General features: G+C 43.5%; 1 protein-coding gene across 1 annotated transcript; it reads right to left on the reverse strand.

The window, feature by feature from the left end:
- Positions 1-6,721: 6,721 nt before the first annotated feature.
- On the reverse strand, positions 6,722-44,407 carry chst3a (carbohydrate (chondroitin 6) sulfotransferase 3a). Its single transcript, XM_084321552.1, has 4 exons — positions 44,304-44,407; positions 28,022-28,327; positions 19,227-19,796; positions 6,722-7,491 (listed from the first exon to the last, which is right to left on the reverse strand). The coding sequence occupies exons 2-4, from the start codon at positions 28,099-28,101 to the stop codon at positions 6,789-6,791; spliced, it is 1,353 nt and encodes a 450-aa protein (XP_084177678.1). The 5' UTR covers positions 28,102-28,327; positions 44,304-44,407; the 3' UTR covers positions 6,722-6,788.
- Positions 44,408-72,089: the final 27,682 nt, after the last annotated feature.

Below are 72,089 nucleotides of genomic sequence, written 5' to 3' on the forward strand. Positions count from 1 at the left end.
ATGTTTGCCCAGAGGCACCGCGCCGGTGGCCGAGATGGATAACCGCTGGGATGGAAAAACATGACTGATAGGGAGGGAGGGGTGCTGGAGCGCACCGGTAACAGTGGTTCTTTTGGCGGCTGCAGAGTCATGAAATCATGGAACCCACGTTGACAAGTTCCATTATGGAAACTGTTCTCCGACCGACACGGAGGAGGAGGGTTGGACGAGGTTTCGCTGTCAAACAGCTCTTTCAGGTCGCGTGACGCGCGGACGCAGAGCTCCGTGTGTATAGGCGTGTGCGTGGAACCATTACGGGCACATATTGAGCCTTTTTCTGTCTCTGCATATAGAACCACCTAAAACATAGGCTGGTAAAGATTATGGCTCCTAAATTTTTATGTCTAAATGGAAGTACAGGCCGCTACAGGCTTTCCGGTTTCGACAAAACAATTATAGAAACGTGTGAAGTGCACAATATTTCCTCGTTTAAGCCACTGCAACGGCTTTGCCTGAATAATTTACTACATGACCGGGACGTTCTATAGCTTGTTTGCCGACAGGATTGGGGAAAAGTTTGGTCCGTTCGGAGGCAGCTTCCAGGGGAAGTACATACACCGGAAATTCTACCCCACAGACACTTTCGGCCGTAGTTCTTTACCAGGCTTTATCTCACGGAGGAGATAAAACTGGGAACGAGGTTACCTGAAACATAACCGCTGCGGAATGGATTATAAAAGTGCTGATGGTTCGATAAAGAACCATTTTCCCCCACAAGAAACTCTCAGAATGTTGAATTTGAGTGTTGGATATGTAAACGATTATATATGACATGGAAGTAAAACAGCAAATTAGTTATACTGTAACCTGAAAAGGCTATAGAACAACCAATGCGTTGTACATATTCATTTTAAATGTTCACGTTTCTTTATTAGTTGTCATACAGAAATACAGAATACTTTTGCATGAAATGCAAAATGTGTTTTTCCCGTCGCTCTATGTGTCAAACGAATGACAGAAAAAACCCATTCAACACGTTTGAAACCCGTCACCAGGAATAGCTCAATTAGCTCATTTTCTCATTGCGTTTCGTGGCTCCCTGCTCCATTCGTCATGTGACCTATTATTTCCCGCCTTAAATGTGAGCTGTGTTATTTCCCGCCTTAAACGCTTCGACGGCAGATCACATTAGCGTATATTCAACCCTGGCCAAGTCCCATGTACTCGAATGAGGAAGGCTTTCAACACCCGGGCAGTATAGAAAAAGCGTACAGTATGTGCCTCTCTAACACATATCCCATTCCACGCCACTCATGCAGCACAGCGGGTCCGGGCCGCGCCCCCCCCCAACCCCCCCCCCCCCGCCTGCCTGAGTATAATGCCGCCATTGAACTGGAGGCACAGTGCTTACCTTCATAATATACCTCCAAGAGTAGGAGGAAGGCTGCCGGCCATTAGCTGAACTCTGGGGTCGACGGCGCCCCACAGGGGCTACATTTACACACGCTCGTGAAGTTTAAAGCGACAGTAACCCCCTCGTCCTTTGTTACAGGCAATAGTGGAAGAAGTACACAGTTCCTTTACTTAAGTAAGTAAACGTAGAAATACCCAGAAAAAATATTACTCTAGTAAAAGTAGAAGTCCTCCATTCAAAATTCTACTTAAGCAAAAGTAGAGAAGTATTTGATATTGAATGTACTTGAGTATCTAAAGTAAAAGTATGCATTCTACATAACGTTTGTGTATTCCAGAGCTTGGGAGAGTTCAGTTCTCGATCCATTGACCTCTAAAAGTTATGTTAAAGTGGTACATGGTCCAGTTATGCTGCTCTGATTAAAGGTTGTGTTAAAGTGGTATGTGGTCCAGTTATGCTGCTCTGATTAAAGGCTGTGTTAAAGTGGTACGTGGTCCAGTTATGCTGCTCTGATTAAAGGTTATGTTAAAGTGGTATGTGGTCCAGTTATGCTGCTGATTAAATGTTGTGTTAAAGTGGTATGTGGTCCAGTTATGCTGCTCTGATGAAAGGTTATGTTAAAGTGGTACATGGTCCAGTTATGCTGCTCTGATTAAAGGATATGTTAAAGTGGTATGTGGTCCAGTTATGCTGCTCTGATTAAAGGTTGTGTTAAAGTGGTACGTGGTCCAGTTATGCTGCTCTGATTAAAGGTTATGTTAAAGTGGTATGTGGTCCAGTTATGCTGCTGATTAAATGTTGTGTTAAAGTGGTACGTGGTCCAGTTATGCTGCTCTGATGAAAGGTTGTGTTAAAGTGGTATGTGGTCCAGTTATGCTGCTCTGAATAAAGGTTATGTTAAAGTGGTATGTGGTCCAGTTATGCTGCTCTGATGAAAGGTTGTGTTAAAGTGGTATGTGGTCCAGTTATGCTGCTCTGATTAAAGGTTATGTTAAAGTAGTATGTGGTCCAGGTATGCTGCTCTGATTACATCCTCTTGAAGTTGGCAGGCTTCCGATTTGAAAAAAACATTAACTTCATACATTTTTGTCATGTTTTCTTTTCTTCAGATAAATGTAGTGGAGTAAAAAGTACAATATTTCCATTGAAATGTAGTGGAGTAAAAGTACAAAGTTCCCTAATATATGAAACACGAAAACGCTCAAGTCAAGTACAAGTACCTCAGAATTGTACTTAAGCACAGTACTTGAGTAAAAAAAATACTTAGTTACTTTCCACCACTGTATACAGGACCACACTCGATTTGCATTCTTTAATTTTTTTTGTTTTTGTTTTTTGCATTCATCTAAAAATGTTTGGACCTTATGGTGTTCTTGTTCTGTTCTTGACTTATTGTTATGTTTTCTTCTTGACTTGTTTAAAGAAGACCTGTACGGCCCATGGGGACATTAACGTGTGTTGTCGGGCCTTATAAATAAATTTGATTTGATTTGATTTGTGTTAAAGTGGTATGTGGTCCAGTTATGCTGCTCTGATTAAAGGTTATGTTAAAGTGGTACGTGGTCCAGTTATGCTGCTCTGATTAAAGGTTATGTTAAAGTGGTATGTGGTCCAGTTATGCTGCTCTGATTAAAGGTTGTGTTAAAGTGGTATGTGGTCCAGTTATGCTGCTGATTAAATGTTATGTTAAAGTGGTATGTGGTCCAGTTATGCTGCTCTGATTAAAGGTTGTGTTAAAGTGGTATGTGGTCCAGTTATGCTGCTCTGATTAAAGGTTGTGTTAAAGTGGTATGTGGTCCAGTTATGCTGCTCTGATTAAAGGTTATGTTAAAGTGGTATGTGGTCCAGTTATGCTGCTCTGATTAAAGGTTATGTTAAAGTGGTATGTGGTCCAGGTATGCTGCTCTGATTACATCCTCTTGAAGTTGGCAGGCTTCCGATTTGAAAAAAACATTAACTTCATACATTTTTGTCATGTTTTCTTTTCTTCAGATAAATGTAGTGGAGTAAAAAGTACAATATTCCCATTGAAATGTAGTGGAGTAAAAGTACAAAGTTCCCTAATATATGAAACACGAAAACGCTCAAGTCAAGTACAAGTACCTCAGAATTGTACTTAAGCACAGTACTTGAGTAAAAAATAAATACTTAGTTACTTTCCACCACTGTATACAGGACCACACTCGATTTGACCAGTTTGAGAATATTTTTAATTTCCGTCTTTGATTGACCTCTCTCTCTTTTTCACGGTAGAGTGGATTGGCACAAGGATGGCGTAGTAGTGTCATGGTATCATCACCGATATCACATAATTGGCACGGCATATATCGCCAGCAGGCATGAGTCAGAGATAATGGCGTCTTTTTCCCAGAGACCACGACAAAGAAAACATAATTTCACATTCAGTTCACCTGAGTCCAATAATGTAAAGCCCTGTCTATAAGTGGGACAGGGCCAACATCACACAAGACAGATTCTACCAGCGTTGCATCGATGGCCTAGTCTAGTGCACACATCTACATCTATCGACAGAGAGACGGGCTGAGCTACAGTAGGCTGTGTTTACAGTAAAACAGGAATTAAAGGTGCTGTGTGTGATGTCTAATGATTGATTGATTGAATACTTGATTTTTACACAATCGTAGGACAAACACAGTGGGTCTCATTCTCCAACGGACTTACGGCAAAAAAGGCTTTCTCTTATAGGGCCATTTGAGACCTTTTCGGACATGAATATAGACAATATATTATAATTAGTGCTGTCAATAGATTAAAAAATATTAACTAATTAATCTCACACTTTTCTGTAATTAATCTAGATAAAACATCAGATATTTTCTACTTAAGACCGAAGCTTGTAACAGATATATTTACTTGAGTAAAATCATGGAATTAATGCAAAATCAACACAAAGAAAGTATATTTAGATTCAAAGACTATTTTAATAGCTTTCTTTGAATACAGTTTCTCTCCTGTGAAATACAAATGTTCAACAAAACCATCAACAGTGACTCAGCTAGACCTCTTTCTTATATCCGCGTATAGCTATGATTGAAGATGTTTCACTCCATAGATTAATCTAGATACATTTATTTGAATGCTTTAAATAATTAAAATGAATCTCCAAAGTTAAAGCATACATTTTTTACAGCCCTAATTATAATATAATATTAATTATATATGTTTTATTGGGACGGTTGGGGAATCTCAAAATCGGCCCCGAAAAGGTCTCAAATGGCCCTATAGAGAAAGCCCTTTGTGTCATAAGTCCTTGGAGAATGACACACAATGAGTTGCTTCTGCATGTTCCACAATCTAGGCTCGAAATCTCAAGGTGAGCAAGCAACACTATTCTTTTTAAACGCACCTCGTCTTCTCACCGGCTTTTCATTCCGGTTGAGCCATAAATCCGTGCTTCTGTTTTGACTGTCTTTTTCTATTGTTATATATGTGTAGTACCGTTTGCAGTACTATTTCTGTTTGTGTACATTGTTGTGCATCTTGTGTTGTCATTTTATTCGTATTGGTATTCGTGGTATTTACAGTCGTTTTCATACTTTCTATCGTGCAGCACTTTGGTCAACCTCGGTTGTTTTTAACCCTTTCACTGCCACACGACAGAAGGTTAGCCCTTTACTATCACACAACCGACGGCGATGCTCCATCTAATGATGCTAATGATGGAGCATCGCCGTCGGTTGTGTGATAGTAAAGGGCTAACCTTCTGTATTGTCACAGTGAAAGGGTTAACCGGCTGTCGTGTGGCAGTGAAAGGGTTAAATGTGCTATATAAATACATTTTACCGGGCGCACCAGGGTGGCGCACCACGTAACGCACTGTGGTGCAACGCGGCGGCCGTCCCGGGTTCGACTCTTTGCCGAATGTCTTCCCCAGTATCTCTCTCCCATCCTTCCTCTCTGCCGGACTTGTCCAATAAAACTAATAAAAATCTAAAAAAAAAAAAAAAAAAAAAAAAAACATTGACTTTGATCTTCACCGTGAATATTAAATGATGTGCTTTCAGCGCAATTTCGTCATTTTGTCGATAAGAGTATAAAGTAGGGATGCTCGATATTGGCTTTTTTACCGATACCGATATACCGATATTGTCCAACTCTTAATTTCCGATACCGATATCAACCGATATCAACCGATACCGATATATGCAGGGTTTCCCCCCCCCCGCCGCCAAAAAACGGAATAATTTCAGGTAATTAACATTACATATGTCTTGTTGTGGAATTAACACAACATTATGCATACTTTTGAAAATAAATAAAATCAGAATTTGTTCTTACTTGCTTGCCTGGGTAAATAAAGGTTATAGAAATGTAAAAAAAAAAATTATTATAAATAGATTTTTTGAAAACCGATACCGATATTTTCCGATATCACATTTCAATGCCAATATCGGCCGATAATATCGGACATCCCTAGTATAAAGCGGCACAGACAAAATCCTCAAGGCGTCTTCTGTCCACTGACGCCTCTATCTTCTAGCTGTAAAACTGAGCCCACAGCGACCCCCTGAGAAACAGCCATGTTGACCTTTTCGCTGGTACAGTACTTCCCTCCGTATTTCGCCACAACAGGCCGCTGTATTCTCGCTTGTCGGCAAAAGCAGGGAATTGCACTCTAAAGCACATCACTTAATCTAAGTGTCTGAATGCCATTTCTCTCACTTTTTTTTTATCGTGTTTATTCCGCATTACTTGTACACGGTGGTTGAGTGTACATGGTCCTCATTCCAAATGATTGGATATTACACATAGCACCTTTAACTCCAAGAGCTGTAAAAACACACATACACACACGCATGCACGCACACACACACACACGCACACACAGAACACACAACAACTACCAATGTCACTGTCAAGGTATTACGGTTTTAGCCCTGAAATTCGAATACGGGGGACTAGCCATAAAATCTTATATAGTGAAATGACATCAAAATCGTCCGTAAAAAAGACGGCCTTGCCATCTTGCGTTCCTCCCTTTCATGGAATATAGACTACTATGGCATGAAGGTCTTCGACGTCAGCCATTTTGGTAAACACAATTTGCCTGCAAATAAATATGTTTTTCAAGTGAGAAGAAGTTGGGGTATATAAAAATTTTCAGATGCATAATTTATAACGGCGTCGTCAATCCTCCCTCATATTTCCTGAAAATAATTAAGGTTCCTCCTCGATGCACGAGAGCATTTTTTACGGACCGTTCTCCCATCGCCACAGAAAAGGCGGCGACACAAGCTCCCGCCTCCCCTCGTCCGCACCATCAGCGTTGGTCCGTGCAGCGCCGCAGCGAATGGCACCTTATGGCAAAAAAAAGAATCCCATCTCCGTCCCGCGAGCGCAAAAAAAAAACGACCCGCAAACGACTCGGTCCGCGTTACGAGAAGCGGAACAGCTTCTCCTCCAGCAGGCTGACGGAGCGGTTGAGCAGCGTCTCCTCGCTGTCGGCGAACTTGTACCCGAACAGCGTCATGGTGGGCCCGCACACCCGCTGCACCACCTGCGCCAGCTTGAAGGGCATGCTGCCGCGCCACTTCTCCGCCTGCTCCGACGAGTTCTTCTGCGTGGAGTACACCCCGCTGGCGCCCCGCGTGGTCTGCGTGTTCCTCAGGATCCACTCGCGCGCCCGCTCGCTGAACGGTATGCCCGCGAAGCGGTACATCTCCGCCGCCGCCCGCATGGGGTCGCGCGCCACGTCCTCGTAGCGCACCAGCATGTAGCGCCGCCGGAGCCACGCCGGCCGCCCCAGGCCCGCCTCGGCGGACGCGCGGATGTTGTCGCAGTTGCCCCGCAGCCGGCGCACCTCGTCGTCGTCCTCGGGCACCTCGCCGTCGCGCGCCCACGTCTTCCACGTCTGGTACTTGGAGGAGAAGGCCACCATGCGCGAGGCCAGGATGGCGCGCGGGTCGCGCACCAGCTGGATCACCCGCAGGTCCAGGCGCGGGTCCTCCGCCAGCGGGCGCAGCGAGTCCAGCTGACGCACGCGCACCGTCTTGATGGCCCGGTGGTCCTTGGAGAGGCAGGTCTCGGCGGCCAGCGTCAGGTTGAGGGGGCCGCAGCGCCGCGCCTTGCAGTGGTACCTGTGGGCACAGGGGGGGGGGGGGGGGGGGGGGGGGGTACAGTTAAAGTGCTACCTGGACACAAGGGGGGGGGGGGGGGGTTACAGTTAATATAGATATAGAGTCAGGTTTTCCCAACTCTATAAGTAGAAGTCTTTATTTGTCATCAGATTAACACACACACATGCACTGAGTCGCTGACGAAATGTCTCTCTGCACCTCCCATCCCGTCGCCCTTCCCCCCCCCCCCAAGGGCAGCCGCGAGCAGACGAGTGCTCCTGTCCGTCTTCGTCAGGGACGCGTCAGCGTCAGCGATCTGTTGTGCATGTTTTTCCATTGGGTTTCTCTTATCAGGGGGGGAAACCCTTGCGAGCACGGAGGGAGAACATGCAAACTCCACACAGAAAGGCCCGGGAGATACCACACCTGGGAAACCTTGTATCGGGGAAACCTGGTCCCCAAGCGGGAATCGAACCCACAACAACCTTCTAGCTGTGAGGCGACGTTGATCGTTGAGCAGCCTGACAGCCCCGTGGATAGAGGCTGTTGGTCAGTCTGCTAGTTCCGGACTGGATGGATCTGTACCTTCGACCAGAGGGCAGCAGTTGGAAGAGATGGTGTGCTGGGTGGTACTAGTGGTGTCCCCCAGGGCTCGGTCCTAGGACCCCTTCTCTTCTCCCTCTACACTAAATCACTGGGTAACATTATCACATCTCATGGCTTCTCATATCATTGTTATGCCGATGATACTCAACTCTTCCTCTCCTTCCCTCCCTCAGATATCCACGTCTCTGAGCGGATCTCGGCCTGTCTGTCCGACATCTCCGCCTGGATGACGACCAACCACCTCAAACTGAACCTAAGCAAAACAGAATTGCTCCACCTGCCGGCCAAATCCTCCCCCCTGACCGACCTCTCCATCACAGTCGAGAATGCAGCTGTGACTGCGTCGCCGACCGCCAAGAACCTTGGTGTTGTCCTCGACGACCAGTTGAACTTCTCTGCTCACATCGCAGCGACAACCAGAACCTGCAGATTCCTCCTGAGCAACGTCAGAAGGATACGCCCCTTCCTGACAAAAGAAGCCACCCAACTCCTCGTCCAATCAACAGTCATCTCCCGCCTCGACTACTGCAACGCACTGCTAGCTGGCCTCCCGGCCACTGCCACCAAGCCTCTTCAACTCATTCAAAATGCAGCGGCCCGCCTGATCTCAAACCTACCGAAGTCAGCCCATGTCACCCCACTTCTTAGGGACCTGCACTGGCTCCCCATTGCTGCACGTATCCGCTTCAAGGCCCTCGACCTAGCATACCGTGCGGCAAAGGGAACCGCTCCCGCCTACCTCCGGTCAATGGTCTCTAACTACACACCCTCAAGACCCCTACGCTCTGCGTCTTCTGGCCGCCTCAGATCTACTCCTATCCAAGCTCCCGGAGGGTCATCAAAGAGAAGCCGCCTATTCTCAGTCCTTGCCCCACAATGGTGGAATGAACTACCCATCCCAGTTAGGACAGCCGAATCCCGTCCAATCTTTCGCCGTCGACTAAAGACTCACTTCTTCAACCATTATCTGAAATGATAAAAAAAAAAAAAAAAAAAAAAAAAATCTAACCCCTAACTAACCTTAATGTCATGCACTTGTCCTAATAAACTAACCTACACTGTAACACGCAACACTTTGATGAACATTGTTACTCAGCTGATAGAGTTATACCCTTCTTGCTGTCTTGTCGCACAGAACTTGTAAGTCGCTTTGGATAAAAGCGTCAGCTAAATGACTAAATGTAAATGTAAATGTAGAATGTTATTCACACGACGTAGGCCGCGGGAGGTGAAGACTGTGTGGAGATATCTGGGAGGCTAGCTCCAGTGATCCTCCTCGCAGCCTTGACCACTCTGTGGAGGGCCTCCTTCTCTGGCCTGGTGCAGCTGGAGAACCACACCAGTAGTCCCTAAGTGAGCACACTCTCTACTGCTCAGTGGTAGAAGTTGGCCATCAGTCCCGGTGGGAGTTTTGCCCATTTAAGTTTCCGTAAACTCTATCAAAGACTCTGTTGTCCCCCTCTGTGAATAACCTGGTCAGAAGATATCCCTGAGGACCCGTCTGTACTTGTGGTGATATCAACAACACCATACATGGGCTGGAAGGTTTTATGTTTTCTGATATCTTAAATAAACAATAGTGGTGATATGACATAATGGCAAGAGTAGTTATGAATTGTGGCATAAGAAAAAAACGAAGGAAGGAGGGATTTGGGGAAGAGAGCATGATTTGTGAGAGCAAGTTTTTTATTTTGTATTTCTTTTTAGATTTTTTTCTATCTGTATGTCTGTACATGTGTGTTCCGTCTGTGTTATTGTGTTTTATCTTGAACATATCTGGAAAAGAACATTAAGTGAGCTGTCATTGAATACTTGTTTTGTATTTTATAAATGATTATATTATGATTATACTCTGATGTGATAATTTTTTTTTAAAGCCAATAATATAGTATTAAAAAAAAGAATGATGGAATAAACGTGTGCATTTTAGTTAGAGTTTACAGAAACTAGCTAGAAACTGAAGAAAACCTAAATAGCTGAAGTGTAGAGAAGGAAAACCGTGCATTTTGTAAAAAAGTATGAATGACAGAAACCTGTTCCTTTCAAATTCATCAAGTATAAAATGATTGGAGCGATTAAAAACAAATGTTGTCCTGAATCTCAAGAATCAGTGATACATATATACAGTATATATATTATATATATTAATCTATCTGCAATCCTGGAGTTAATCTAGATTAATCTAGATTAAAATGGCTCATTTGAAGTCTGCCGAAGGCAGTTTTGGGGTGGTTTTTGGGCGCAAATGGGCGGATTTTGTAACTATTTTTTCTTTTTACTTTATTTCAGTTTTAGGGTTAGGGTTAGGGTTATGTTATTTAATTATTTTAAACTCCTGAAATGCATAGAAATCTATGAAATCTAAATAAAACAATCTATGACATTTATATTAAAAAGAGCTAGCCCCCCAAACCCCTAAAACACATAGGACAGATGAGCATAACAACATAAGAGTTTAAATGGGCACACTATTTAATTATATTGATTAATATAAATACATGTTTATTTATTAGACTTTAAAAAGTCAACATTAATGAACAATCAACCATATTAGTCAACTGAAATAGCCTAGACTATGCCCACATCAGCAGCCAATATGTAGGCTCCTGGCTGCCAGGGCAGGTAAATAGAAATACTGACATCTAGTTAAAAACACAACCAGATAAATAAGTAATATGTAATATCCTATACCGAATCAATCTCAGGAGATGTTTCAGTCATGAAGAACTGTGACACCTGTGCCTGGGTCCTTTGAGTTCTTATATTTCGGGAATGTTGTTCTCCTGAGGCATGCTGTCTGACGTCAGTCACGCGGTGGAGTGTCTGCTGTAGACATTTCAAACAGCAACCATGGCAGCGCACAGACAGAGGATTGGCACAACGGCACAGAACGTATCTTAACGTGAAAGCGCTAATTCTCATTGGTCGTGAGCTGCTGAGCGCACTCCCATCATACCAGAGTTGCCAAGTCTGTTTATTTTCCGCAACTTTTTTGGCTTGTTTTTGTAGGTCGGCTGGCTCATTTCTCTCACTATACTGGCAACACTGACTGACTTGCGGACAGCGGAGCTCTCACATCCCCAGTCACACAGCGGAGAGACAGGACAGCACATTAGGGGTGGGAATCGCCAGAGACCTCACGATACAATACTATCGCGATACTTGCGGCACGATACGATAGTATCGCGATACTAAATATACCGCGATACGCTGAGTATTGCGATAAAAAAATTTTTTTAAACAAATTTAATTTATTACCTTTTTTCAACTGCAAAGTAAAACTTTGTCAACATGTTTTATCTAATAAAATAAAGTTCAGTCTGTTCATCTCACTTCAATCATTTGTATTTAGTCTATTTGACAACACAATGAACCCGGAGATTTTGGAACCACCAAACTTTTATGATAGATATGGATAGTATGGGTCACCAGCACTTAGAAACTGCCGGATGCTAAGTTGTACATGTTGGGCAACTTTTTTTATTTGCATAATTAGCTACATTTGCATAATCACCTAAATGGACAAATCTCGGAAACTACTTGATCAATTTCAACAATGTTGGAGTGGTTTTGGGGGTTATTCGGGATGCTGAATCCATTTATGATACTCAAGAGTTTCGGAATTACAATATTTACTGGAATTTATCAAATTTCTATTTCAAGAGAAATTCTGCTGAATAATATTATGGGGAAACTTACTCCTTGCTTATGTAACGGGGAAGCCCGTGGGTATGTCCACAGTCACGGAAACAGGTGTGTTGACGAGTGACTGTGGCAGTGCAGGCTGGTAAATTAAACTCACTTCCCCATAACAGGGTTAACAGACGCATAGGTACGGTAGTTAGGAGTGAATTCACTTCTTAGTGCAGCGGCCTGTGTCGTCGCCCGCGGACGCGGGAGCCCCCTGTTCGACTCCCCCTCGGGACATTCTCATTTAACATCAAACACAACGCAGACCAGTATGATCCGTCACACTTACAAGTCTTGGTTATCATAGACTCAGGTCTACTGTAAGCTTTAAGTCCCACATTAACAAGGTGACAAAAACATAATTCTTCCACCTTAGAAACAAAGCTAAAGTACAACAACCATTTATAAATCAAAAGGATGCTGAAAAACGGATCCATGCCTTTATTCCAAGCCGACTGAAGAAAATACTTCAGCTTATTCAACTCTCAGCTAGGCTATTACACTGGCTTCCGGTAACATTTAGAATTGATTTGAAGGTCCTCCTCCTTATGTACAAAGCCCTAAATGGAACCAGACCAAGCTATATTGGCAATTTTCTTGTCAACTACATGCCCCCAAGAACACTACGATCATCTACTTCTATCATCTTGTATTTTTATTTTCTATTTTATGCTCATTTGATGTATTCTAGTGTATTTTCTGCTGTGAAGCACTTTGGGCTGCAATTCTTGTATGGAATTTGTACAAATAACGTTTATTATTATTATTGCCATCCTTAGAGTTATTTGCTACCTCTATCTAGCAGGGCTAAACTTATTTGAAATGGTTTTGTTAACCCTCCTGTTATCCTCAAATTGACTTTACACTCTTTATCCTTGGGGACATTTTGACCCCAGCAGTTTAAACCTCCAGAAAATGATCATAATCAAAAGTGTTACCCAAATGTATGTTTCAGGTGCTTCATGTTACTTTGTTGATTACCTAAATAACCATTTAAATAAAACATTACCCCTACTCCCCCCCACCCACCCAATTATACATACATAATATATATTATGTTGTTCAAGTGGGGAGTGGGCCCATGATAACTTTCCTTTTTTGGAAAGTAACGTGTCTGCTTGTGGTTGAGAGACAACAGGAGCATCTGCACTAAGGGTCTCATTCTCATCAGAGGAGGACGCCTCATAATCAGGGTCTCAGACACATTCTCTCCTATGTCACTTTCATTGTCAAATATCTGTGACAAAACTTCACTGGCAGAAAACTTTTTCTTCAAGGTAATTTTCAAATTAGAGTTTAGAAGGCTGCTATGCAAGCTATGTTTGCTCCTCCCCTATGTTGCGTAAAGTTTAGGTAGTCAAAAATCACAAATAACAATAAAAATACAGTCCGGGATATACATTCTAAAATATACAGCCAAAATATACAGTAAAATTTACAGTAATAAATGTAGAATTTTTTTAATAATCTTTTTTAAGTGTATATGTACAAATAAGAAGTCAAAAGTCCAGGAAGATTACCAGAGTTTGTACTGTCACTCTGTGGTGAGGCAGTGAGGCACAGTGATGCGTTGTATACTCTCATGGTTGTTGGAATTAAGGACTTCCTGTGCCGTTCAGTGTTGCATCTAGGGAGTCTTCTAACACTGAACATGCTCCTTCTATCAGCCAAGTGTATAGCGTGTGGGAGGGGTTGTCCATGATGGCGTGGAGCTTAGCAAGGCTCTTCCTCTCGGACAGAGGAAGAGTCTAGCTCCACTCCCACCATGTTACTGGCCTTCCTGACCAGCTTATTTGTCACATATAAGGTAGGCCTACATGTGCATTACAGTGAAATGCTTGGTTCTGTATGAGCCCCCTGAGATTGTGCTTCAGACAGTAAAAAAGTTAAAAAAATAAAGACCAAACACTATACAAAATATACAAACTAGTACAAGTACACAATGCAAACAAATGCAAAGATGAGTTAGAGAGGTAGTGCAAATCTTTTACTAATAAATAGATACAATATGGTGTAGTGTTAAAAAGTGTTTAAAGTGAATGTTAAAGGTGAGTGTTATTCCATACACATGGAATATGTATCTCGATACGATAGAGGGCACACATTGTGAAAACAAAGAACAATTTACCGCCTAATAGAGGCCTTGCACAGAGTGTTTAGAATGCCCATTTCTCCTTGTTAGGGACCAAGCAGTGAGACAATGAGGAAACAGCAGTTGTAGATGAAAACTGGGTTTTTATTTACCCACAAGGTGCAAAACCATTGCAAACCAAGAATTTGATACCTAGGCCTATAGATGGGTTTCTCGTTCACGTCAGCAAGGAGGCCAAAAGGAACATAATAATCCTGGTCAGAACAATGGGGCAGACTGTATAGAAGATACTTTGTAGGACATGACCTCGAGAACATTTGAAACTGTTTGGGGAGAGATTGCACACAGACACAACCAGGAATGAGGAAGATATGGATAGTGCACCATTGTATCTCTTTGTTCCTGGATTGTAGCCAGCTCTTCATAACAACTCATCAACAATAGTCTTCCGGGATTCTGAAATCAGGGAGATAGCGGGGGGAGCAAATGAATGAATGTGGATGAGAGCCGTGATGTAAGTGATTGCAGCTACGGCTGTGGGGGTGCTGGAGACATGATCCAATAGACTTGTATGGGCCTGAATCTCCTGAACACGGCACGACCCATTCCTAATCGATCAGAACTAGATCGGCAGAGAAAAAGCCAATTTTTAAGCACCTATTCCCCATGCACATGCGCAGATTGCCCACGGATTGTGACGCCACGCACACCCGCCCTGGACTGTTCCATCAGAGGGGGGAGCTTCGGTGGTAGTGTGAGTGGCTACAGACCACTGCACTTAAAGGCCAACTTGCAGGTTAAACCCTACTCTTCAATTATGGGTAGTTTACATCATTGGTATCTAATTTCATTATTTATTTTTTTCCATTTGACGCCGGAAATGCCACTCAGAAAGGGTTAAAAAGGTCCACGCACGAATAACACGCACGGATCAAATGAAAACGCTTATCAGACGCTAGCAGGGCCGTGACGTCACTTCAGGCAACTTATGCCTTATGCCCGGCCGTCCGGGTCATAGTACTACTGGCTATATGGCTCTGACTAACGTTACCCCGCTAACGTTAGCATTATGTCTACTGTCGTGAACCATTTTAGATCGGGGCATGTAGAGGAGTTTGGGGAACGAGTAAAATGTGCAGGTCCTCTTCTCAGACCTGTGGGGCAAAGCACTGCACACGCATCATGCCGGCTAGCAAGCTACACGTCGCGGCATGTTGATACGATAGCAGCCCCTCGGTGCATCAGTCACGAAACAGGGCTACCACGATAGCTATTAACTAACTAACGTTAACGTTACAAGCTCAAACACCTTATAACTACTACTATTGTCGTGTCCATAAATTCCCTGGCAGAATACTTGTGAGGACAAAGGTATACAAAGAGGAGAGAACCATTTTAAATCGGGCATTGTTAGGAGTTTCGAGAATGCTGGCTACTAGGGCTGACCCCTATTAATCGATTAGTCGACTAATCGGTCGAAAGGAGCCGTAGTCGACTGGCCAACCTCTTAGGCTACGTTTAGACGAGCGTTTTGGGATGGAAGTCTGAACAGAAACCGCAAAAGTCGTCTTGCGGTTTCACTTTTAATTTTGCGTTTAGACAAGCGTTTTGGGGTGGAATTCTCCGTGCAGACGAGGCTGTAACAACTCGAGACAACGGAGCCCCGCTGTCACACGATTGGCGCATATGTCACATGACGTGCTGTGAAGACCCGCCCTACTCTGCCTCTGATTCGCAGAGTGTGGGTGGGGAATGTGATTGGACCAAAGCAGAGTCACTCACAGACAGTGGGTCCAGTCATAATAGTTGTGATAGCCACGGGACAGATTCTTGTGTATTTAAAAGTACTGCCAATGTAGCCTTCAGGTGATCGCCATGGATAGAATCAGACATGCTTTGTTTACGCTTCTAGGCTACTGGCGCATGCCTGTGATGTAAGCAGTAGGCGCGACGAGAGCCTTGACGACCCTTTCGTCATCGTTTTATGCAGTTTGACAGTTTAGACGAGAGCGCAAAGGTTTACCGTTTCTAGGAATTCCACCCTGGAAGGTGGTCTCACTTTTTTACGGTTTCACCCCGTAAAAACGCCGTATCCGTATACCGTTTCCGTATAAACGAAAGGCACATCTGAAAAAATATTTTTGCGGATTCACCTGCTAGCGTTTCCGTCTAAACGGGACATTAGTCGAATATAATAAAAATAAATAAATTTAAAAAAAACGTATTAATATATATTTTTTTTTTTTTATCATTCTTTCCAAAAGAAAAGAGGCCTAGAAGCGTGGCTAATGCTAATGGCACGCATACCAGAGGCTAACTGCCTAAGAAAACAGGCACAGAGGCACTGAAAGAGGATTTCACCCATCTAATGAACACACTAGACTAGACAAATATCAAGATGTATCCATCAGTGGACCAATTGCATGCTTTTGCAGAGGACAAGAAGCCTTCAGTCAACTCCTTCAGACATTAAGCACCCCCCACAGCCCAAATGGAATGATAACAAATAAGATTTTTTTTTTTTTTTTTATATTATACTTTTTCTTTTTTTAAGTCGACCAATAGTCGACTAATGGCAAATTTTGGCCAATCCTAGTCGACCATCCAAATCCTTAGTCGGGGACAGCCCTACTGGCTACCAAGCTAAGCTAAGCTACGTTAGCTAACTTAGCTACTAACGTTATATACACAATATGTACAACGACACAATGATTTACATTATTATTATGGTAACGTGGTTGTGGCTTTTACAAATAGTGGTTAGCTTCAAGTTGGCCTTTAAATATAAACATTAGTCTACCTGGAGACTCAATGAGGTAATTGTAGATGTCGCCATAAGACACGTCTGGCCATTTAGTGGGATCATTGTTTCATTATCCTGTTCGGCTGAAAGGACACTGGCCACGAAGCTCCCCCCTCTGATGGAACAGTCCAGGGCGGGTGTGCGTGGCGTCACAATCCGTGGGCAATCTGCGCATGTGCATGGGGAATAGGTGCTTAATGCTTTTTCTCTGCCGATTTAGTTTAGTTTAGAATTTATCGATTAGGAATGCAACCACTTACATCACGGCTCTCATCCACATTCATTAATTTGCTCCCCCCGCAATCTCGTCCCCGATTTCAATGTAACGCGGAAGTGTAGTGGTCTATTAGGCGCTCTACAAATTAAAGTTATTATTATTATCATTCTGTTTACAATTGAACATTCCATGAAAATTATCTATAAATTCTGCATCTTCTGAAACATTTATAAACAGAAAATTCATAAAAAATGGCAAAAAAAAATTGGTAAATTCCAGTAAATATAGCAATTTTGATATTTTTTCTTCTCTTAAGTATCATAACTGGATTCAGTATCCCGAATAACCCCCAAAACAACTCCAACATTGTTGAAATTGATCAAGTAGTTTCTGAGATTTGGCCATTTAGGTGATTATGCAAATGTGTGCTAATTATGCAAATAAGAAAAGTTGCCCAACATGTACAACTTAGCATCCGGCAGTTTCTGAGTGCTGGGGATCCGTACTATCCATATCCATCATAAAACTTTGGTGGTTCCGAAATTTCCGGGTTCACAATGGGGCTCTATGGGATGGCAAATAGACTAATTGCAGAACATGGTATTTTCTCAAGCAGACAGATGTCAACACTGTAATCTGTGTTGCATGTACCTGACAAACTGAGCTGTTTGTATTACAGTCATATTCCAACTTAACTGAATGCACATGTGTGTGTGTGTGTGGACTACTGTACTATTACAGGTATTGAAATGAACAATGCAACTTCCTTATACAAAAAAATGTAAATTAAAAATTTTAATAATAAATTTTTTTATTAATAATTAAATATCGATACTTGGCGTCCATGTATCGATACAGTATCGCCACGCAAAGTATCGCGATACTACTACGTATAGATTTCCCCCCCCCCACCACTACAGCACATCATCGCCCTGTCTTTCATATTGATTCCCCGACCTTAAAATACGGGACAAAGTGCGTCCCGTATCAGTTCAATACGGAACACGTCTTTTAGTTTCCAATTACGGGACGATTCCGTATTTTACGGGTGACGGGTGGCAACCCTATCCCAGACCCAACTATGAGAATAGATTAACGGCGGTAATTCTTTTATCGCGCGATAAGAGTTAACTTAGCCCGGTAACAGTGTTAACGGCCCGGCCTTAATATATATATTCATTGGTGCCACTGCTGGCAAAGAGAGCTAGACATGGGCAGCGTGTCGATGTGTCCTTGAGCAAGGCACTTTAACCCCTAACTGCTCCCGATGAGCAGGTCGGCACCTTGCATGGTCGCCTCCCACCATCGGTGTGTGAGTGTCTGAATGAACGGCGGAAAATGTGAGGAACAAATTCTAAAGCGCTGTTATATAAATGCACCATTTACCTTATTTTTATTATTATTATTATAACTTTTTTTTTTATCTAAATCACAACAAGCCATCTTTAAATGGCCGCAGGCTCTGAACAGGACCGACCTAAATCCCAGAAGCAAGCTGCGCCCTCACCCACCCCGCCATCGGAAACACTGAAGGGAGGAAACACTTCACACAGTAACGTCTATGAACTCATATGAACTCTCCACACACAAGTACACATGAGCACACACACACACCCACACACACACACACACACACACAACACACATGCTGCAATCGCTTAGCAAGCGCCCCCAAAATTGGCCATTTTAGTTTTCGTTTTTGAGGACTGCATACGTTTTTTGCAAACCAAAACAACATATTTTATACTTATAGCACATGCATGAGCCTGGTCTCTTTTGAAAGATGGCATTCTGAAGTTTCTGATTCCAGAAAAACATTCACTTTTAGTGCTAACGTAATAGAGTTACATAGGCCTGAACTTGAGTTGTAGAAAAACTTGTTACTCAAGTTTTTCTGTAGTAGTTAGTAGTCCAGAGGTAGTATTTCCCCCAGAAGGTGGTATGGCTTACAAATCCAGAGACGCAGCCATAGCCTGAAGCCTTATGTAGTACATATCCAAATTTCATTCAATCCATTCAGAAATGAGTGATTAGGAGTGATTTTGGTAAACTGTGTACAAAGAAAAACTCACATAGACTTCAATTCATTTGGCGTCCTGTTAAATAATTTAGTTGTTCACCTAGATCCCTGATTCACACATCCCCACATGGGGTATCATTGGAAGCCACAGACTGCAGCCTGAGTCGGGAGTGGTATTTTGTGTACCGTGTACTTTGCACAAGCCTCAAATACCGGCATGTAACTCGAGAACCGCTCAATGGATTTTGTCGGATCGACAGGCAACAAATAAGCCTAAAAGTTTTAAAATAAAAAAGAAATAAAAAAAATAAAGAATTAGCAACGTTACCTCTCGAAAACGTCCCTGACCACCGGCGTGCAGACGGGCTCCTCGCAGAGCGACAGGCTGGACTCCCGGCGGAACAGCGCCGGCGTGACGTGGTCCTGCGGCGGCGGCGAGATGAACTTCTCCAGGGGCTCGAAGTCGCACAGCAGCAGCCCCTGAAGCACGTCCCGGTAGGCCACCGCCGACACCGAGCCGTTGGTGCCGCCCGACGCCAGGGTCAGCATGCGCTCCGCGTGCCACAGCGGCTCGAACAGGTAGAACATGTTCTCCCCGTGCTGGTTGAAGAACTCGCCGACGAACGACGAGCCCGTGCGGGTGGTGGCCAGCAGCAGGATGTGCTTGCGGCCCCCGGTGTAGCTGAACCGGCTCTCGTCGTCCCCCTCGTCCCCCTGCTGCTCGTCGGAGGGGGGCCGCGAGTCGCTCAGGTTGGTGTCGGTGAGTCGGGAGAGCAGCAGCGTGAGCAGGGCCAGCGAGCCGTTCTGGCTCAGGGCGACCACGGACGAGTTGCCGTAATCCAGCGGGGTCAGCGGGGTCTGCTGCGGGGTCTGCCTCTGGATCAGCGTATCGGAGACCCTGGGGAGATAGTGGAGGGTCGATTAGATCTGGATCTGCCTCTGGATCAGCGTATCGGAGACCCTGGGGAGATAGTGGATGGTCGATTAGATCAGGATCTGTCCCTGGATCAGTTTATCAGAGACCCTGGGGAGATAGTGGAGGGTCGATTAGATCTGGATCTGTCCCTGGATCAGCGTATCGGAGACCCTGGGGAGATAGTGGAGGAGGGTCGATTAGATCGAGATCTGTCCCTGGATCAGTTTATCAGAGACCCTGGGGAGATAGTGGAGGGTCGATTAGATCAGGATCTGTCCCTGGATCAGCGTATCGGAGACCCTGGGGAGATAGTGGAGGGTCTATTAGATCTGGATCTGTCCCTGGATCAGCTTATCGGAGACCCTGGGGAGATAGTGGAGGAGGGTCGATTAGATCTGGATCTGTCCCTGGATCAGCGTATCGGAGACCCTGGGGAGATAGTGGAGGGTCGATTAGATCTGGATCTGTCCCTGGATCAGCTTATCGGAGACCCTGGGGAGATAGTGGAGGAGGGTCGATTAGATCTGGATCTGTCCCTGGATCAGCATATCGGAGACCCTGGGGAGATAGTGGAGGGTCGATTAGATCTGGATCTGTCCCTGGATCAGCGTATCGGAGACCCTGGGGAGATAGTGGAGGGTCGATTAGCTGCGGGATCTGTCCCTGGATCAGCGTATCGGAGACCCTGAGGAGATAGTGGAGGAGGGTCGATTAGATCTGGATCTGTCCCTGGATCAGCGTATCGGAGACCCTGGGGAGATAGTGGAGGAGGGTCGATTAGCTCAAATCAAATACAGTACTGCACTACAGCGGCTATAGAAATGGCTAAATGGCTGCATTTATATATTTACAGCTTTTATCCAAAGCGCTTTACAATTTGTTCCTCACATTTTACCCGCTCACTCACACATTCACACACCGACGGTGGAGGCGACCATGCGAGGTGCCGACCTGCTCATCGGGAGCAGTTAGGGGGTTAAGTGTCTTGCTCAAGGACACTTCGACACGCGCTGCCCGGGAGGAGCGGGAATAGAACCGGGAACCTCCGGATTACCAGACGACTGCTCTACCCCCCGCTATATACTCCGGCTTTATTTTGTACATCTTGCATCTCCAAGAACACACTCTAATTCTGAAAGCCTACATAGACAACGGTTCGCCTGGACGTAGTGTTTTTGACAAATCTGAGCTTATTCTTTGAGTCAATATTAAGTGTTATACCTTTCATGATTGAGGACAACCTACCCTTTGTTTCTGGTGCAGTGTGAAGTCACCATCGTACATTACCTTTGTGTGAGCATACAATATTTGATATAAAAAAAATGCCCAGTGAAAAAACCTTGTAATTTGTTGAATAACTCACTCCTCAGTGAGTGAGCTGGGCATTTTTTTTTGCACACATTGGGTCTCATTCACCAACGGACTTAAGACAAATGTTAAGAGCACATTTAATCGTAGCTCCACTTAAGACCTTTTCATGGTTCCTTCTCTGGGATTCGCTCGTAGCTAAGAGCAGGATTTACGAGCTCGGAAGAGCAGTCTTAAGTCGGAAATACTGGTGTGCGCCGTGTTCTTCTGGGCTTTATTCGGGAGGAATCATGGTGATTGCGTTCACGTCGATTCTACGGACATCCTTGGAATTAAATAATTATAATAATAATAAATATTTCTTTGTCAAATATTTTGTCTCAATCTTTGTCTCATAAAAAATTACCTTTTACATTTAGAGGCATCGTGATGCCCGGAAATAAATAAAAGCACTACACCGACACTACAAATGACAGTGTGTGAGGTTTTGCCCGCTGCTCACTACCTTTTCTCTGTCTTCTTTAAGCCTACTGTTAGGAATTCCCTATTCTCTGTCTTCTTTAAGCCTACTGTTAGGAATTCCCTACTCACTCTCTCTAGCCCCCACCCTCTCGTTCCTTACCCTTAGTGGCCACACCTGTTTGATATTCTATTATCTCTCGCACCTGTGGTGGCAGGCTAATTAGTCCCCCTGTGGGCTTTAAATACCAGGGCGCTTCCCCTCGTTTTGGCGTGGGGTCGTGTTGTATACTTGCCGAGTCATTTCTCTAAACATCTAGACTCTTTCGGGAGATCCTCTGTCTGCCTATTCTGTTCCATTCTCCGGCGTCGAGATGTTTGCTCCAGCCTTCGCCAGCTGTCGCCGTTGCCTGTGGGGGAGACTGGTCTGCGCTCCCTGTACTTCCACGGGAGGCACCCCAGCGTTCCACTACAGACCCCCGCGCAGCTGTTCGTCCTGACGCACATCCAGACCAGCGCAGACGCTCTCCAGTCCTCAGCGCGCAACGCGCATCTTCCAAGGACGCTCGAGCTTGGCACGCTCTCCAGACCAGCGCGCAACGCGCATCTTCCAAGGACGCTCGAGCTTGGCACGCTCTCCAGACCAGCGCGCAACGCGCATCTTCCAAGGACGCTCGAGCTTGGCACGCTCTCCAGACCAGCGCGCAACGCGCATCTTCCAAGAACCTTCGAGCTTGGCACGCTCCTCCGTACCAGCGCACTGACGCGCATCTTCCAGACCTTCGAGCTTGGCACGCTCCTCCGTACCAGCGCACTGACGCGCATCTTCCAGACCTTCGAGCTTGGCACGCTCCTCCGTACCAGCGCACAGACGCGCATCTTCCAGACCTTCGAGTTTGGCACACTCCTCCTCGCAGACGCACCCCGAGGCGTCTCTCTGTTCCGACGCGCACACCAAGGTGTGGCGCGCACTCTGTTCCTCGGCTCCAACAGCGGCTACCCGGTGGACGATGCCCTCGCCACCGCCACTGTTCCGACGCGCACACCAAGGTGTGGCGCGCACTCTGTTCCTCGGCTCCAACAGCGGCTACCCGGTGGACGATGCCCTCGCCACCGCCACTGTTCCGACGCGCACACCAAGGTGTGGCGCGCACTCTGTTCCTCGGCTCCAACAGCGGCTACCCGGTGGACGATGCCCTCGCCACCGCCACTGTTCCGACGCGCACACCAAGGTGTGGCGCGCACTCTGTTCCTCGGCTCCAACAGCGGCTACCCGGTGGACGATGCCCTCGCCACCGCCACTGTTCCGACGCGCACACCAAGGTGTGGCGCGCACTCTGTTCCTCGGCTCCGACAGCGGCTACCCGGTGGACGACATCCTCGTCACCGCCGCTGTTCCAGCACCCTGTTCCTCGGCTCCGACAGCGGCTACCCGGTGGACGACATCCTCGTCACCGCCGCTGTTCCAGCACTCTGTTCCTCGGCTCGGACAGCCAGCCACCCGGTGGCGATGCCCTCGCCCCGTTGCTGTCCCTGTACCTTTACGCATACGCTGGGTGAGTTTTGATTGTGATGTCACTCACTCAGCGTAGTGCCCTTGCCCCCGTTCCCGTTGCTGTCCCTGTACCTTTACGCATACGCTGGGTGAGTTTTGATTGTGATGTCACTCACTCAGCGTAGTGCCCTTGCCCCCGTTCCCGTTGCTGTCCCTGTACCTTTACGCATACGCTGGGTGAGTTTTGATTGTGATGTCACTCACTCAGCGTAGTGCCCTTGCCCCCGTTCCCGTTGCTGTCCCTGTACCTTTACGCATACGCTGGGTGAGTTTTGATTGTGATGTCACTCACTCAGCGTAGTGCCCTTGCCCCCGTTCCCGTTGCTGTCCCTGTACCTTTACGCATACGCTGGGTGAGTTTTGATTGTGATGTCACTCTCCCAGCGTATTGCCTCTGTTAGTTAGTTTGGACATTTCATCTCCCAGCGTATTGCCTCTGTTAGTTAGTTTGGACATTTCATCTCCCAGCGTTATGCCTCTGTTTTTGGTTCTCACTTAGAATAGTATTTTTGGACTTTACATCTCCCCCTGTGTGTTTGTCACACGAAGATATTATTACTTTGTTCACTTTGTTATTTGGACTGTTCTGCACCTGCTCTGTTTTTTCCCTTTTGTGCATTAACTATCTCCTCTGTCCTGCAGAGCGGCCCAGATGATTCCCACCAGTCCCCAGTTCCTCCCTGTACCCCAGCCCGCCTCCGCGGGCCTCAGTCCCCTCTTTCCCCTCTGTTTCTAGTTCCACCTAGTTCCTGTCCCAAGTTCTCCCCTTCTAGTTCCAGCTAGTCCTTGTCCCTTGTTCTCCTAGTCCCTAGTCCTCTATCCCTAGTTCTCCTAGTCCCCAGTTCTCCTTCCCTAGTTCTCCTAGTCCCTAGTCCTCTATCCCTAGCTCTCCTAGTCCCTAGTCCCTCTCCCTAGTTCTCCTTGTCCCTGGTCTACCTAGTCTCTAGTTCCTCTGTTCCCAAGGCGTTCCCTTAACCTTCCCTTAGGCGTTCCCTTACCTTCCCATAGTGTTTCCTTTCCTGCCCGCCTCTTATAGGCACTCTCCCAGCGTATTGCCTCTGTTAGTTAGTTTGGACATTTCATCTCCCAGCGTATTGCCTCTGTTAGTTAGTTTGGACATTTCATCTCCCAGCGTTATGCCTCTGTTTTTGGTTCTCACTTAGAATAGTATTTTTGGACTTTACATCTCCCCCTGTGTGTTTGTCACACGAAGATATTATTACTTTGTTCACTTTGTTATTTGGACTGTTCTGCACCTGCTCTGTTTTTTCCCTTTTGTGCATTAACTATCTCCTCTGTCCTGCAGAGCGGCCCAGATGATTCCCACCAGTCCCCAGTTCCTCCCTGTACCCCAGCCCGCCTCCGCGGGCCTCAGTCCCCTCTTTCCCCTCTGTTTCTAGTTCCACCTAGTTCCTGTCCCAAGTTCTCCCCTTCTAGTTCCAGCTAGTCCTTGTCCCTTGTTCTCCTAGTCCCTAGTCCTCTATCCCTAGTTCTCCTAGTCCCCAGTTCTCCTTCCCTAGTTCTCCTAGTCCCTAGTCCTCTATCCCTAGCTCTCCTAGTCCCTAGTCCCTCTCCCTAGTTCTCCTTGTCCCTGGTCTACCTAGTCTCTAGTTCCTCTGTTCCCAAGGCGTTCCCTTAACCTTCCCTTAGGCGTTCCCTTACCTTCCCATAGTGTTTCCTTTCCTGCCCGCCTCTTATAGGCACCTTTCCTTCCCCTCATATTATATTCCTGTATTTGTTATTCTCCCTTAAAGGGACAGTGCCCTTTTCCCTGTTTTTCCCTTTGTTCAATAAATATCTGTTTCTTGGCAAACCATCATACCTGTCTTGTGTTGTGCGATTGGGGTCGGTTACAAACCATAACACAGTGGATAAATAAATAAGAACTAAACCAAAGGCTATACAGTGTGTGTGTGTGTGTGTGTGTGTGTGTGTGTGTGTGTGTGTGTGTGTGTGTGTGTGTGTGTGTGTGTGTGTGTGTGTGTGTGTGTGTGTGTGTGTGTGTGTGTGTGTACTAAGAGCGATACACTGCTCTGTTATTATATATTTTTTATTGAACAATTTTATCACACTTTTTACTGTCCGTTCTATTTTATAATTTTTAGCCTATTTTAAACTGAATCAAACCGCACTTTTTTACTCTATCTAATCTATTCTATTTTATTATTTGTATTACTGAAAAACTGTGATTACCTTACCTTGCTCTATCTTTTTTTATTAAATTCTGTATGCTCGCTTATGCCTGTATTTTTTACTGTTTTTTTTTTTTACTGTGAAGCACTTTGAACTGCAATTTCTGTATGAAAAGTGCTATACAAATAAAGTTATTATAAAAATAAAGTTATTATTCCATTGTCCGCCTAGTCTAGTGTGTTGTTATGTTACGTTATGTTGACAGACAGGTGCTGGAGGTGGGGGCGTGGCTGGAGCGCCCGTCAGCGCAATGGGAGACACTTGGGCCGGTGTTCCCAGGCCTCATACTAAAAGGCTTGCGGAGCTCAGACCTCCTGGGACGCCCTTAGCCTAGTTTGTTGGATATTCCTTGTCCTTGTCTTTGTTGGTGGAATAAATCCTTTGGTTACTTGATCTTGGTTGTCTGCGTCTCCCGCTTTGTCATCGCCGTGCGGCCGGTTTGTGTCACAATACATTTGAATCTAATCCAAAAAATTTAAAAAAAAATGTTAACCTTCTCTTTCTCCTATTTTTTCTCTGATTTTCTCCCCGTCCCAATTAGTCGTTGTGCCAATTCCCCCCCTCCCCTACCTGGTTGTTGTTCGCATGTTCTCCTACGAGTCGGTACAAGGGTGTCCTGATGTCGAACACACGCTTCCTCCGAGACGTGCGTCGTCAAGCCAGTGACGCTCTTTCCACTTGGCAGCGAGGACTCTCATTGGTGAAGTGTAACGCGTGGGAGGGCACGCTATCTCCACCAAGTCCTGCCCCGCTTAGCAAGCGCCGAGACCTGACCTGTAGGCGTCGCTGTCCACAACGCCAGATTCCCACCCACCAGCTTCCCACCCCCTAATACAGCCAATTGTATTAGTATGAACGGCCAACCAAGCTGGTAGCAACGCCGAGAGCTGGGCTCGAACCCAGCATCTCCTGCGTTGGTGACGAGCGCAATCTCCGCTACGCCACCTGACCGCCTGAATCTAATCCAATTTTCATCAGTTGCAAATCGCTTCCGCGCTGCCTGTTGAATACGGCGGGAGCCTCTCTCTTACTTTTAGCACACGGCCATCTCGCCTTATAAGGAGCTGGCGGGGCGTGTCTGTATGCAAATGTGGGTGTACGAGAACGCGCTTCCAGTTTGAGAATGAGTGACGTACTTCATTCAGGGGATTGCAGCTGCGATCATTTTGGCAACTTAAGAGAACCTCTCCACGCGTTGATGAATCCGGGGGTAACTGTCGTAGGTTTTCTCTTACGAACTTCCAACAAGGTTATTTAAGAGGAAACTTACGACAATGTTGGTGAATGAGGTCTAATGTGAAAATATACCACTTTTGATTTTACCTTCATATATATATATATTTGTTTTTATTATCTTTTTCCCCCTTCCTTTTCTGTTTTTCTCCCCCCCCCAATGCCAGTCGTTATGCCAATTCCCAATCCCCTTCCTGGTCGTTGCGCACTATACCCCCTACCGTCGGTCTGGGAGGGCGGAGACTATCACATGCTTCCTCCGACACATGTGTAGCCAGCCCACCGCTTCTTTTCACCTGGCAGCGCACACTCTCACTCTCACACTACCTCCCTCCAGATCCTTCCCTCGCTGTGCAGGCGCCCCGACCAAACTGTAGGAGTCGCTGTTTTACAACGACCCGGACCCACCCTCACCGGCTTCCCTCACGCTGACTCTGCCAATTGAGCCAGTATGATGGCCGGCCCAAGCCGGAGACTACGCTGACAGCCGGATTCGATACCAGTGTCTCTCGCGTTGGTGATGAGCGCTTAGTCCGCTGCGCCACCCAGCCGCCTACCTTCATATTTTGACCAATACCTGCCTGCGACTTTTTTAATTGACTCAAAATGAAAAGAAAATTAAACGAACCTTTGTACTATACTACTACCTACTATGCTAATTATGTCTATACTACTATGCACCTAAGTTTGACACTGTTGGACGAACAATGTCACTTACCCTTAGCTGCCAGAGTACCCATCCTTTGGATAAAAGCGTCAGCGAAATGATTAAATATAAATGTAAATGTCAAACAACTCTGAGAGCAGTTTGGAGCAGACCAGACTTCAATTGGAATGTTCAATTGGAACAACAGGCCGGTGAATGCTCCAGATATTAAAGCAGCCTCATTCCGTAATTATTTATTATATTATTATTATTATTATTATTAGGGATGTCCTGATCCGATCACGTGATCGGGATCGGGGCCGATCATGTGATTTTCCGAAGATCGGGATCGAAAAAATTAAAAATAAAATCTGGATTTTTTTTTTTTTTTTTTTATTCAACAAACATGACCATGTTCACGTCTTAAACTCATACTGAGGCCTTAGTTTTGGTTTTAAATTGCATATCATCATTAATTTATTTATTGTCACACAGAGCAGAAGAATTTTGCCAAAACAAACGCATTTCCTTTGATTTAATTATACATCAAATGATTTATGTCAAGGATTGCAATGCCTCGCTTGAATGAAGTTAACTTTTCACCTGGATAACGTCAACATTCAGGGTAATGTAATGTAATGTAATGTGAGAAATTGGGATGAAAAAAAATATATATATTAAATAAAATATTTTTCTTTTTTTTATCGGATCGGGAAAGATCGGTATCGGTAGATACTCAAAATCACATGATCGGGATCGGATCGGGAGCAAAAAATGTGATCGGGACATCCCTAATTATTATCTTTATTATACCTTGATATAATGTTGCTCTCCTTCTCGATGATGACGAGGGCCACGATGCAGATGAAGACTATGGCATACTTGGTCTTCATTCTCAACCGCGGGTCTTTGATGGGACGTCTGTGTGTGTGTGTGTGTGTGTGTGTGTGTGTGTGTGTGTGTGTGTGTGTGTGTGTGTGTGTGTGTGTGTGTGTGTGTGTGTGTGTGTGTGTGTGTGTGTGTGTGTGTGTGTGTTGGTCAAGGGTGCCTTCCTGCAGAGGCCCGCTGGATCAGGTCTCCGGTCATGGCTGGTGATGGGGCGGGGGGCGGAGCCTCATTCTGGAAGAAGGGAAACATTATTATGAGAAAGTGACCCTATTAACTCATTCCCCGCCAACAACGAGTTTACTCGTTATTGGGAGCCGACGCTTGAACGCCAACAACGAGTATATCAAATCGTTATTTGATCGTTTTTCCTTTTTTTCCCGATATTTGTATTCATTATTCATCCAGGGACCTTGGTGTTTGTGTGACTCTGTGATGCCTATGCCACTCGAGCTTCGCTGTGGCAATAGTCATGACATACCACTGGCTTCTGAGTGTATTATTGCTTAATTAATACAACAGTGTGGTTCTAGAAAGGTACAGTAGAGAGGAGGGAGGTTGTAACTCTCATTAATACAACAGAGTGATTCTATAAAGGTACAGTAAAGAGGAGGCAGGTTGTATCTCTCATTAATACAACAGAGTGATTCTATAAAGGTACAGTAGAGAGGAGGGAGGTTGTATCTCTCATTAATACAACAGAGTGATTCTAGAAAGGTACAGTAGAGAGGAGGGAGGTTGTATCTCTCATTAATACAACAGAGTGATTCTAGAAAGGTACAGTAGAGAGGAGGGAGGTTGTAACTCTCATTAATACAACAGAGTGATTCTAGAAAGGTATAGAGGAGGGAGGTTGTAACTCTCATTAATACAACGGAGTGATTCTATAAAGGTACAGTAAAGAGGAGAGAGGTTGTATCTCTACTGGAGATGTTGAAATGATTGACTTGTCTTGTTTTCGTTTGTTACAGTTTTTGTTCTGATCTAGTCCGCAGATACCTTTTGCTTTGTAAAGATACTGGATGGACAGTAGCCTATTTATTGTACAATAACTTATCATTAACCAACAGTAATGATTGTATATTAACTTGATCGATTGATTGATCGTCAAGCCATTTTGTGTGCAGATGGTTTTGTGGGAAGACATTAAATGTCTTTTGAAGGTCGTGTTTGAAGGTGTACTTGGTATCTCAGGACGAATGATGAAGTGGGTGATATATCGAAAGACGAAAGACTGGAAGAAAATAAATGGGTTTGTTGTAATACGGGGGTAGGACCTGATACGCATCTTGCTTCTTCCTATTCCTTTTTGGACAAGATGCCGTTTTGTTTATTATTATTTAGTACTTTTTTAGGGGTGTAAAAGTACACGTATCCGTACCGAACCATTTCAGTGCGTACCGTACCGTACCGAACGGCTGTGTACCGAACAAATACAACGGTATGTTAACCACTAACGACCGTCCACCGGGGGCTGTTTATTTCACAATCTAATATAATAATAATTATTTTTTTTATTTTTTTACAAGTCGATTATTAATTTCAATATAGAATATTCATTAACAGCCCTACAGGTACAATTAGTTACTGCACACTACATCACCCCTAAGTGGAACATTGGAAAGCCAAACTTTCCCCCACTGTACCGAAAACCCGTTCCGAACCTTGACTGCAAAACTGAGGTACGTACCGTACCGTGGTTTTTGTGTACCGTTACACCCCTACTTTGTATTCTTCCACATCTAATAATAATAATAATAATTTAGGACCTGCTCAGAGGTCATCATTCGGCACGCATGCGATGCATGAATGCGATTCGTATCTGCGATTAACCCATCCTGTCGTCCTTCCCCCCCAAGCGCAGCCGGGAGCAGACAGGCGTCAACGTGAGCCGCGCCAGGGGACCAATCCAAGTGCTCCTGTCCGTCTTCATCAAGGACGCCACAGCGTTATCTTTGTATTCTTTCATTGTTATTTTTTTAATTATTTTATATTGTTCAAAATAAACTATTCGTTCATTCATTCGTATTATTTAATGTATATACCATACACTAGCTATATAGTAGCATATTGTACTGTGATTTCCTCCAGACCTCTCTTGTCAGAGCCTGAAGTGTGGCCAGAAATAGCAACAACCCTCCAAACTGCACTCAACTCCAAACCACACGTCAGACCCAAACAAACGTAAACCAAGTGCAACACCAAGAGGCCTCAAGGTCGCTGTTGGGCTGCGTTAGAGATTCCAGCTTTAACCCTTTCACTGCGACAAAGGGTTAGCCCTTTCACACTACCACACTACAGAAGGTTAACCCTTTCACACTGGACACCGGCTCTGTTCACCGGCTCTGTTCACCGGCTCTGTTCACCGGCGTGTTTATGAACGAATGATTTTATTTCTGTATTTTTTTTCTTTTTTTTTTTACAACGCGTAGTAGTAGAACTTCCAAAAATACTAAAAACTAAAATGACAGAAAAGGTGTAGGCTTTGCCTATACCCTTTTTACATTACATTACACTATTTACATTACATTACACTATTTACACACAAAATAAAATAAATTAAATAAAAATGTAATACAAAAAAGAAACATAATTCAGTATATCATTTAGCAAAGGTTACAAACGTTTCATAGTTTTTTATGTACAAAACGTAGAGACATTTATTTATAAAGCTAAAAGAAGAATACCTTCAAAAGAAAGAAGGGGCCGCACACTCCTCAGGACTGGTTTTAGCTTTTTTTTTATTATTGCACAACGCGTTTGAGGCACTGAGGAAGCAGAAGCGAAACGCGTTGTGCAGTAAAAAAAAAGCAAAAACCAGTCCTGAGGAGTGTGCGGCCCCTTCTTTCTTTTGAAGGTATTCTTCTTTTAGCTTTATATATCTCTCTTGCGCTGACCTGCACCTCCAGTAGGGGTCCAACTAGATGTGCACGAGTCTTATTTAGTTTAAAGGGGAACTATCTTATAAATGGCCTTTTTGAGTGTTTAGCATTGTTTCCTAGCTATGTGAACTTATATTAATATGATCTATGTCTCAAAATTCTCATATTGGCGCATTCTTCCAATTCTCCTCTCACAATATTCACCCTCACTGAACTGAGTCATTTGAAAATGTGCGCAATATGTGATGTCAGAAAGACACCGCTGCATGTTAATGTTGAGAGAGAAGATGAGCTCCACACAGTGGCTGGACCCTGACCAGGAGCCCACACAGCCTCTCTCTCCACACGGCTTGAGATCTTGAGGTAGAAAAATGCTGTTTTTGAGGACTTGATTAGAAATACAAAACAATGAATAAAAAAAATATATATATTACAGAGGTGTTCCATAGACTCACAGGAATTGTGTAAAAGTGCCCAAATAGTGAAAGAAATAGTAAAATAGTTCCCCTTTAATTAGACATTTATTTATGTTTTCTTTTTTTTTTGTATACGTTTTCTTTTTTTTTATATATATATGTTTTTCTTTTTCTTTTTTCTTTTTCCCCTTGTCACTATTTGAACACAGCTATATGTCATGGATATCTATTTATCTTTTATCTACCCAAAGACTCGTTCTTTTCAACTGGAAGGAACATAAACCAGCCTGCGTCTCTGGGGGCTCTGGGCTGCAGGAGCGGCTGGACGTGGAGCGGGCAGCTCGCCTGTTAAAACACATCGACACAAAGACCACTGGGACTCTGTGTAGAGGCCCCTTCATAGATCAGGATGCCATGTAAATAGGATGTAAATACAACCCATCTGCAAATGTTGATTGTAATAACTTATTATTAACAGTATAGGGAGGTGTAGTGGTTACTTCCTGGTCTATAGGGAGGTGTAGTGGTTACTTCCTGGTCTATAGGGAGGTGTGGTGGTTACTTCCTGGTCTATAGGGAGGTGTAGTGGTTACTTCCTGGTCTATAGGGCGGTGTAGTGGTTACTTCCTGGTCTATAGGGAGGTGTAGTGGTTACTTCCTGGTCTATATGGAGGTGTAGTGGTTACTTCCTGGTCTATAGGGAGGTGTAGTGGTTACTTCCTGGTCTATAGGGAGGTGTAGTGGTTACTTCCTGGTCTATAGGGAGGTGTGTAGTGGTTACTTCCTGGTCTATAGGGAGGTGTAGTGGTTACTTCCTGGTCTATAGGGAGGTGTGCGTCTCTACAATTCGTAGCCGCATTTCTGCAGACCCCTCTCTGATTGGTTGAACTCCATTTTTGCAGACCCCTCCCATTTCTGCAGACCCCTCTCTGATTGGTTGAGCGAAGCCCCTCTCTGATTGGCCCCCCGCATGAGCCGAGACAAGCTCCTCTAGCCAGGAGTCGAAACTCCGTGTCTCCGTTAACTCCAGAGAGAGAGGCTGAACGCAATTTATACGCATGGAAGTATTGATTACGCCATAACGAATCATTAAAAAAATATACCGTTAACTGGAATATGTTGTGTGTGCCTTTACACATGTTGGATAGGATTATGTAATTGGTTTGTATAGCGTCGCGTATAACGTTATTTCGCGTGACTTCACGGTTTATTCACATTTCACAACACAGCCAGCGGTCAACTTGTTTACACTCCCCACTTACTGTACAATGTAACATTTAGATTAACCCAGTTGTCTATCTGTATGTCATATGTTACGATGAATTGAAAATGGGGGACCCTGATGTAAACAAGACGAGAGTCTTTCTCTGGGGTCTGCATTCCCTTAACAATTGTATGTATTGAGCTGTACTGTGTACTGTACCCATTCTGCAATCTGTTAGTTTTCAATCAATTCAATCAATCAATAACCAGACAGTTACAATATAACATTTAGATTAATTAACCCAGTTAATGCCTTAAGAGAGAGGCTGGTGGTCAAGTCAAGAGTTATTTGTCACAAGTTGTTTATTAGCCTAGACATTTTCAATTCATCATCTTGTTTACATCAGGGTCCCCCATGTTCAATTCATGATAACATATATGACATACAGGTAGACAGATGGACAGTACTGCTACATCTAGACATTTATGACATACCAGATTTTGAACTTGTGGTAGGCCTAGACATTTTCAATTCATCGTCTTGTTTACATCAGGGTCCCCCATGTTCAATTCATGATAACATATATGACATACAGGTAGACAGATGGACAGTACTGCTACATCTAGACATTTATGACATACCAGATTTTGAACTTGTGGTAGGCCTAGACATTTTCAATTCATCGTCTTGTTTACATCAGGGTCCCCCATGTTCAATTCATGATAACATATATGACATACAGGTAGACAGATGGACAGTACTGCTACATCTAGACATTTATGACATACCAGATTTTGAACTTGTGGTAGGCCTAGACATTTTCAATTCATCGTCTTGTTTACATCAGGGTCCCCCATGTTCAATTCATGATAACATATATGACATACAGGTAGACAGATAGACAGTACTGCTACATCTAGACATTTATGACATACCAGATTTACAAATACAGTACTGTTTGTGATACAAAAAGAGTCCAGAAAAGAAAGGCTATACATTTGACGTAGAAACTGTACATTGGAGGAGGTTGGGTGGGTGGGGGGGACTGTACATTGCTTCTTCTAAGTGTCTATGCTTTTTTTTGTCAGTATTTACTGGCTTTAAAAAAAATAACATCTTGTTGCTTGTGTGTTGAAGGACTTTTACCGAAGGGTTACACATATCATGTCTGCACGTACAGACGTGCGGTGAACCCATCCTGCGACCTGCGTTGACCATACCTCTTTTGAGGCCACTGTGCGAATGACTCACCAGTCTGAGGAGGAGATCCTGGTGTGGGCAAGGTCGATGCAGGTCACCTGGAGAGTGGCCCATACATATATGTCATATATGTTATCATGAATTGAACATGGGGGACCCTGATGTAAACAAGACGATGAATTGAAAATGTCTAGGCCTACCACAAGTTCAAAATCTGGTATGTCATAAATGTCTAGATGTAGCAGTACTGTCCATCTGTCTACCTGTATGTCATATATGTTATCATGAATTGAACATGGGGGACCCTGATGTAAACAAGACGATGAATTGAAAATGTCTAGGCCTACCACAAGTTCAAAATCTGGTATGTCATAAATGTCTAGATGTAGCAGTACTGTCCATCTGTCTACCTGTATGTCATATATGTTATCATGAATTGAACATGGGGGACCCTGATGTAAACAAGACGATGAATTGAAAATGTCTAGGCCTACCACAAGTTCAAAATCTGGTATGTCATAAATGTCTAGATGTAGCAGTACTGTCCATCTGTCTACCTGTATGTCATATATGTTATCATGAATTGAACATGGTGGACCCTGATGTAAACAAGATGATGAATTGAAAATGTCTAGGCTAATAAACAACTTGTGACAAATAACTCTTGACTTGACCACCAGCCTCTCTCTTAAGGCATTAACTGGGTTAATTAATCTAAATGTTATATTGTAACTGTCTAGTTATTGATTGATTGAATTGATTGAAAACTAACAGATTGCAGAATGGGTACAGTACACAGTACAGCTCAATACATACAATTGTTAAGGGAATGCAGACCCCAGAGAAAGACTTTCGTCTTGTTTACATCAGGGTCTCCCATTTTCAATTCATCGTAACATATGACATACAGATAGACAACTGGGTTAATCTAAATGTTACATTGTACAGTAAGTGGGGAGTGTAAACAAGTTGACCGCTGGCTATGTTGTGAAATGTGAATAAACCGTGAAGTCACGCGAAATAACGTTATACGCGACGCTATACAAACCAATTACATAATCCTATCCAACATGTGTAAAGGCACACACAACATATTCCAGTTAACGGTATATTTTTTTAATGATTCGTTATGGCGTAATCAATACTTCCATGCGTATAAATTGCGTTCAGCCTCTCTCTCTGGAGTTAACGGAGTTTCGACTCCTGGCTAGAGGAGCTTGTCTCGGCTCATGCGGGGGGCCAATCAGAGAGGGGCTTCGCTCAACCAATCAGAGAGGGGTCTGCAGAAATGGGAGGGGTCTGCAAAAATGGAGTTCAACCAATCAGAGAGGGGTCTGCAGAAATGCGGCTACGAATTGTAGAGACGCGGGAGGTGTAGTGGTTACTTCCTGGTCTATAGGGAGGTGTAGTGGTTACTTCCTGGTCTATAGGGAGGTGTAGTGGTTACATCCTGGTCTATAGGGAGGTGTAGTGGTTACTTCCTGGTCTATAGGGAGGTGTAGTGGTTACATCATTGCTGTTTCCGGCCGGTCCACCATCTTGAAAACGCAACGTATTTCCCCCCATTGCCCATTTCTAAATCGTCTCGTTTAAAACAAATAAAGCATGAACATTTGCACGGTGTACCTTTCTGTGCGTATTCATCCACAATCTATAGCTCAACATGAAAATATTCGCAATTAATTGTAAAAAAAATCGCAGAGTTTTATTTCAACCAAAAATGCTTAAACAATAATGTTAGTGATAGAAGGGAACTCATTTTGTGCACAAATGGAAAGCTTTCCAATGTTCATGAGGCAGAATTATTACAATAGCCGATAATCCATTTTTCCCCAATGATAAATCCCTATACGGGTGGTGGACCTCGCGGGCGCTCCAGAGTGACGTCAGACTACACCACCTCCCTATTTATTGTATATTAACTTGATCGATTGATTGATTGATTGATTGTGGGCGACAGTGGCTCAGGAAGTAAAATGGTTGTCTGGTAGTTGGAAGGTTCCCGGTTTAATTCCCGCCCGGGCAGCGTGTCGATGTGTCCTTCAGCAAGACCCTTAAGTTAACCCCTAATGACCCCCGATGTTCGTATGCGTGACATCATTGTAAAAGAAATCCATTCTGCATTGTCCCGTCCAAATAAACAAATAAAGTAAAGTAAATAAAGATTGAAGGAACATTGTGGGAGGGGTCATGAGACATCAGCAGGGGGGGGGGGGGGGGGGGCGATCCTACTCTGCTACCTTGTTCTCTATCTGTCTCTATATCAATAAGGACACTCCCTGGTGGACAAATACCCCAGGTGTCAAACACACAGGCTTCCGTGACGTAAACGCTCATCAACACCGTCTTCTCCTGCTGTTCTGAATGTAAAGTAAAGCTGAGATTACAGTTTAACAAGCGTGGACTTGCAATAGATGCGACCTTGTTGTGATAGGCCACTCCCACTGCCACACCCCCCGCCCTCTTAGCCAATTGATGTGAACAACCACACACATGAATGGTAAACACACACACCCTCTCACACGCACACACACACACACACACGCACACACACACACACGCACACACACACACACACACACACACACACCCACGCACACTTGTCCTCCATGCCAAGTCCCAGCCTCCTATAGGGGGTGAAACCCTGTGGCCGCTAGAGTGGAGATGTTTTTGTGAACTGCTGAGAGAGAGAGAGAGAGAGAGAGAGAGAGAGAGAGAGAGAGAGAGAGAGAGAGAGAGAGAGAGAGAGAGAGAGAGAGAGAGAGAGAGAGAGAGAGAGAGGAGAGGGAGAGGAGAGAGAGAGAGAGAGATAAGGTGTGTGGGAGAGTTTAATGTAAACAGGAATGAGCTCAACTGCCATCATCACAGAGGAGCTCTTCCATATGGCACAGAGTCAACATGCTAAACATGGAAGAGAGACCCAGGAGTAAGAGCAGAGAGAGCAGAGAGACCAGAGAGAGACCAGAGAGAGGACCAGAGAGCAGAGACCAGAGAGACTAGAGAGACCAGAGACCAGAGAGACCAGAGACCAGAGAGACTAGAGAGACCAGAGACCAGAGAGACCAGAGAGACCAGAGAGACCAGAGAGAGACCAGAGAGACCAGAGAGACCAGAGAGACCAGAGAGACCAGAGAGAGACCAGAGAGAGACCAGAGAGACCAGAGAGACCAGAGAGACCAGAGAGACCAGAGAGACCAGAGAGAGACCAGAGAGACCAGAGAGACCAGAGAGACCAGAGAGAGACCAGAGAGACCAGAGAGACCAGAGAGACCAGAGAGAGACTAGTGAGACCAGAGAGACCAGAGAGACCAGAGAGACCAGAGAGAGACCAGAGAGACTAGAGAGACAAGAAAGACCAGAGAGACCAGATACCAGAGACATTTTGTATAAAAGTATTCTGTACTTCTGTATGACAACTAATAAAGAAACTTGAACTTGAAACTTGAGACCAGAGAGACCAGAGATCAGAGAGATCAGAGAGAGCAGAGACCAGAGAGACCAGAGAGACTAGAGAGACCAGAGAGACCAGAGAGACTAGAGAGACCAGAGAGACCAGAGAGACCACAGAGACCAGAGAGAGACCAGAGAGACCACAGAGACCAGAGAGAGACCAGAGAGACCAGATACCAGAGAGATTAGAGAGATTAGAGAGACCAGAGAGACCAGAGAGACCAGAGAGACCAGAGAGACCAGATACCAGAGAGATTAGAGAGACCAGAGAGACCAGAGAGACCAGAGAGACCAGAGAGACCAGAGAGACCAGAGAGACTAGAGAGACCAGAGAGACCAGAGAGAGACCAGAGAGACCAGAGAGACCAGAGAGACCAGAGAGACCAGAGAGACCAGAGAGACCAGAGAGACCAGAGAGACCAGAGAGAGACCAGAGAGACCAGAGAGACCAGAGAGACCAGAGAGACCAGAGAGAGACCAGAGAGACCAGAGAGACCAGAGAGACCAGAGAGACCAGATACCAGAGAGATTAGAGAGACCAGAGAGACCAGAGAGACCAGAGACCAGAGAGACCAGAGAGACCAGAGAGACCAGAGAGACCAGAGAGACCAGAGACTAGAGAGACCAGAGAGACCAGAGAGACCAGAGAGACCAGAGAGACCAGAGAGACCATAGACCAGAGAGACCAGAGAGACTAGAGAGACCAGAGACCAGAGAGACCAGAGAGACTAGAGAGACCAGAGACCAGAGAGACCAGAGAGACCAGGGAGAGACCAGGGAGACCAGAGAGACCAGAGAGAGACCAGAGAGACATTTTGTATAAAAGTATTCTGTACTTCTGTATGACAACTAATAAAGAAACTTGAACTTGAGACCAGAGACCAGAGAGCAGAGAGACCAGAGAGAGACCAGAGAGACCAGAGAGAGACCAGAGAGACCAGAGAGAGACCAGAGAGACCAAAGAGAGACCAGAGAGACCAGATAGACCAGAGAGAGACCAGAGAGACCAGAGACCAGAGAGACCAGAGAGACCAGAGACCAGAGAGACCAGAGAGACCAGAGACCAGAGAGACCAGAGAGACCAGAGACCAGAGACCAGAGAGACCAGAGAGACCAGAGACCAGAGACCAGAGAGACCAGAGAGACCAGAGAGCAGAGAGACCAGAGAGACCAGATACCAGAGAGACATTTTGTATAAAAGTATTCTGTACTTCTGTATGACAACTAATAAAGAAACTTGAACTTGAAACTTGAGATCAGAGAGACCAGAGATCAGAGAGACCAGATACCAGAGAGAGACCAGAGAGAGACCAGAGAGAGACCATATTTTTTTTATCAAAAATAAAAATAAGCAAACGGCTAAATGAATCAACATGAGCGCAATATGATCAGCAGATCTCTGTGCCGATCGCTCAACAGGACCAGTCTACTGGCAAAGCGAGCCACTGGGAGCGTCTCCACGCTATGGGTTCAGGTCAGGTCACGTCAAGTGTTCCTTTATCAATGCTGGGAAATTCAAGTGTCATAGCGGCATGGATAGGGGGGAGGGGGGCAGGTAGGGTGGGTAGTAATAATAATAGAACATAGAACAGAGTAGTAGTAGTGATAATAGTGATAACAGTATTGTTTATTGTTGTTTATTTATGGGTCCCCATTAGTCTACACCCATGGGTGAAAGACTATTCTTCCTCTAACACACATCCTACAACATTACAGTTGTTCCATTAGCAAAAAACAATAAAACATAAGAAACCCCTTAGCCTAAGCACATTCTCAACATCTTCAAAATCGCAGTAGTGAACAGTAGTGAGTGGCAGGATTAAATCAGACAGTATAGTGATGATGGTAAACATGGTCCAAACCGTCCTAACACACTGTACCAGAGTCAGATAGTCCTAAAAGTGTTTATTACTAAGAGTCAGATAGTCCTAACAGTGTTTATTATTAAGAGTCAGATAGTCCTAAAAGTGTTTATTACTAAGAGTCAGATAGTCCTAACAGTGTTTATTATTAAGAGTCAGACAGTCCTAACAGTGTTTATTATTAAGAGTCAGACAGTCCTAACAGTGTTTATTATTAAGAGTCAGACAGTCCTAAAAGTGTTTATTACTAAGAGTCAGATAGTCCTAACAGTGTTTATTATTAAGAGTCAGACAGTCCTAAAAGTGTTTATTACTAAGAGTCAGATAGTCCTAACAGTGTTTATTACTATGAGTCAGATAGTCCTAACAGTGTTTATTATTAAGAGTCAGATAGTCCTAACAGTGTTTATTATTAAGAGTCAGATAGTCCTAACAGTGTTTATTATTAAGAGTCAGATAGTCCTAACAGTGTTTATTATTAAGAGTCAGATAGTCCTAACAGTGTTTATTATTAAGAGTCAGATAGTCCTAACAGTGTTTATTATTAAGAGTCAGTTAGTCCTAACAGTGTTTATTATTAAGAGTCAGATAGTCCTAACAGTGTTTATTATTAAGAGTCAGATAGTCCTAACAGTGTTTATTATTAAGAGTCAGATAGTCCTAACAGTGTTTATTATTAAGAGTCAGATAGTCCTAACAGTGTTTATTATTAAGAGTCAGATAGTCCTAACAGTGTTTATTATTAAGAGTCAGATAGTCCTAACAGTGTTCTTTATTAAGAGTCAGATATAGTCTTAACAGTGTTTATTATTAAGAGTCAGATAGTCCTAACAGTGTTTATTATTAAGAGTCAGATAGTCCTAACAGTGTTTATTATTAAGAGTCAGATAGTCCTAACAGTGTTTATTATTCAGAGTCAGATAGTCCTAACAGTGTTTATTATTAAGCGTCAGATAGTCCTATAACAGTGTTTATTATTAAGAGTCAGACAGTCCTAACAGTGTTTATTATTAAGAGTCAGATAGTCCTAACAGTGTTTATTATTAAGAGTCAGATAGTCCTAACAGTGTTTATTATTAAGAGTCAGACAGTCCTAACAGTGTTTATTATTAAGAGTCAGATAGTCCTAACAGTGTTTATTATTAAGAGTCAGATAGTCCTAACAGTGTTTATTATTAAGAGTCAGATAGTCCTAACAGTGTTTATTATTAAGAGTCAGATAGTCCTAACAGTGTTTATTATTAAGAGTCAGATAGTCCTAACAGTGTTTATTATTAAGAGTCAGATAGTCCTAACAGTGTTTATTATTAAGAGTCAGATAGTCCTAACAGTGTTTATTATTAAGAGTCAGATAGTCCTAACAGTGTTTATTATTCAGAGTCAGATAGTCCTAACAGTGTTTATTATAAGAGTCAGATAGTCCTAACAGTGTTTATTACTAAGAGTCAGACAGTCCTAACACAGTGTTTATTACTAAGAGTCAGATAGTCCTAACAGTGTTCTTTATTAAGAGTCAGATATTCTTAACAGTGTTTATTATTAAGAGTCAGATAGTCCTAACAGTGTTTATTATTAAGAGTCAGATAGTCCTAACAGTGTTTATTATTAAGAGTCAGATAGTCCTAACAGTGTTTATTATTCAGAGTCAGATAGTCCTAACAGTGTTTATTATTAAGAGTCAGATAGTCCTATAACAGTGTTTATTATTAAGAGTCAGACAGTCCTAACAGTGTTTATTATTAAGAGTCAGATAGTCCTAACAGTGTTTATTATTAAGAGTCAGATAGTCCTAACAGTGTTTATTATTAAGAGTCAGATAGTCCTAACAGTGTTTATTATTCAGAGTCAGATAGTCCTAACAGTGTTTATTATAAGAGTCAGATAGTCCTAACAGTGTTTATTACTAAGAGTCAGATAGTCCTAACAGTGTTTATTATTAAGAGTCAGATAGTCCTAACAGTGTTTATTATTAAGAGTCAGATAGTCCTAACAGTGTTTATTATTAAGAGTCAGACAGTCCTAACAGTGTTTATTATTAAGAGTCAGATAGTCCTAACAGTGTTTATTATTAAGAGTCAGACAGTCCTAACAGTGTTTATTATTAAGAGTCAGACAGTCCTAACAGTGTTTATTATTAAGAGTCAGATAGTCCTAACAGTGTTTATTATTAAGAGTCAGATAGTCCTAACAGTGTTTATTATTAAGAGTCAGATATGTCCTAACAGTGTTTATTATTAAGAGTCAGATAGTCCTAACAGTGTTTATTATTAAGAGTCAAATAGTCCTAACAGTGTTTATTATTAAGAGTCAGATAGTCCTAACAGTGTTTATTATTAAGAGTCAGATAGTCCTAACAGTGTTTATTATTAAGAGTCAGATAGTCCTAACAGTGTTTATTATTAAGAGTCAGATAGTCCTAACAGTGTTTATTATTAAGAGTCAGATAGTCCTAACAGTGTTCTTTATTAAGAGTCAGATAGTCCTAACAGTGTTTATTATTAAGTCAGATAGTCCTAACAGTGTTTATTATTAAGAGTCAGTTAGTCCTAACAGTGTTTATTATTAAGAGTCAGATAGTCCTAACAGTGTTTATTATTAAGAGTCAGATAGTCCTAACAGTGTTTATTATTAAGAGTCAGATAGTCCTAACAGTGTTTATTATTAAGAGTCAGATAGTCCTAACAACAGTTCTCAAGTTCTCCAGCCGTTAGCTCTCCAGCAATTGGCAGCAGTCCGTGCCCATAATTGGTTGTGGAGCCCTGATGGCAGGAAGGACTGGCCAAGGTGGTTTGTGGTGTGACGTACAGTATAGGGGGATAAGTCTACTATGGCTATTATAGTTACAGCTGTAGTTGAAAACCAATACCTTGACCATGATAGAAATCTGCATATACTTCCAGTGGGAATGGTGGGAATTAGTTTCTCAAGGCGACAGGGCTGCATACCTGAATTCAAGACAGTCATCATCATGGCAACAGTCTGGTTATCCACCCTAATGCCCTCACCTTGCCACGCAGGCTCCACACACCAGCTGGCCTGGCCCGGTGACAAGGTGATCTTTTGCCACACAATGGTGCCACATAAGAATCTCGAACAGCTGTGCTGCTAGTGCTACTGTTGTCATTTCGTGCCAACCTCAAAACATGAATTGTAATCCAGTAAAACAGAAGACTGACAGATCAACAATGTAGGGATCCAATTCTGGCAGTGTCATGTCTTTTATCCTTTGAAGTGTCATGTATGTCTCTTGTTGTCCCCGTTTTCTCCTGTTTTGTCTTGAATGTATATAGAAATACAGCTGGTTGTCATATCATGCCTTAAATTGCCCCTTGCCCCTTAATTCGAATCCAGTACAACAGAAGACTGATATTTTTCTGAAATATAACAGTTTTTTTCCAGCTTTTACTGAAAATTAACTGCAATGCGAAATAACTAAGACCTCCCCACCAGTTGGCCCTGTGTCAAGGGGGGTGGGGGGGGGATCATCTGTACACACACAGGATATCATTAATGAGGAAGAAGACCCCGTTTTCAAGCCACCGCCCGCGGAGTGATTGTGAGTTCCGTAAGTATAAATCGCAACCAATTATCTGAGCGTGTTACGCCGCCGCAGCCGTCAAACTGTCACGCCGACGCCGAGGCGCTAGAGCTGAACACGTTCACGTATTCAAGCGTCACTGAGGCGTTTGGCTAAATCTGACTGTTTGCTCCTCGAGCAGAAACACACATCACCACCACTCTGTTTATAATCATGTCACTACAAATTACATTAATGCCTGCTGCCTTCAGAGCCGTTAAAGTGGGCCGTGTGAATATAGCATCTCGCCTGGCTGTGCCTGCATGAGGAAGGCTTCGCTATAATAGTATCCGCTCGTGGAAACGATTAACCCTTTCCGGTTAACCCTTTCACTGTGACAATTCTACAGAAGGTTGAAACCCTTTCACTGCCACACGACAGCCGGCGACCGTCGGTTGTGTGGTGCAGTCGTAATATGGGCCAAGGCCAAACGCCACGTGCACACGCGCTCCCGCGCACGCGCATACTTCCCTCGGTTGCGCACAGAACAGATGATGCAACTTGTCTCATCCTTCCAGTCGGGAGATCAAGCAACCCCCCACCTACAGGGCTTGTATTTGGTTGTCGGTATCCTATTATTATGCAAAGTCTAGGTGATAAGTGTCGGCGGCCGGGGTATACGGCGCGACGAGTCATTTTTGTGTCGTCCCGCCGGCACTTATCACCTAGACTTTGCATAATAAAGGATGCGCGTCTTCGGCCTCAGTGACGAAGCCCAAACGTCGTTTGACCGCGTATGCCCAGCACTGCACCCCTGGTTGTGTGATAGTAAAGGGTTAACCTTCTGTCGTGTGGCAGTGAAAGGGTTAATTATAACAGGAGCACCACTTCCACCACCATCATCACCATCACCACACACGAATGAACCTATACTATAGGGAAGCCATGAATGGGTGAATCCACGTTGCCATTAATTAGCAGACCACCATCACGCCACATTCAACATTCCATTTGGAAATATGGTTATGAATCTGATGGGCTTGTTATGATGACGAGCCTTTCGGAAAACACTGAACAATACACGTTATTGGTTATAGTGCACACGACACGACGCCGCGCAGATCGATATACGTAGAAAGAAAAGAATAATATTCACAATTTAGGGATGCTATAGATGTCGCTACTTGCGCGGCATATGGAGAGAGAAAGAATCAACCTGCAGACGTGAGGAGGAGGGCGCCTATATAGCAGGAGATGTTGGATCTATAGGGCATTTATTATTATTTGAGCTGTGATTTATCACCGATTCTCGACCGTATTATTCTCGGCTCCTCCGCGCGGTGGATGGACTCCTGGAGACAGACAGACATGCAGCTCTATTGTGTGTGTATAATCAATATAGGCTCCATGCTTCCAATACCGTGCGATTGGTGCAAATCAATGCACGAATGAATGAAAAGTTTATTAACAGATTGCAGAATGGGTACAATACAGTACGGCTCAATACACACAAGTGTTATGGGGATGGAGACCAGAGAAAGACTTTCGTCTTGTTTACATCAGGGTCCCCCATTTTCCCCAATGCGAGACTTTCAATTCGAGCAGCACAGAGGAGAACACCGAGACGAGGCGAACCTGCTGCAAAGAAGGACGATCATCGATCATCATCTACTACTAACCTTTAGCTGCTTCAGGCTTCTTCTCCTCCGGTAATAATAATACAGTCAATAAGCGACGGCTCCCGGTCCCGGTGCGACTGAGAAACGGGCTCCATCAGATCCAGAAGCGACCCTCGTATAGAAGAGAAGCATCTTGCTGCTGCATTGTGTCGATCCTGGAGGCTGGAGGAGGCTGCTGCACACACACACCCACAGAGCTACACACACACACACACACACACACACACACACACACACACACACACACACACACACACACACACACCCACAGAGCTACACACACACACACACACACACACACACACACACACACACACACACACACACACACCCACAGAGCTACACACACACACACACACACACACACACACTCACACACTCACTCACACACACAGACACACACACACACAGCTACACGCACACACGCACACGCACACACACACTGCCTCATTGTACCCGCCGGGTCCCCGTGAAAGCGACCGTGAGATCTGGTGGTATAGAAGGAGGCATGCAGGAGGGTGCCTTGTGGAAAACATCGACTATATTATTAATAATATAATAGTTTGATACGGTTGTCAAAAAAAAAGAAAAGCAAAGGGATATAAATCAGCTCGAAATCTGATTTTGATTCAAATGTTTTGTTTTGTTTGTAATCAGTGCGTGGCTTAAATAACATTATCATGTCGTCGTACCTATATGTAATAAACATCGCAGTTATTATAGTATAGCGCGGTGTTCTGTTTCCAGACTTGTTAGTTTTTAGGACCGTCCAACTTTTTGCTTTGTTTGGCTCCAGTGAGGAGACCCCCCCCCCCCGTGCAGTGCCCCCTCGCGTGCACGGGACGTCCTGTGCACGAGCAGCGGTCACGTGGTCTTTAAAAGAGCCCCTGCGTTTTTCGTACACAACAAGGGACTGACTGTTTTGTGAGAAGGTGCCCCTTGAAGGGACGACGTGGTATAGACGAATATAGATACCTCACCTCTCTCTCTCCTCTCTCTCTCTCTCTCTCTCTCTCTCTCTCCCTCTCTCTCTCTCTCTCTCTCTCTCTCCCCTCTCTCTCCCCCTCTCCCCCCTCTCTCTCTCTCTCTCTCTCTCTCTCTCTCTCTCTCCTCTCTCTCTCTCTCTCTCTCTCTCTCTCTCTCTCTCTCTCTCTCTCTCTCTCTCTCTCTCTCTCTCTCTCTCTCTCTCTCTCCCCCTCTCCCCCCCTCCTCTCTCTCTCGCTCTCTCTCTCTCTCTCTCTCTCTCTCTCTCTCTCTCTCTCTCTCTCTCTCTCTCTCTCTCTCTCTCTCTCTCTCTCTCCCCCTCTCTCTCTCTCTCTCTCTCTCTCTCTCTCTCTCTCTCTTCACTCTCCCTCTCTCTCTCTCAGAATATATCTAATTAAAGTTGTTATATCTCCATTGCACTCTGTAGTTTGGACCACTATAGCCACAGGCTGTTACACTTGACGTGCCTTGCTCATAAACCCATAACGAGAGGACAAAACAGACCCATCAATTATCCAATTACCAGCAACACTCTAAAGACAATGGAACTCTTATGACCTGTTGTACATCGATCAACACATAGAGATCAGTTTCACATCAGGAAGTTTTAAAATCAGGCTTGTTCCTGATATATATAGGCACAATCAATTCGATACAGTTATAAAACCAGCATGCAAATTACAACTGTTCAAAGATCCAAAAACATGCATCGTAATTATAAGTATCCATAGAAAATCGTACGAACAGAAGAGACTTTTGTTTTGGTGTGACACATCTGATTATACTGTGACCTTCATATTTTGAAATTCGACAACCTATAGACACACAAGCCGGGGTGTAAAAAGTACCCAGAAATTATACTTAAGTGAAAGTATTGGTTACCGTCTCAAAATCGTACTCAAGTAAAAGTCAGAGTATCTGGCTAAAAACAACACTTGAGTAAAAGTAAAAGTAAACATTTTAAAAACATAAATCCACCCAATTTTAGCCAAAAGGCTAATTTCTATTGGCAGTCCCCCCCCCCCCCTGCCAGAAGCTACGGGCTAAAATCCTGTGTGAAAAAGGGTTAGCAATACAAACAGATTAAAAGCAAAATAAATAACATTAGAATAAAAACACACACAAAAGCACATAGTAGGGCATAAGATATAGGGATACAGGACACAATACAGTCATGGCATAGGCGGAGTTTGAACTTGACGCCAGGGGGTGCGACTGCTTGGCGAACTATACCCGCGCGCGCGCGCAGCGGGCGCGCGCGATTTTTTTTGACGTTTATTTTATTATTTTAGCGTTTTTACAATGCCCTAACCCCTAATTTTTTATTTTATTTAGGTAGTACAGCAGCACACACACACACTCACACACACAGCACTACGGGGGATCATTTTTAACTGACTTAGGCTCTAATTATTATTATTCATAGAGACTCTCGAGCAATAATAATTATTACAGCCTCCATTTTTCGTGGACGAAAAATATACCAGGCTATAGATATCAATTTTCCCGAAATAACGCTACCTGCCTCGACAAAATTCGTGCATTGGTTATCCAGATACATTAATTATCATCTCAGAATAAGTGGCTTTGTATCGCGCTGCTGCTGGCCTGCTGCTGCTGCTGGCCGCGCGTTGCCGTTAACCCTTTCACTGCCACACTACAGAAGGTTCGCCTTATAATGTGACATGATTACTACTATAAAATGAATGTATTGTAAAACAAAACATAATAGAATTCAGATTTGTTTCTCACAATTATTATAATTTTATTAAAATAAAAATAATCTTGATTTAAAAAAAAAAAAAAAAAAAAAAAAAGGCAATTTCACCCCCGGCCACCAGGGGGTGCAATGCACCCCCTGAACCCCCATAAACTCCGCCCATGAGTCATGGACACAAGGACAGAGCGGTCAGAGCGCACACATCATCATGACATATTAGAAGACCCAGGCATAGACAAACGCACCATATCCACACACACACACACACACACACACACACACACACACACACACACACACACACACACACACACACACACACACACACACACACACACACACACACACACACACACACACACACACACACACACACACACACACACACATACTTGTTCTGTCTAATGACAGTACATTTTAATCTAATCTAATCTAATCTAATCTAATAAAAGCTGTCACACTGACAACAACAAATTAATCGGTATACTTCATTTCAAAGTAACTGTGAAACCACTGTATTAGCCAACGCGTCCATACATTATATATTTTAAAGCTATGCTGTGTGTGATTTTGGAAGGAAAACACACTCAGAATAATCATTTGAAAATTCTTTATTGGATGAATCACTCAAATTAAGTGAAGAAAAACTAAAACCATACACATCGTCTTTCATCAGGAGCACCTCACGATCTGGTAAATCCAACGCAGTGCTAAAATCAAGTGGAACAGCACCCACAGTTATTCTCCTGTCTAGATTTAGATTCGATCAGATTCAAACTTACAGTACAACGAAAAGAGGTTTGGCATCCAACCAGAGTGCAAATGGAACAGTAAAGTGCAACAGTAATATACTGTTATGGGAGATTAATAATATAATAATGAGCAATAACTTGTTCTGAGTCCAAAAGTTGAAATACGGAAATAGAAAATAGATTTAATTCCTCACATAGATCAATTGATAAGGAATGCACAGTTGAAGATCAGACCATGTAAACAAATGTCCGATCACCAAGTGAGGACGATCTCTCGTCCCGCAAGACCGTTAATACAAAATTAATATATACATATGACGTGGAAGGAACTGGAACATCACCCTGAGGATTGGCTGAAATGACTATTATGGCTGCTTTACAAGGAAAACAGAGCGGATCCCATAACAATGTCACTTATGGCCTTATAGCAAGGATCAACATAGATCATAACCAAATTGTTTTGACTGGCTAATGTGTGCTTCTCTTAAAGAGAAACGCACATACTACGTTGATATCTGATGACAGCGCCCTCTCATACAATACCACAATGGTATGATAATATATTTCCACGACAATACAATGTACAGGTGATATTAGGACCCACCCTGACACAGGTGTCACATGTACTTTACATGTTCTGGAAATGTCCATATAAAGCTTTATCCTTGATTTGACCTCATGAAGTCCCACAGGGAACATCCTGGTGGGTCATGTGACAGGTCATGTGATGTTGTGCTCCCATAAAACCAAATCTCTGCCATTAGGGGGCGCTATTTTGAAAATAAATTCAGAAATGTGTTCTTTGTAGTCTATTTAGTCAGTCTTATGCCCCTCATAATTTTCCTTGAAGGAGAAATGGGTGTGGGTTCTAATGGGTTAAGATAAGATAAGATGATCCTTTATTAATCCCCTTGGGGAAATCCAGGTGTCAAAGCAGCATGAGGGGGGGGGATACAGGGGGGGGGGGGTACAGGGGGGGAGGGGGGGGGGTACAGAGCTTCACAGTCCTATACAGTCCAGTATCTATATACACTAGAGATACAATATACAAATACAATATAAAAAGTACAAAAAAACAAGATAGTCCAGTGAGTGCACGTGGATATGAGTCTCGAGATCTCACGTCCCGAGTTCTGACAACGATAGTTCTCCTGACCGCAGAGCCGGCCGTCCGAGCTCTTGGTTGTAGAGCCTGATGGATGGCTGCCGGTATAAAGGACCGGCCCAGGCGGTTTGTGGTGTGACGGGGGGGATGAGTCTTTGGCTGAACGTGCTCTTCATTCTGGCTATAGCTCCTCGTAGACTAGAGGGGGTGAGAGGGGTTCTCCAGGATGGCTTCTAGCGTTTTCCTCATCCTCCTCTCAGCCACCACCTCTGGGTTATCCAGCTCACCACCCACTACGGAGCTATAGCTTTCTTCTTCTAAACTGAGTATACAATATATAAATGAGTACTACTGAGTAATAGTGCTAATCAGATGGATGTACACAGAGTTGTAGTATTAATATGTACAGTGATACAGATATAAAGACATAGTAGTATGTCATTATAGTAAGTAGTAATAGGTAAGGGATATGTACAGATATAGTATATCTACAGATATGTAAAAAGGATTATATGCAGGTATAAATATATATCTATATGTGTGTGTGTGTGTGTGTGTGTGTGTGTGTGTGTGTGTGTGTGTGTGTGTGTGTGTGTGTGTGTGTGTGTGCGTGCGTGCGTGCGTGCGTGTGTGCGTGCGTGCGTGTGTGTGTGTGTGTGTGTGTAGCAGGAGGGTGCATCAGACCCGAAGCTTAGCTGTGTTTAGGGTAGCAACAGTATTAGCTCGCACGACAGCAGCAAGCCAGCAACAGCCAGCGGTGGACGTCTCCCAGACGGTACAGAGGACGCCTCTTCCCACCAGCAGAGGACGCCATCCAGCACGCTCCTCCAGCTAACCACTGCCTATGCTGTTCGCCCAGCCTGCTGGCTGTGCTCGCGGGATCGCCGACGCCATCTTGTCACCTGGACGAGTGGTGACAAGGGTGGGTCCGCCATCTTGGCTAAGTACTAACGGTACCACGTGTATCAACAGCAACGTCCATTCAAGTGAACACTAACAACCATTGTCTAAGGGGTACCCCGAACAATTTAAGACGGCTTAGGTTAGGTCTTCTTTTGGTAACGTGGGCCCACATTTACTTGGTTTTATTTTGTTATTTGATTATTTGATTATTTGGTTATTTGAATTCCCAATGTTTCTCTACTTTATGCCTGGGTTCCCCTAGTACAAGCGGGGTGTTTTAATGTATTGAGCATGCGGTGCCTATGGTGGGAAGAGCTTCCCCTACATTATAACAGTGAGAGCACCCGGTGCCAATTATGAATAAATGACAGTGTTAATTGTAATGGATAACATGCCCAGGCTTCAGTAAAAGTAGACCTTATTGGGATCATTGTCTGTGTGTCTGTTTCTTCCATTTTCCATTTGCTATTCTAACCCCTGGGTAAATATTGTGACTGCATAATTATTTAACCCTTACACCCCATTCACAGAATAGCATTTGAAGGGTCTATACAGGTGGTCAAGGAAGGGTACTGCTTAAAGGGAAGCCCAATAATACTATTGAACTGACAGTCACTGGGTGTGGGAGGGCTGTCGGAGGTACTGGGGGAAGTGAGGGTGTGTGGGGAGCTATTGCTGACCGCCTTGGAAGGCGAGGGAGACCAGAGTACCAGTCCCCAGGTTAGTAAATCCTGGGCCCCATCCACTCCAGCTGCAAGCCCTCCAGAACGACGTTCCGGGCCAAAGACGGGGGTACATATACGTCCAATACTATAGTATCCTACTACCCAGTGTCTGTGTACTACTACTCCCACAAGCAGGGATAATCCACGCTTCTACATACTCTTACTAGTTACGCTGCTGGCCAGTACAACTTACTACCATAGTGTCTTTATACCTGTATCACTGTACATATTAATACTACAACTCTGTACATACATCTGATTATCACTATTACTCAGTAGTACTAAATTATATATCACCTGTACGTTTTGATTGATTGATTGATTGAAAACTTTATTAACAGATTGCAGAATGGGTACAATACAGTACAGCTCAATACACACAATTTTATAAGGGGATGCAGACCAGAGAAAGACGTTTGTCTTGTTTACATCAGGGTCCCCCATTTTTTATTCATAGTGACATTTATGACATACAAGACATACATGACATCATGACATTTATGGCATAGGGACATACACAATATACATGACATTTATGGCATAGGGACATACATGACATACAGGTATTTAGTACTGTTACATTTGTGACATATATACAATATTCAATACTGTTACCCATAGATCCTGACAGAGTATATACATATGATGGGGAGGGGACTGTACATTAGGAGGGGGTGGGTGGGTGGGAGAGAAATATACATACGGCGGGGAGGGAATATACATGCGGTGTGTCGAAGGGGCGGAGCTTGCTATTTTTAAAAAGATGTCAAAGAATGTTATTTTTATATTCCCATCTTGGATAACATGGAAGTTATTTTTGGCCGTAAAAACATTTGAATAAAATGAAGATGATGAACTTACCGTGTCCCTGTCTTAACAGATTGCAGAATGGGTACAGTACAGTACGGCTCAATACACACAATTGTTAAGGGGATGCAGACCAGAGAAAGACGTTTGTCTTGTTTACATCAGGGTCCCCCATTGTGTGTGTGTGTGTGTCCCAACCGACCCCACTTCTATGTTTCAATAAATTATTTGCATTTAAAACTATTAACGCTGACTCATTCCTTCAGTCCACTCAAAATTATGCTAATATTCCTTATGTTGTTTATGATATTAATTGAAAATAGCATATGAGAGTATTATAGTAATAATAACACATGGCGATATACTAAATGACAGCCAAACATGGCACTGCAACTAAATAACACAAATACAATAGGCACATTTGTGACTGTTACAAATATAACACGTTTTATACTTGTGCTACAAGATTTTGGCCTGTGCTACAAAACTATCAACCTCTGTAGCACCAGTGCTATGTGCAAAAAAAGTTAACGTACAGCCCTGCCTTACCCCTGCAAATTAATCCACATTATTGTTGCATAATTACGAAACGTGTTTAGTCCCTTGTTTAAGCCGAATCTGGGTTGAACATGATTTGTGGAACTCCCTCTGGTGTTGTGGGCGTGGAATTCACCGACCTTTGGGAAGTATTTCGACGTGTACATGGGTATCCCAGTGGTGTAGTGCATCTTGTAGACCAGGCCTATTGCAAGTTGCTGTACTCTGTCTAGTGTCTACTCTAAGCCATCTTAGGTTGTCAAAAATGTGCAGGGGTAAGGTGGGTTTTGTGAGTAAGGCCAAGCAGTAGTCTGACCAGTTTGTTTTGTGATGTTTGTAGTCTTGTTTTTAGTGCCTTTGAGGTGCTTTGGTACCATGAGGTGCACGCATAGTCGTAGTATCCTTGAATGAGTGCTCCTGTTAGAGTCTTCAAGGTATTCTTGTTACTCTGTTGTCTACTCTAAGCCATCCTAGGTTGTCAAAATGTGCAGGGGTAACGTGCAAAGCAACGCGAATGTGTGCAGAGGAGTGCATACGAAACGTTCGACCCGAAGTGAAACGTACCTGGTCCGTAATAAATGAATGGGTGGCGTCTTCGGCATCATAGACGGTCAAAGGTGCCAGGGCTGGCGGCAGGTCCAAGGCTGGCAGCAGGTCCAGGTCCAAGGCTGGCAGCAGGTCCAGGTCCAGGGCTGGGGGCAGGTCCAAGGCTGGGGGCAGGTCCAAGGCTGGCAGCAGGTCCAGGTCCAAGGCTGGCAGCAGGTCCAGGTCCAAGGCTGGCAGCAGGTCCAGGTCCAGGGCTGGGGGCAGGTCCAAGGCTGGGGGCAGGTCCAGGGCTGGGGGCAGGTCCAAGGCTGGGGGCAGGTCCAAGGCTGGGGGCAGGTCCAGGGCTGGCGGCAGGTCCAAGGCTGGCAGCAGGTCCAGGTCCAAGGCTGGCAGCAGGTCCAGGTCCAAGGCTGGCAGCAGGTCCAGGTCCAGGGCTGGGGGCAGGTCCAAGGCTGGGGGCAGGTCCAGGGCTGGGGGCAGGTCCAAGGCTGGGGGCAGGTCCAGGGCTGGGGGCAGGTCCAAGGCTGGCAGCAGGTCCAGGTCCAAGGCTGGCAGCAGGTCCAGGTCCAAGGCTGGCAGCAGGTCCAGGTCCAGGGCTGGGGGCAGGTCCAAGGCTGGGGGCAGGTCCAGGGCTGGGGGCAGGTCCAAGGCTGGGGGCAGGTCCAAGGCTGGGGGCAGGTCCAAGGCTGGGGGCAGGTCCAGGTCCAAGGCTGGCAGCAGGTCCAGGTTGTCATTTGCCATCGCTGCAACAGTCTTATCCTGTGATTGATTGATTGATTGAAAACTTTATTAACAGATTGCAGAATGAATACAATACAGTACAGCTCAACACACAATATTGTTAAGGGGATGCAGACCAGAGAAAGACTTTCGTCTTGTTTATATCAGGGTCCCCCATTTTCAATTCATCAGGACATTATGACATACATAATGACAGCGCCAGGGTACAAACAGACTCTACTCATTAGTCCCTGCGGTCACCGTTGTATTTCTTTTAATTATTCATTGTGATTTCTCTACTATTGTGTCCTTGTGGCCTATTGCTTAATAACATGTCATGAGTGCTGCTTTTGCTTCCGCGTTTTCCCTGATTGGCTGCGCCATGCCCCGCGGCAGGCGCGGCAACCGCAGAGCAGAGCGGCAGAGCGAGCGGAGCGGCAGAGCGCGAGCGGAATTATGTAACCGCCAAAGTAATCCGCCATGATTTTCATTCGGCGCTTCAGCTCACCTGGCAGAGCAGCGGTCCTGCGGTCCTGCGGTTCGTTGTTGACGAGTTCGAATCCCATGAAATTTTTTTTTTTAACGTGATTTTTTTTTTAACGTGTATTCTTTCGCCGGTTAAGGTTAGGCATGGTTAAGGTTAAGGTTAAGGTTAGGCATTGTTTCGGAGTTGGTTAAGGTTAGAACGGTTAAGTTTAGGCGCTGTTAAGGAGCTGGTTAAGGTTAGAGTTTGTGTTAGAGAATGGCAATATTCTTTCTATGGTTAAGGTTAGGCATGGTTAAGGTTAAGGTTAAGGTTAGGCATTGTTTCGGAGTTGGTTAAGGTTAGAACGGTTAAGTTTAGGCGCTGTTAAGGAGCTGGTTAAGGTTAGAGTTTGTCTTAGAGACAGTCTATTTCCGCACTGCCGCTCTCCCGCGTTGCCGCGGTCACATGGTCAAATTGTCACATTCTTGCACTCATGACATGTTAAAAAGCAACACGCGTCCCTGTGTCTGATAAATGGTTACCGCTTGCTGTGCCATAAACTGCCACTTGGGGTCAATAAAGAGCAACTTGACAACTTGACCTAGATACTAGCACAGTAGACAGTAGTATAGGCATAGATAGTACATAATGATGTGTAGGCCAATATGTGGAGCTTTGTACAAATACACATCTTTTCATTTCAAATTGTATTGTTATAGGCCTACGTTACTGTCTTTATTCATGCTATAAATACTTTCAGGTAAACATGACGACCTCTCCGTCCAGAACTAGAGCGACTTCCATGCACCGGTCAGAAAACAATTATGAACGGAGTGAACAATGAATAGCATCAAAAACTTTGCTTCAGGCACGAGACACCCTTACTGCACAATATACACAACATATAACAAAATAACACTGCATGGCAGCATGTATGGTGTATATATATATATTTACTGTATACATCTATCCACATCCGTCTGTAAATACCTGCATACAATCCTTTTTATATATCTAGATACCATATCTGCACACATCCTTTGCCTTACTATAGCAGTCTTTATACCTGTATCACACATTAATACAACTCTGTACATAAATCTGATTAGCACTATACTCCATAGTACTCATTTATATATTTTATGCCTAGTTATATATCATGTGTCTGAATATCCTTCTATATATCTACATAGAATATAACCCATAACTCTGTATGATAGCATGTACAATACTGCTGTATATATTTATTCTTAACGTATATATACACACACACATCTATCCACATACCTGCATATATAATCCTACATATCTGTACTAGTTACTATATATATATATATATAAATATATTTGTACATATCCCTTACCTACTCATACTCAATCGTTTTAACATAGCTATAGATGCTATATCTGTACAGAATATCCTTTACCTACTACATAGTGTCTTAATACCTGTATCAGTGTACATAATACCAAAACTATTTACATACATCTCATAAGCACTACACTCAGTCCAGTTTAATCACCTGTACATTGTATATTACTATTACACTTTACTGTTACATTTGCACTCTGGTTGGATGCCACACTTCTTTTCGTTGTACTGTACTTGTGCTGCATGATGACAATTCATTTGAATCTAATCTAAAATGTTGGCCAACAGCTCAATAAACCAACTGTGTGTCCATCTTCAAAATCCTCAACACCTCCTATTTTTACATGCACTACTGCTGCCATCTGCTGGTGAGACCGAGTTAAATAAAGTTTTCAATCAATCAATCAATCACTGCAGCTCCCAGCGCGGCGCGCGCACAGTGCAATATACTCCAATTCAGCCATTGGGTGGGTGGTGCTGCTGAGCGGTTCTGCACCTGGTTTCTGGATGCTTCTCCACGCGGGACACGCGACCAGGTGGCCCCTATGACTGACAGGTGGCCTTGTGCGCACGTGTTGGCTAGCGGACCTATCACCGACAGGTGGGCGTGTACGGTATGAATAGGTCTCTCGCGAACTGAAACGAATTATCCATCTTCTTGTACCGTCTCGTTGGTAAGTCATGTTGATGCTAACTCTGAAAAGTTTATACATATTATAATTTGAGCAGCTATAAGTTATATATAAGTGTCAAATTATTTACAAAGTAACGTTACCGGTCATTAACATGAGTTGACTTGATAAATAGATGGATGTATATATGTTTTACACGACAAGTTAGCTAAGTTAACCATCGTTTCTCTTGCTAGTTCAACTACAGACTGTTCAACCATCTTCTTGTGTAGAATGACATCGTATCAGGAGGTGAGTCAATAACATTACATTATAGTGCTATTCTTCTTTTAGTAACAAACACCTAGACTAGTTAACACAATCCAAGTGAAATGAGAGACATTCACAAATGTTTTGCTTTTTAGACATTTTATTTGGGGCAAAAGAAAACCCCCATTCAACTATATTATTACTGGGCCCATTGGTATAGTTTGACTATCAGAGTACACGCATTCAGACAGAGTTTGACACGATTCCCAGCGTCGTGTTTAGCCGCACTGTATTATTGTACAATTTGTACCCATTCTGCGAAGTTTTCAAGCCATATGAACGCCATGGCAGCAGGGGGCCGCGCGCCACTCGGAACTAGTGTTGTGACGTCACGTCGCGTGGTTCTCCCGCCTGGACCATGACTTGTCCTATTTGAATATTCATGACGTTACTTAACCTTAACCTTCTGTGTGTGGTAGTGAAAGGGTTAACCTTCTGTAGTGTGGTAGTGAAAGGTTAACTTTCTGTAGTGTGGTAGTGAAAGGTTAACTTTCTGTAGTGTGGTAGTGAAAGGGTTAACCTTCTGTAGTGTGGTAGTGAAAGGGTTAACCTTCTGTAGTGTGGTAGTGAAAGGTTAACCTTCTGTAGTGAGGTAGTGAAAGGTTAACCTTCTGTAGTGTGGTAGTGAAAGGGTTAACTGTCTGTAGTGTGGTAGTGAAAGGTTAACCTTCTGTAGTGTGGTAGTGAAAGGGTTAACCTTCTGTAGTGGTAGTGAAAGGTTAACCTTCTGTAGTGAGGTAGTGAAAGGTTAACCTTCTGTAGTGAAAGGGTTAACTGTCTAGTGTGTTAGTGAAAGGTTAACCTTCTGTAGTGTGGTAGTGAAAGGGTTAACCTTCTGTAGTGGTAGTGAAAGGTTAACTTTCTGTAGTGTGGTAGTGAAAGGTTAACTTTCTGTAGTGTGGTAGTGAAAGGGTTAACCTTCTGTAGTGTGGTAGTAAAAGGGTTAACTGTCTGTAGTGTGGTAGTGAAAGGTTAACCTTCTGTAGTGTGGTAGTAAAAGGGTTAACCGTCTGTAGTGTGGTAGTGAAAGGGTTAACCTTCTGTAGTGAGGTAGTGAAAGGGTTAACCTTAGTGAAAGGTTAACCTTCTGTAGTGTGGTAGTGAAAGGGTTAACCTTCTGTAGTGTGGTAGTGAAAGGTTAACCTTCTGTAGTGTGGTAGTGAAAGGGTTAACTGTCTGTAGTGGGGTAGTGAAAGGTTAACCTTCTGTAGTGTGGTAGTAAAAGGGTTAACTGTCTGTAGTGTGGACGTGGTAGTGAAAGGTTAACCTTCTGTAGTGTGGTAGTAAAAGGGTTAACTGTCTGTAGTGTGGTAGTGAAAGGTTAACCTTCTGTAGTGTGGTAGTAAAAGGGTTAACCTTCTGTAGTGTGGTAGTGAAAGGTTAACCTTCTGTAGTGTGGTAGTAAAAGGGTTAACTGTCTGTAGTGTGGTAGTGAAAGGTTAACCTTCTGTAGTGTGGTAGTAAAAGGGTTAACCTTCTGTAGTGTGGTAGTAAAAGGGTTAACTGTCTGTAGTGTGGTAGTGAAAGGTTAACCTTCTGTAGTGTGGTAGTAAAAGGGTTAACTGTCTGTAGTGTGGTAGTAAAAGGGTTAACTGTCTGTAGTGTGGTAGTGAAAGGTTAACCTTCTGTAGTGTGGTAGGAAAAGGGTTAACTGTCTGTAGTGTGGTAGTGAAAGGGTTCATGCTCACTCAGATCAGATTTTTTTTGTTTGTTTGGCTGTTCACGTTATTAATTATTATAATTTTGTTCCAGCATGACCATGCCGCAGTATTTGCCTGCGTCCACCTCTTGTTTGATGTGGTCGTTTAAATAGAGAAGGCATGTGTAGAACATGAAAGGAGAGTAGAACATGTTTGTTCATTTAAAAGTATTACAAAATTTTATGTACTTATGTCATGAGGTGGTGAGCAACTTAACATTACACTCTGATTATTGCTGTGATGTACTTTTATAATTAAATAAATACATTTCATATACATTTGAAATTCATGGTTTGTTGTGTTCTTTATCAGTAGTTTATATAAATGTATTATGGCAATTCATGATGTATTTTTGTAAGTTTGGGTCCCCGGGGAAACACCAAATTTCTCTTTTGGGTCTCGAGCTGAAAAAGTTTGGGAACCTACTTATCAGACTGTAGAGACTTTATTATTCATGGCTGGGAAGATTCCATGTGACATAATAAAACACAACACTAGGTGGCGATGATGATCCGCCTGGTTGCAATTGACCATGAAATGGAAAACAATAGGAAGAAGAACTTGGGTCGTGGTGCCGGTGCCAAAGCCTCCGTGTCTCAGCGTGTGTGAAGAAATGAATATAGTGTCAATAAGTAATGATAATTATGTCTGAGGTAATGGGAAATAATGTTTTCCGAGGAGACGGAGAGGCGGTAGGTGTTATCTGTGTATTAGCTAGGCGTGTATCGGAGAAGAAGCGGACATTTTGAAACAATGTTATCCCCACTAACGTTACTGACCCACGTGGCGACGACGCTGCTCTTTAGTTTTATAAACTGTATAAAACCTTGTATATCTTCCTGTACATTTGATATTTGACTGTATATTTTAGAAAGTAACTTGTTATATATACATATTTTAGAATGTATATCTTTGACTGTATTACTTTTGAGTTGACTAGCTAAATGTTTATCTGTGTGGACCGGTGCTGAATTTCCTTCGGATTAAAAGTGCTTCTATTCGTAAACGTTACGTTGCAATTCGAAACGGCCCTCGTGTAAATGTACAGTAAATGTCCTAACCCAATAATACCCGAGACCCTCTTCTTGGGACCAACTTAGTATGGTTTTGTCGATATTCCAATGGCAATGGTTTTGCTTGTACAGTTTCCCCACCCCACCTACAACCAACCAATGTACAGTTTCTACGTCAAATGTATATACTCTCTTCTCTGGACTCTTTTTGTATCACAAACGGTACTGTATTTGTAAATCTGGTATGTCATAAATGTATAGATGTACAGTACTGTCTATCTGTATGTCATGCGTGTCATGTTATGATGAATGTAAAATGGGGGACCCTTATGTAAACAAGACGAAAGTCTTTCTCTGGTCTGCATCCCCTTAACAATATTGTGTGTTGAGCTGTACTGTATTGTATCCATTCTGCAATCTGTTAATAAAGTTTTCAATCAATCACAGGATAAGACTGTTGCAGCGATGGCAAATGACAACCTGGACCTGCCGCCAGCCTTGGCACCTTTGACCGTCTATGATGCCGAAGACGCCACCCATTCATTTATTACGGACCAGGTACGTTTCACTTTTCAGGGTCCAACGTTTCGTATGCACTCCTCTGCACACATTCGCGTTGCTTTGCACGTTACCCCTGCACATTTTGACAACCTAGGATGGCTTAGAGTAGACAACAGAGTAACAAGAATACCTTGAAGACTAACAGGAGCACTCATTCAAGGATACTACGACTATGCTTGCACCTCATGGTACCAAAGCACCTCAAAGGCACTAAAAACAAGACTACAAACATCACAAAACAAACTGGTCAGACTACTGCTTGGCCTTACTCACAAAACCCACCTTACCCCTGCACATTTCTGACAACCTAGGATGGCTTAGAGTAGACACTAGACAGAGTACAGCAACTTGCAATAGGCCTGGTCTACAAGATGCACTACACCACTGGGATACCCATGTACACGTCGAAATACTTCCCAAAGGTCGGTGAATTCCACGCCCACAACACCAGAGGGAGTTCCACAAATCATGTTCAACCCAGATTCGGCTTAAACAAGGGACTAAACACGTTTCGTAATTATGCAACAATAATGTGGATTAATTTGCAGGGGTAAGGCAGGGCTGTACGTTAACTTTTTTTGCACATAGCACTGGTGCTACAGAGGTTGATAGTTTTGTAGCACAGGCCAAAATCTTGTAGCACAAGTATAAAACGTGTTATATTTGTAACAGTCACAAATGTGCCTATTGTATTTGTGTTATTTAGTTGCAGTGCCATGTTTGGCTGTCATTTAGTATATCGCCATGTGTTATTATTACTATAATACACTCATATGCTATTTTCAATTAATATCATAAACAACATAAGGAATATTAGCATAATTTTGAGTGGACTGAAGGAATGAGTCAGCGTTAATAGTTTTAAATGCAAATAATTTATTGAAACATAGAAGTGGGGTCGGTTGGGACACACACACACACACACAATGGGGGACCCTGATGTAAACAAGACAAACGTCTTTCTCTGGTCTGCATCCCCTTAACAATTGTGTGTATTGAGCCGTACTGTACTGTACCCATTCTGCAATCTGTTAAATAAAGTTTTCATTCATTCATTCACACACACTGTTTCAACTGTCTTCAAACTTCCACTCCTCTCGAAACTGTTTTACATTTGAATATCAACATTATCTGTCCATCCTCAGTAATCCTCAGTTTACTATTATACTCCTGTCCTGAGTCCTCCTGACTAGTGACTTCATCGTCTTTCCAAACGCACGCACGCACACACACAGGGAAGGGGAGAGAGTGCCCCCCCATTTCCCTTTCCACACTGTGTCTGCTGGCTCTGCCTCTGATCAGGATTAGCTTGTTAGCTTGCTAACGTTGTAGTGATTAATTTCGGGCGATGTGCGCATAAAGGAATGGCGACGGTGCAAAGCATGTAGATGACCCGTTGAGAGAAAAAAAAAACACCACAGACTTATTTCGGGACGTGTAGGCGCACTGCTGTGTTAACGCAGCAGTGCGCACCAAACGACCAACGCGCTGCTCTGCTTGCAGAAGCACGGATAGGGCGGATATGACTCGTCGAGTTGTCACGGAGTTTTTTCAAAATAAGAGTATCATATGCACCTGAACGTTGCTAGCTATCGGAGCCTAGTTATTATAGCTGGAGCTGCGCGTGGGCAGAAATGAGACCCGCTACAGGATTTTCAAAATAAGAGTATCTATATGAACAGAATCCCTATCGCACCAGTGCTAGTGAAGTAAATCCATTCATCGCACAGACCGCTGTTGCTGTAGCACGTGCGATATATATGTCGCACTGTACAGCCCTGGGGTAAGGTGGGTTTTGTGAGTAAGGCCAAGCAGTAGTCTGACCAGTTTGTTTTGTGATGTTTGTAGTCTTGTTTTTAGTGCCTTTGACAGGGCTGTACGTTAACTTTTTTTGCACATAGCACTGGTGCTACAGAGGTTGATAGTTTTGTAGCACAGGCCAAAATCTTGTAGCACAAGTATAAAACTTGTTATATTTGTAACAGTCACAAATGTGCCTATTGTATTTGTGTTATTTAGTTGCAGTGCCATGTTTGGCTGTCATTTAGTATATCGCCATGTGTTATTATTACTATGATACTCTCATATGCTATTTTCAATTAATATCATAAACAACATAAGGAATATTAGCATAATTTTGAGTGGACTGAAGGAATGAGTCAGCGTTAATAGTTTTAAATGCAAATAATTTATTGAAACATAGAAGTGGGGTCGGTTGGGACACACACACACACACACACACACACAATGGGGGACCCTGATGTAAACAAGACAAACGTCTTTCTCAGGTCTGCATCCCCTTAACAATTGTGTGTATTGAGCCATACTGTACTGTACCCATTCTGCAATCTGTTAAATAAAGTTCTCATTCATTCATTCACACACACTGTTTCAACTCACCACCCCCGCATCATATTGTAGTCTAGTCTGTCTTCAAACTTCCACTCCTCTCGAAACTTGTTTATTTGAATATCAACATTATCTGTCCATCCTCAGTTTACTATAATATACTCCTGTCCTGACTAGTGACTTCATCATCTTTCCAAACGCACGCACGCACACACACACACAGGGAAGGGGAGAGAGTGCCCCCCCATTTCCCTTTCCACTGTGTCTGCTGGCTCTGCCTGTGATCAGGATTAGCTTGTTAGCTTGCTAACGTTGTAGTGATTGTAATGGTACATAAACGTTAATTTCGGGCGATGTGCGCATAAAGGAATGGCGACGGTGCAAAGCATGTAGATGCATTTGACCCGTTGCGAGAAGAAAAAAACACCACGGACTTATTTCGGGACGTGTAGGCGCACTGCTGTGTTAACGCAGCAACCGACCAACGCGCTGCTCTGCTTGCAGAAGGCGCACGGATAGGGCGGATATGACTCGTCGAGTTGTCACAACTTTTTTTCAAAATAAGATTATCATATGCACCTGAACGTTGCTAGCTTTCGGAGCCTAGCTGGAGCTGCGCGTGGGCAGAAATGAGACCCGCTACAGGATTTTCAAAATAAGAGTATCTATATGAACCGAATCCCTATCGCACCAGTGCTACTGAAGTAAATCCATCCATCGCACAGACCGCTGTTGCTGTAGCACGTGCGAGATATATGTCGCACTGTACAGGCCTGGCCTTTGAGGTGCTTTGGTACCATGAGGTGCAAGCATAGTCGTAGTATCCTTGAATGAGTGCTCCTGTTAGAGTCTTCAAGGTATTCTTGTTTACCAGAGAGGAGATCCGGTACAAGAATCTTGTTCGTTGGTTGACTTTTTTTGATTACATTGGATGCCATTTTGTCACATGCAAGATTTACCTCTAGGAACCTAGGTATGTAATTTCATCTTTCCTTGTGACAATAATGTCCCCCACTGTAACAGAGAAACCGTTTGCCTTGCTGAGTTTGTTATTTGATCAAAAGATAATGGATTCTGTTTTACCCAGGTGTAATGATAGTAGGGGTGGACGCTATAAACATCTATACGGTATAAACGGTATGAATTTGCGCTACGGTATGGATTTTGACTATACCTTGTAACCGGTAGAGCAGCTTTAAAATAGCAATGACGTGACATAACCACAGCCAGGGCTCCCCTAAAAATAGATATGTGCGAACTGGAAAATATTATTTAGGAGCAAGTTTCAAGTTCAAGTTTCTTTAATAGTTGTCATACAGAAGTACAGAATACTTTTATACAAAATGCTTCTTACTGTTACGCTCCAGAGACTGTGCAAGACAAGATAGTATGAAATAAAATAACATAGTAAAATTAGAAGTAAAAAAAATGAGGTCAGTGTTCAGTTTAGACATATGTACAATGTTCGATGCAGAATAGACATAACTGAGTTACCATATAATATACAATACTGTGCAGTGTACTAATATACAATACTATATAGCACAGAGGCTTTGTGTAGTGGGCCTGTCAACGCGCAATTGTCATTTCATTATAGACGCAGAGCAGAGTGGACCTTCAATTCTAGAAGCAAACTAGCTCTTCCGCCCTGCGTTTGAAGGCTGTGTGACAACGCGCAGTTTCTATGTAATGTAAACTCTGTGACGAGTCTAATGGTCTAACATGCTTTGCATCCTTGCCATTCTGGAATGCCCACGTCGCGCTAAAACCTTATGTAATGTTAACTGTTGATGTAGACTCAGAAAGCTAACGTTAGCTCCACTCATAGCAGCCCCCTCCCTCTCTCACTCTCTCTCTCCATCCCTCCCTCTCTCTCTCTCTCTCTCTCTCTCTCTCTCTCTCTCTCTCTCTGCTAACAATCCTGATTCGATTCTTGAACCCATTTCATTAAAAAGGAAGATATTGATGGACATTAGCTATAGCAGGGGTGGCCAACCAGTCAGAGACTAAGAGTCACAAAAATTACTGTGGTACCACAAAGAGCCACACCATATACCAGCGTTTCTCAACCTTTTTTTTCAGTCACGGCACCCTTCATGTGTTTATAGGTCTCACCCTCTGGCCTCTGAAGTTGCTAATGTCTTTTTTATTTGGGCCTCACAGAGTTAACCTCTTAAGCCCGAGATATACAGTAAAAGTGTATATTTTCAGCATTACGTTTGTTTACCAATTATTTTAACTGTTATTAGTGAAATATAAGATTATAGAAATCTCAGGGCATTGAGTCGGAAACCGGCGCATATTGACAGGAGGAAGTGGCACAGCCAAAAGTGAGTAGTCTTTTGAAGGAAGAGACTCAGGGCTTTCAAATTTAGAAAAACTACCCTACCCAGCTCACACCAGCCCCTGTCAATCATCTGACTTCTGGATTTACTGTTTAATTTCTCTTATTTTTTGGGATTATCTCCCACAAACCTGAACGTTATTGCCATAAAACGGAACGCAGTTAGTTTCTCTACCTTCTGTGAACGTCTTGCAAAAAGCGGTGTTGCAATATGATGAAAAATGGTGGAGAAATTTACATTATAAAAAAGATGGCAGAATTCAGTACTGTATCTACAAAACCTGTTTAATCATCTTCCCTTTATTCATTTACTTAGATTTTTCAGGTCTGGTCAATTTTAGCATGGTGTTATTCACAGTCAAAGATAATTTTTTTTTAAATAGAATTGATATTCTCCTTTGGTTCCTTACAATTTACTCAAGCCTAGTAACAGACACACTATTTCTGACACTGATCCATATATGTCCCTAGATTCAGATACCAAGAACATGCAAATGGACCATTTAAAAAAAAATTGTAAATGTTTATTCTACGTCCTTATGGAATGAGTGACATAATTTTTTTTTTTTTATTTTATTTTATTTTTTAAATGGATGGAAGAGCCGCACATTGACGGGCAAAGAGCCGCATGCGGCTCGCGAGCTGCGGGTTTGCCACCCCTGAGCTATAGTATAGCTCAGCAGCTGTAACAGAATCATTTTATAATTTTTAATTATTTATGTTTTAAGTTAACGACAAAAAAAGCCAGCGGTGGACCGACATAACAAACGCTGTCACTGTTTACTTGTGTAACTAACTAAGGACATGATTCCTTTTCAAACTGTCGATCAAAAGGGCTTTAAAGACATGGTCAAAACTTATAATTCTTTTTATTTAATTTTATTTATATTTTTTATGTTGTGGGACTTGACCAGCACTTTGTTCAACTTTGTCAGTGCTGTAAAGTTTAAACCTTTTTAAATCTTAGACAAACAAAACACTTTGCTTTCATGAAATATTGTAAGCTGTCATTTGAGGCTTTATAAAAGCAGCACAATGAACACAAATCTGTCAGTGCCGAGTCCGACCTCATCTTAAATAACAAACGGCATTGCTTGTTGTAGTTAACAAAGAGAGGCAGAGTTGATTTTGCAAAAAATAAATCATGTATATATATTTTTATAATCGATTTTTATTTTCATATTCGAATCCCATGCCCATCGAACGAAGCTTTGAAGTATATAAGACAGCCCTAGTAATAGCTGCCATACCAGTGTTACCCCCTTCAGAAGAATACAATTTCTTTTTTAAGATAAATGAATATAGTTTTTTTCCTATACACGCTATATTAAAAAATTCAAGTGTATATGATCGGTATACATTATGCTTCATCATGCGTGAAGGAAAGGGGGGGGGGGGGGGGGGTCGTTTATAATTCCTTGATCGTCAGTAACTGCTTTATTTAGTATGGGTTGATATATTGATCAGATGGTTTGCAGTGAAATGAATAAACAATCGGGCTGAAAATAACGTTACTGTCCTCTTACCGTTCGCCGGTGAGATTGGAGGAAAAAGATCCCAATTATTTGACGCCGATCTCCTAGATCCATTTCCGGTTTGTATGGCGCAATAAACACCGAAATCATATCGATTATTAAGTTTAGAAAGCGAATAGCGATCCAAATGCACTATAGTGTTTGTCTGGATCCACGTAACAAGATGTTACTGCCGGAGGGATTTCCTCGATGCACCAGCGCCACTTCCGGTTTTGGCGAGAGTGTAACTCGCCCGACCATCCACCAGGCGGCGGTATTGAGGCGTTGCAATTAGAGTTGTTCCGATACCAGTATCGGAAATGCCGCCGATACTGCCTAAAATGCTGGTATCGGTATCGGCCGATACACGTAAATTGTAGCCTCCGATCCCATGACGTAATTTATCTCCTGCGGAGAGTGAGGATTATAAAATGAAGGTGTTTTAAAGTGTGATGCTGTTTGTCATTTTAACAGCAGATACACTTTCTTAAATTCCATTGTCCTCGACAGTGCGGTGTGACGGGGAGCTCGGACGGGATGTGTTTCGCTGGTGTTATGATAGCATTAGCTGAAAAGCTAGCTAGTTGGAACAACATCCGCCCGTTACATCAAATCAGATGATTGCCTGTCCTTTCTCCAGGACCTGACACTGTCCGTGACCGTCTATCAACAATAATGCACCCACGGTGAATCGTATTTAAGTTAAGTAGCTACTGACTAGCGTTAGCTGACTAACGTTATCAAATGTCAATGCGGGAAGACGAGCTAGGTCAGCTAGCTTAGCTTGATAACGATACCGTGTCTAAAGTTGGTGCTATTCATAATCCAGCAATAATGTCTGCAGACCTGCAAACAAAGTACAGCAAGTTCCAAGTGCCAAAGGATAAGAGTCTGAGGTGGAGTCTCAAAAGAGAATGTTGAATATTTATTTTGCATAGAAAATCACAACATGAATGCTCTATCTGCTACTAGCTTACAGACTGAGTATATCTGCAGAGCCACTGGGTAGCGAGTGCAACACCGTCTAATGTCCGTGCGGATCATTGGAGTAGGGTATATCTGCAGTGCTGCAGCCCCATACTCATTGATTAATGATACAAATCTATACAATCACCTGTTGTTGAATAAATACCATTACTTTCTAGTTATTACAAAAAAACAGTATATATAAAACAGTATCTGTAATAAAAAAAAAAAGTATAATTTATAATATATATATTTTTTTATATATAATGTATGCACTGGTATTGGATAAGTATCGGTATCGGCCGATACCCAAAGCTTAGGTTTGGAATCGGATCGGAAAGGAAAAAATGGTATCGGAACTCGGGGTCCCGCTGCAGTCCGGAGGATGGCTGGATGAATTATGAATGCCATGGCGAAAAAATTAAATATTGATCCCAAAAACGGCGTAAGTTGTTCTTGACGTTCAACGCATGACGGGCAAAAAACGGCGTAACTCGTTCTTGGCAACCAATGTTTTAACAAAGAAAGGCAGAGTTGATTTTTCAAAAGAAAAAAAGAAAAAATCATATATATATATTTTTATAATCTATTTTTATTTTCATATTTGAATCCCATGCCCATCGAACGAAGCTTTGAAGTATTTAAGACAGCCCTAGTAATAGCTGCCATACCAGTGTTTTACCCCTTCAGAAGAATACATTTTTTTTAAAGATAAATTAATATACCGTGATATATACCGTTACCGTCTATGCTTCAAATTATACCGTGATATACATTTTAGACCATACCGTCCAGCCCTAAATGATGGTTTGTTTTTGTTATCAGCGAGCCAGGTGCAGATTCTACCGAGTTCCGAGCTGAGGGCTTTTTCAACCTGTCAGAGACCAGCAGGGCTGAGTCGTCTGTGAACAGGAACAAGTTGCAGTCACAAGCTGATGACATGTCATTTGCATAAATTAGGAACAGTAAAGGTCCTAGTTCAAGTTCAAGTTCTTTAATAGTTGTCATACAGAAGTACAGAATACTTTCATACAAAATGCTTCTTACTGTTACGCTCCAGAGACTGTGCTAGACAAGATAGTATCAAATAACATAATAACATAATATAGCATGAATTTAGAAGAAGAAAATGAGGTCACAGTGTTCGGTATAGACATAATAATAATAATTTAGGACCTGCTCCGAGGTCACCATTTGGCACACATGCGAACCATGCATACAATGCGTATCTGCGATTAACCCATCCCGTCGTCCTTCCCCCCCAAGGGCAGCCGGGAGCAGACAGGCGCCACGTGAGCCGCGCCAGGGGACCAATCCAAGTGCTCCTGTCCGTCTTCGTCAAGGACGCCACAGCGTTAGCGATCTTGTTGTTGTGCATGTTTTTCCATTGGGTTTATCTTATCGGGGGGGGAAACCCTTGCGAGCACGGGGAGAACATGCAAACTCCACACAGAAAGGCCTGGGAGATACCCCACCTGGGTAACTGGCATCATGGAAACCTGGTCCCCAAGCGGGATTCGAACCCTGGACCTTCTTGCTGTGAGGCGACAGTGTTAACCACTACACCACCGTGCCGACATATGTACAATGTTCTGAGTTACCATATAATATACAATACACAATACTATGCAGTGTACTAATGTACAGTACTATCTAGTGCAAAGCAGAAATGGGATGAGGTACAATTTTAGGTACAATTTACAGTAAGGTGTACGAGTTGTAGTGCAATCCTTCATCCATAAATATAAAGTGTGGGGAGTGGGTGCTACAGTGTGTTTGTTTAAAGTGGGTGTGTGCTATAAAGTGTGTGGAGTGGGTGCTACAGTGTGTTTGTTTAAAGTGGGTGTGTGCGTGTGGATGTGTGTGCTATGTGCGTTTGGTGGTTGTTGTTGTGTAGTGTTCATTCATTGTTCGTTTAGCAGCCTGATGGCCTGGGGATAGAAGCTACTTCTGAGTCTTTCTGTGCTCGCCTTGAGACTCCTGTATCGCTTGCCTGACCGCAGCAGTTCGAAGAGGCAGTTGTTCGGGTGACTGGAGTCTTTAATGATTCTCTTAGCCTTGCCCTTGCAACGCTTGTAGTAAATGTTCTGGAGGGTGGGGAGCCCCCCTCCAATTGTGCGTTCGGCTGAACGTGTCACTCTTTGTAGTCTGCTTTGGTCTTTTGCAGTGCTATTCCCAAACCAGGAGGTGATGTTGCCGGTCAAGATGCTCTCTATTGTACATGAGTAGAAGTTCTTAAGGATCTTCTGGCTGACTTGGAACTTCCTTAGGCGCCTGAGGAAGTAGAGGCGTTGTCGTGCCTTCTTCACCACACTGTTAATGTGTGTGGTCCATGTCAAGTCCTCGGATATGTAGGCTCCGAGGTACTTGAAGCTGTTGACTCTCTCAACCGGTGCCCCGTCGATGCTGAGGGGGCTGTAGTCCTTGACCCCCGACCTCCTGAAGTCCACAATCATCTCCTTTGTTTTGCTGACGTTCAGGGAGAGGCTGTTTTCCTGGCACCATCCCGCCAGGACCTTGACCTCTTCCAGGTAGGCCCTCTCGTCGTTGGCAGAGATCAGGCCCACCACCACTGTGTCGTCAGCAAATTTGACGATTGTATTGCTACTCCGCTGAGCCACACAGTCGTGTGTGTACAGGGAGTAGAGGAGGGGACTCAGAACACAGCCCTGGGGGGCCCCTATGTTGAGGGTGATGGATGAGGAGGTGCAGTTGCCTGCTCTCACCACCTGGGGTCTGCCAGTCAGGAAGTCCAAGACCCACTGGCAGAGGTCATAGCCCAAGCCCAGGTCCCTGAGCTTTGCTATGAGTATGGAGGGGACTATGGTATTGAATGCCGAGCTGTAGTCGATGAATAGCATTCTCACATAGTTCCCCTGCCTCTTGTCCAGGTGTGATGCTGCTGTGTGCAGCACATGGGATATGGCGTCCTCCGTGGACCTGTTGGGGCGGTATGCAAATTGCAGGGGGTCCATGTTGATGTGGAGGGAGGAGCAGATGTAGCCCTTTACTAGCTTCTCAAAGCACTTCATGGCTATGGAGGTGAGAGCTACAGGGCGGTAGTCGTTGAGGCAAGCAGGCTTGGATTTTTTGGGTACAGGGATAATAGTGGACCTAGTATGCTTCCTTGTGGAACACCACAGCTCACTGGGGGTGAAGGGGGGGGGGGTAGTGTACCCTTCACCTCCACCACCTGTTCTCTCCCCTCAAGGTAGGATTGCATCCAGCTCACTGATGAACTATCAAAACCAATTGCTTTTAGCTTATCAATCAGAATGGAGTGATTGACAGTGTCTAAAGCCTTTTGTAGGTCCAGCATGATCATGCCGCAGTATTTGCCCGCGTCCACCTCGTGTTTGATGTGGTCGTTCAAATAGAGAAGGCATGTGTCAGTGGAATGGGATGTTCTGAAGCCAGATTGGAATTTGTAGATGAGCTTTTTTTCCGCCAGGTATTTTTCGACCTGTTCGTAGACAATTTTTTCCATGATTTTCGAGATGGAGGTAAGAATAGAAACAGGGCGGTAGTTGCCTGGGTCTAATTTGCTGCCTTTTTTGTGCAGGAGGGTCACTCTCGCAATTTTGAAATCTTTGGGTACGTGTCCCTGTTTTATGGAGAGGTTTATTATGTGTGTGATGACTGGGGTGATGGCGGCTGCTGAGTCTCTGAGGAATTTGGAGGGGATGTTGTCATGGCCAGTGGCCTTGTTAGGTTGGAGGGCACTCAGTTTTTTGAACACCTCATCTGTTGTTACCATTTCTAGTTTGAAGTAGTCTTTGCGAACCCCTAGATTTTTGTAGTAGGCTAGGATGTGTTCTACTCCAAAATGTCCAGAGTGGGAGGGTAGTTTATTAACCAGTGTTGTGGCTATGTTCAATCAGGCGAATATAACACATGCAATGGTCTTATACTTTCATTTTATGTTTAATTCACATCAGCCTGCTAATTTCAAAATGTCAAACAATTTTGCTTTTGGCAGTTATTCATTGAATTGTTTATTGAAAACCTTTATTTATCCCAGAGGGGAGATTCAGATGTCCTTTACAGCATAACAGTAAAAACAGTTAATACATAACATACACTTATTAGTATGTGTTAAAAACAAGATGGACAAATACATAGGGATAGAAATAGCTAAAATAGGGCTAAAAATAGAGCTAAAAGTGGTAAAGAAAAAGAAACGAGTACAATCATGATGTTGTTAAATAATTAAATTAATTGGTTACAGTCCACAACCCAGCTTCTCCAGTCCACGGCAGTTGGCCCGTCCTGGCCCTGCCTGGTTGTGGAGCCTGAAGCGCTTTGTGGTATGTCGGGGGGGGGGGGGCATAAGTCTATAAATTTTGCTCTCAAAGTGCACCAGTTTTATGCATTTAACTTTCAAATGTAAAAAAGGTTCCAGGGGGGCAATTATTATTATATAACTCTTACCTGTCAGATGCAAAGACATTAACCCCCACTCCAACATTAGCCACAATGTATCAATAGTAATAATTAACGTTACTTTACCATCCGCTCTGTCTGCACACAGCAGCTCTCTCCACTCATGGAACGACATATTTCTTGGAAAAAGGTCTTTGGTACAGCCAGGATGTCAGTGTTTGGGTCCATGAGTCATGACCATGTAGCACAAGCTAGCCACAAGTTGCGTTTCCGTCTGTATCAAAAGTCTATGAAGTAGGTGTGAAGTAAGCAGGGGTGTAAAAAGTACCCAGAAATTATACTTAAGTGAAAGTATGGGTACTGTCTCAAAATCGTACTCAAGTAAAAGTCAGAGTATCTGGCTAAAAACACACTTGAGTAAAAGTTAAAAAGTTTCTACTTTTAAATGTACTTTAGTACTAAAAAGTAAAAGTCAAAACCTTTTTTCTGACTGTCTATTCTTCTGATAGCAGGTGTTTAATCAAAGATTCCTGCTTTCTAGTCATGCACAAGGACCAATCAGCATGGGTATGGGCGGGTTAATTTTCCATTGATGGGGATTTTATTGGCTGTTTTTAAATAAATTGCGGCCGCAGGATTAATAAAGTTAACGTTAGTTCGGCCAGAGAAACAAATATACTAATTAAAATAGTTGGACCTGCAAGATATGTAGGCCTACTTTGTACTTTATAGGTCTGCATTTTAAATGTAAGGAGTGAAAAGTGTGTTTTTTTTTCTCTGAAATGTAATTGAGTACAAGTATACAAACCTAATAATACTGGAGTAAAGTACAAATCCCCCAAAACAGTACTTAAGTATTGTAACGAAGTACAATTACTCAAGTACTTTACACCCCTGGAAGTAAGCAACGTGTTGTTGGCACAATTCGGAACCATTATTTTTATCTGATTCCAACTTAACAAACGTTTAGTGGTTATGGTTACTCCATAGAAACCTTGTTTGTTTTCCTGGCTCGTCACACACACAATATCTTGCGCATCCAGCTGTGGACACACTCACGCCTCACAGTCAGAGCGAACACACATACACAGGTATGGTGGCTCACAATGAACAAACTGTACCCAAGAATCAAGACACGGCAAGATGTTATGATGCTATGATAACTACATTACCTGACATGGTGACCAATGACCATCATGAAAGACTGTATTGTGTAGTCTGATCCCGGCATAAAATACTATCTCACTGATCCCGGCATAAAATACTATCTCACTGATGTCATTACACATTAACAATTTAATGCTCTTTCTTTACCTGCAATTCGAAACTGGCCCCCGTAAATGTCCAAACCCCCCCCCTCACACCCACCCACTAAGGC

This window comes from Notolepis coatsorum, assembly GCF_963971535.1.
Source record: "Notolepis coatsorum genome assembly, chromosome: 9".
NCBI classification, from domain to species: domain Eukaryota; kingdom Metazoa; phylum Chordata; class Actinopteri; order Aulopiformes; family Paralepididae; genus Notolepis; species Notolepis coatsorum.

Bases quoted from the DNA above. Each gene is read 5' to 3' on its own strand.
- chst3a (XM_084321552.1), bottom strand. From the start codon at position 28,101: ATGAAGACCAAGTATGCCATAGTCTTCATCTGCATCGTGGCCCTCGTC. The intron at 19,797-28,021 runs GTATAATAAAGA...CTATCTCCCCAG, and splicing joins GAGAGCAACATTATATCAAG to GGTCTCCGATACGCTGATCC. The intron at 7,492-19,226 runs GTAACGTTGCTA...CTGTGCCCACAG, and splicing joins GTCAGGGACGTTTTCGAGAG to GTACCACTGCAAGGCGCGGC.